This window comes from Herpailurus yagouaroundi, unplaced genomic scaffold, assembly GCF_014898765.1.
Source record: "Herpailurus yagouaroundi ecotype Mexico unplaced genomic scaffold, PumYag 162, whole genome shotgun sequence".
Classification (NCBI taxonomy): domain Eukaryota; kingdom Metazoa; phylum Chordata; class Mammalia; order Carnivora; family Felidae; genus Herpailurus; species Herpailurus yagouaroundi.
Genome location: NW_024412403.1, coordinates 36749411 through 36808310, shown reverse-complemented (window position 1 = coordinate 36808310; position 58900 = coordinate 36749411). Strand labels below are relative to the sequence as shown.

The 58900-nt window shown below is 33.9% G+C and overlaps 1 long non-coding RNA gene across 1 annotated transcript; it reads right to left on the bottom strand.

Moving 5' to 3' along the window:
• Positions 1 to 5109: 5109 nt before the first annotated feature.
• Positions 5110 to 32624, bottom strand: LOC121035764 (uncharacterized). The gene is made up of 3 exons (XR_005793055.1): positions 32557 to 32624; positions 17763 to 17874; positions 5110 to 5145 (listed from the first exon to the last, which is right to left on the bottom strand). It is a non-coding gene; the product is annotated as an uncharacterized LOC121035764 (long non-coding RNA).
• Between the last annotated feature and the right edge of the window lie 26276 nt (positions 32625 to 58900).

Below are 58900 nucleotides of genomic sequence, written 5' to 3'. Positions count from 1 at the left end.
AAATAAATAAATAAATAAATAAATAAATAAATAAATAAATAAATAAAAATATGTAAGTCTCTCCCAACTTTATACCATGGAGGAAGATAAATTTTAAAATTCAGTATAAAAATTTTAAGCTAGAGTGAGTGTTTTTTATAGTTTAAAGTAAATCGGGGCGCCTGGGTGGCTCTGTCAGTTGAGCGACTGACTTCAGCTCAGGTCATGATCTCACGGTTTGTGAGTTCAAGCCCCGAGTCCGGCTCTGTGCTGACAGCTCGGAGCCGGAAGCCTGCTTCCGATTCTGTGTCTCCCTCTCTCTCTTCCCGTCCCCCACTCATGCTCTGTCTCAGAAATAAACATTATAAAAATTTAAAAAGAAAAATAAAGTAAATGTAAATGTGTTGGAATATTCTACAAATACCATTAAGAATGAAAAAGAAAAGTTTATGGAATGCAGTTGAAAATAGCACAGAATAATGATTTTATATTTATGACCCCACTGCTCAGTAGCAGTTATGTTTGCAACTGTATAGGCCTTTGATAATGGACCTTCATAGCAGGGACATTGAGGAGCTATGACCAAGAGAACTCCAAAGTTCCTCCAATTGAGAGACAAAAGTTAAATAGCTTTCCTAGGACATCTGTTTGACGGGTAGGAGACGCAGGGCCCTGCAGATCCATGAAGAAACTTTAACCATTTTAGGTAACACCAAAGCAGGCAAATATTAGTATTTTGTGTTTTTGACAAGAGCACATGATGATCTCAAATGCAAAATAATCAGAGAAGTCTGATCGTGCTAAACCACAACAGGTAAAACCAGGTTCTGATGACCTGTTTTTCATCTTAGTTGTCTTTGGAACAAGTATAAAAGATAATTCAAAATACTAAAGTAATCTTTATTAGCCTTATTAAGGAACATCTGTGGCCAACAAGTTCTCAAAGATGTAGTATTTGACTAAATTGGAAATCTCCAAGACTCTTGAGGGAAAATAGAAACGTACAAGGTGATATTTTGTGCCATGCTCTTAGACCTGAGGTTGGAAATTATTCAAATTTTCATCCCCAAATTAGGGTAAAATCTTTATACTACTTTCAGATTGCTCTTGGTTAGGAAAAAAAAAATACGTCACTTTCAAATAAATTTTCATTGGAATTTACAGAAGAAATAAGATGTGCTGAAGAGACTTACTGTATTAGTGGAAGATAAAAGGATTATAAGTACCACTTGAGCAAAGCTAGGAGAGGAATATGCAACTTTGCACTAGAGGATAAGTGGGATAACATTAGATTATATTTAAAGTAATTAGGTTAATGACCTTATAAGGGATCAGTCATAAATATTAAAGCTCAAAATATTAGATGAATGATTATATATTTTAGATCATGAACTCACATTGAAATATATTTGGAATATATAAATACACAATCAAATTTTATGATATCTATAGTTTTATGCCATTGTTTTGAATTTTCTTAAAAGGCCCATGGATGTTTTTTGTAGCTAGTAAAGTCCTTTGGTGGCAATATTATTTTAAAAAGTATAATAAGTGTTTTAGTCAATTATTAAGAAGTTTTTCTGGGCGTGCCTGAGTGGCTCAGTCGGTTAAGCATCTGACTTCAGCTCAGGTCATGATCTCACAGTTCGTGAGTTCAAGCCCCGAGTGGGGCTCTGTGCTGAGAGTGCAGAGCCTGGAGCCTGCGTCAGATTCTGTGTCTCCCTCTCTCTCTCTTCCCCTCCTCTGCTCACACTCTTTCTCCCTCTGAAAAATAAGCATTTTTTTTTAAAAAGAAACTATTCTGAGTACTGAAATAAAGAGTCTTTAAAGCACAAAGTGAAAAGATAATTGTCAAAATACTGTCTCTTAAAATTTCAGAAATAAAATTTTCTCAGCATACAATAAACATTAAAAATTAGAGCATCCTACAAATATTAAGGGACATTGCAAAGAATCTGTAACCTTCTGACTATTAAATGTACTTTTGGCATTGCCAAATCCTTATTAATTAGTTAATTAATTGCATTTACCTCTATGGTATCAGATGGGGTGGGTCACATTTGAATATCATAGGTAAAAAAGCTCTCTATGTGACTAGCACTTATACAGAAGAAATGATTAAATGAAAAAAAAAAATATAACCTCTGGGCATGAAGCAGTTTCCACAAGAAAATACATGGGATGCAATTATTCTCTGGTACCAGGCCTGAAAAGAACCGACAGCTAGACATTAGTGCTGTAATTGTAGTTCAGAATCTTTCAATGAAGAAGGTTGATTAAGTTGCTTTAAATTAGAGGTGTTCGAATCATGCAATATGCTTTATTCATTTATTGCCATAGGGATCAGCACACTTGGGAGAAGAAATCTAGGTTAGGCATTCAGTAGCCAAATTAAATCTCTACCAAATTTAGTGAACTTGTTGTTTGACTGATAGCATGCAAAGAGCTCAGGAAATAAATCTAAATTTTAGGCTTGTGATGCCATGGTCTGAAATTACTTGATTCGCCATAGAAAGAATATATTCCATATTTGATTTGAGTAAGATTATTTTAATAAGACGTTCTTCCTTGGATATTGAGCTAACTGAAAAATCTTCTGAGATAGACATTCAAACATTGTTTATACCCTAGAATGGGCATTTATTTTATGTTTTTAATATTTCATTGTAAGTATTTCTTCTCTAAATTTGATTTTTATCCCAGGTTTATTGAGATATAATTCAGACAATACAATTCAACCAATTTAAGTATACAGAGTATGGATTTTGATGTTCGGAGATAGATTTGTAACCATCTTTACAGTGAAGATATAAACATTTACATCTTTCCAAAAAAATCTCGTGTATGCTGCTTTGCATTCAGTCCTCTCCCCCAACTCTGAAACCTGGAAAGCACTGATATGTTTTTTGTCTCTATCAATTTGTGTTTTCTTGAATTTAAAACAAATAGAATCATATAAGCCATATGGTTTTGATTTTTATTCCTTTAGCATACCTTAATGTTTGAGATATTTACCTGTATTCTTGCATAAGTTAATAATTTATTAATTGTTGTATTAGTGAGTAGTATTCCAAACTACAGATATGCCACAGTTGGTCACAATCTGTTGACCCAGTGATGGACATTACGTTATTTCCAGTTTTTGTTTATTATGAAGAAAGGTGCTATGAACAACTTTGTATTTTTAGTGTCTGTATATAGTTTATTTCTCTTGGTTTATTACACAGGATTGTGATTACTGAGTTATATTACTGATTTATATGCACATGTTACTTTATTAGACACTGCCAACCTGTTTTCCAAGGTGATTGTATATTTTTCATTCCCATCAGCAATATATAAGAACTCCAGCTGTATCATATAATCACCAATATGTGATATTTCAGGCTTCTTAATTTCAGCCACTCTAGTGCAAAAGTAACAGTATCTCATTGTGATTTAAATGCTCATTTTAACAACTAATGATTTTGACAAATGTTTTTTCATGTGCTTATTGTCCATCCATATATTGAAATGTCAGTTCAATTTTTGTCATTTTTCAAAGATTTTTATTTTTTTACTAATTTTTTAAGGTTCTTTATATATTCTGTGTGCAAACACTTCACCTTATATATAAAAACAATTCCCCCACCCCCAATATGTACTTACATTTTCATTGGCTTCTTTATGTCTTTTGGAGAGTAATAGAGCTGTAAATTTTGATAGTCTGTTACAACAGTTTTGCTTCTTTATAATCCATGCTTTTTGTGCCCTCTTTTATTAATCTTTGCCTCAAAGAAGGTAACAAATATTTTCCTTTGTTCTGTTATGAAAATATTATAATTTCAGTTCTTCTGTTTTGATCTCTATTGTGTGATGTTAGTTTCATTATTTTAAAAATACAACTATCCAATTGTTCTAGCACTTTGTGTTAAAAAGACCATAGTTTAATCCATTCAATTGATGATTTCTAACATTAACTGGCCAATAAATATTGATCTGTATTTGAATTCTTTTAGTTTCATTTTTCTACATGGCTATTCCAATGTCAATGCTACTCTCTTGACTGTCCTAATTTAATAATTAGGCTAAAAATAAGGTCTTCCAAATTATCTAGTCTTGAACTCTATTTTTTGATACTGTAAACACTTTGTTTTCCATATAAATTTTAGAAAATCCCTTGTATATTTCTTCAAAATACCTGGTAGGGTTTTGATCAAAACTGCTTTATCTATATCAAAACTTTGGAAGAGTTACAATCTTAGCAATATTGAATCTTCCAAACCATAAATATAAATATCTTCATTAATTTAGTTCTTTGTTGATATCCACCAGCATTTTTTTTTGTAATTTACAGTGTAGAAGTCTTACATATTTTTCTGTTAAATTTATCCCAAAATATTTAAATTTGAAATTTAAAGTTTTTTTATAACTAATTTCTTTAAAGAACTGAACTCATTAGGTGGGGAATCTGACCTACGTGATATAAGAATATTTAAAAATTTATCCATGTAGTGTGCGTATTTTTATTGCTACATAAATTTTAATTAGTTTTGTTAAAAAGTGTTGCTTTGGGGCACCTGGGTGGCACAGTGGGTTAAGCATCTGACTTTGGATCAGGTCATGATCTTGAAGTTCATGAGCATGAACCCTGCTTCAGGTGAGCACGAGCACTGCTTCTCTCTCTCTCTCTCTCTCTCTCTCTCTCTCTCTCTCTCCCCCTCTCTCTCTTTTTCTCTGCCCTTCATGGGATGCTCTTTCTCTCTGCCCTTGCTCACTTGCACCCTCTCTCTCTCTCTCTCTCTCTCTCTCTTTCTCAAAAAAAAAAAATGTGTTGCACTTGACCACACTGAAGATGCAGTATAGTGTATGGTATATTTGTAGTATTCCTTTCCTAATTCTAAAATTCTACCTAATTTGTGAAAAATTTAGAATTTTGAAATACTTGATATCAAGAGAATTGGATGGATAAAGGACTGTGGGGAAAAACTGGAAATATAAAGTCAAGTTTATTGACACTGATTTTCCCCCCAGATTTCATAGATTAATTGAAGCCAACCCATTGAATAGAAACTTGATACTTGCGAACTACTTACAAATCAATGATTAAAGGACTGTTAAATAGTCCTGGAACATTCAGTTATTGTCACACAACAAAATTAATAGTGGACTTCTACATTGTATCATCTATATAAATAAAAAGTTTTCAAGTATTAAATTTTTATAATGTTTGCCAAAAATATTAGACAATAATATAATCTTGATGTTTTGTATGGATTGCTTAAATAAGACACCAAACTATGCATCTCAAGGTCTTTTCATAAAGCAAGGTTGAAACGTTACTCTTAGATCCTTCCTTGTCAATTCCCACAATGTTCACTTGCTCTTCTTAGAAATATAACCATCCTGGGGTGCCTGGGTGGCTCAGTTGGTTAAGCGTCCGACTTCAGCTCAGGTCATGATCTCATGGTTTGTGGATCCGAGCCCTGCATTAGGCTCTGTTCTGACAGCTCAGAGCCTGGACCCTGCTTTGTATTCTGTGTCTTCCTTTCTCTATGCTCCTCCCCTGCTCATGCTCTGTCTCTCTCTCTCTCCTTCAAAAATAAATAAGCATTAGGGGCGCCTGGGTGGCGCAGTCGGTTAAGCGTCCGACTTCAGCCAGGTCACGATCTCGCGGTCTGTGAGTTCGAGCCCCGCGTCAGGCTCTGGGCTGATGGCTCAGAGCCTGGAGCCTGTTTCCGATTCTGTGTCTCCCTCTCTCTCTGCCCCTCCCCCATTCATGCTCTGTCTCTCTCTGTCCCAAAAATAAATAAATGTTGAAAAAAAATTTTTAAAAACAAAAATAAATAAGCATTCAAAAAATTAAAAAAAAAAAAAAAAGAAATAGAACTATCCTATAAGGGCAAAACAAAACATTTTATTCCCACATCTTTCAACTCCATAGCTCTTTCATATATCTAAAGGGCCTGAAACATTTCCTGAGCTCTGTTGCCTGATCTCCGCAACAGTATATCTACACTGGGGATATTTAGGAGGTCTGAAACCAGTCTCTGATTTTCACAGGCTGCTCTAAAGGAAAGATGAATTCATTTCCTTTATAGAAGCTTCTTCCTTATTACTTTCAGAAAGGACAGCAAAGGTTAAACCGATTAGTCAATAGAGATATGTATAAGTTACACATAAGAGAGAAGGCCTGTATCTCTTCTGGAAGACTCTGGTCAGGGCTATGCACTTTATTGCTTTTATTCTCACATTGTCCCTTTATCTCTGAATCCCACTCCAAAGGCAATTGAAAATATGTGTGTGCATTTTTGATGGTCACGAACATTGAGGGGCATTTTTACTTTTAAAAAACAGTGAAGAGTTGGTTCACTAGAATATCATTAGTTCCCCCAGAAAGACACGCTACTGAGATGGGTTGTTAGGAGTTTACGTTTTTCAAAGGCCACAGAGGTACAATTAATGACCATAGGAGATAAAATTTTAAATCATATATCTTCCATTTTCTTTTCATGCTTCATAAATGTATGTATATGTCTTACTGGCATCCATTAATCTTCATATTATTTACTCTGGCATACTATAAAAGTATTTTTAAAAATGAAATAAAGATTTTTTTTAGTTTTATTGAGATATAATTGATAGATAGCACTTTATATGTTTAAAGTATACAGCATAATTACCAGCAAACATTTATGTGGAATGATTACCACGGTAATTTAGTTAGCACTGATCACTTCATATACTTACTTTCTTTTTCTTGAAATGAGAAATGTTATGGTTTATTTAGTTAGCAGTGTTTATACCATTCAGGAGTGTTAATAAACAACATGTTGTGTGTTACATCGCCAGTACTTATGTTATAACTGGTGGTTTGTACCTTCTAACCAATTTCCTCCAATTTCCCACTCCCTCATCTCTGGTAACCACAAAAATCATCTCTTTTTCTATGAGTTTGGGTATTTTTTGTTTGTTTTTTATTTGTTTTGTTTTGGATTCTGCATATAAGTGGGATGATATAGTATTTGTATTTCTCTGACTTATTTCAAATAATATATTGTACTCATAAATGTCGATGTTTCCTATGTTGTCATAAATGTCAGTGTTTCCTCATTTTTTTATGGCTGAATAAAATGTACACATCCCATGTGTACATATATAGGAACAGTTTGTTTCCTATGTGTCTTTGGCTATTGTAAATAATGCTGCTATAGGTATGGGGGTGCATGTATCTCTCTGACATAGTGTTTTCCTTTCCTTCAAATATATTCCCCAGAAGTGGAATTGCTGGGTAATATGATAGTTTTATTTTTAATATTTTGAGGATTTACCATAATGGATGTACCAGTTAGCAATCCTACCAACAGTGCACAAGGGTTCTCTTTTCTCCATATTCTCACCAGCTTTTTTTATAATCTGGTCTTCTCGATAACTGTCCTCCTAACAGTTGTGAGATAATATCTCATTTTTGTTTTCGATTTGCATTCCCTTTATGATTGGTGATAATGCACATCTTTTCATATACCTGTTGGCTATTCATATATCTCCCTTGGAAAAAATGCCTATTTTCGTCCTTTGTTGATTTTTAATCAGAATATTTTTTCTTATTGACACATATGTGTTTCTTAAATTTTTTAAATGTTTATTTATTTTTGAGAGAGAGAGAGAGAGAGAGAGAGAGAGAGAGAGAGAGAGAGAGAACAAACCCAAGCAGGGGAAGGGCAGAGAGAGAGGGAGACACAGAATCTGAAGCAGGCTCCACGCTGTCAGCACAGAGCCTCACTCAGGACTCAAACTCATGAACGCTGAGAGCATGACCTGAGCCAAACTCAGACGTTTAACCTACTGAACCAACCAGGTGCCCTGAGAGTATGAGTTCTTATATCATTGCCAACATATAGATCCAGGAACTTTTTTCCTAGGTATTCTTCTAGGAGTTTTATTGTTTCAGGTCTTACATTTAAATTTTTAATCCATTTTGAGTTCATTTTTTTTCTTTTTGAGTGGTGAAGGATAGAGATCTGGTTTCATTCTTTTACATATGCATAACCAGTTTTCAAAGCAAAATGTATTGAAGAATCTGTCTTTACTGAGTATTCTTGGCTCCCTTGGCAAATATTAGGTAACTATATAAGCTTGGATTTTTTTTTCTGGGCTCTCAGTTCTGTTCTATTGGTCTATTTGTCTGTTTTTATGCCAATGCCACGTTTTCTTGATTCCTATAGCTTTATAATATAGCTTGAAATAGAAAATATGATGTTTCTAGCTTTGCTCTTAGGATTTCTTTGACTATTCATGGTCTTTTGTGGTTCTGTATAAATTTTAGGGTTGTTTTTGTACTTCTGTAAAAAAAATGTCATTGGAATCTTGTTAGGGATTGCATTGAATCTGTAGATTGCTTTGGTAGTATGGACATTTTAACAATGTTTATTCTCTCATGCCATGGACACAGTGTATCTTGCCATTTATTTATGTCTTAATTTCTCTCACCAATATATTGTAGTTTTCAGAGTGGAGATCTTTCACCTCCGTAGTTAAATTTATAGCTAAATAATTTAGAGTTTTGATGCTATTGTAAATGGGACTTTTTAAAATTTATTTTCCAAATAATTTTTTGTATCATGTAGAAACACTACTGATTTTTGTGTTAATTTTGTATCATGAAACTTTACTGAATATGTTGATTATATCTAACAGTTTTTGGGGGGAGTCTTTAGGATTTTCTATATATAAAATTATATCATTCGAAAATAGAAGCATTTTTACATTTTTTTTTCCAGTTCTGATGCCTTTTATTTTTCTTGCCTGACTACTCTAGGTAGGACTCCAGTACTATGTTGAAGTGGTAAGAATGAGTACCTTTATCTTATTTCTGACATTAGAGGCAAAGTTTCGTAGCTTTTACCACTGAGTATGATGTTAGCTATGTGATTATCATATTTAACCTTTATTATATTGAGGAATGTCCCCTGTATTAAAAATTCATCAATTTTCAAGAGATTTATCATGAACAGATATTGCATTTGGTCAGTTGCTTTTTCTGAATCTATCAAAATGATCATATAATTTTTTTTCTTTCATCCTGTTAATATGATGTTTCAGATTGATTTGTGTTGTTGAAATGTTCTTGAATTCTGGAATAAATACAACTTGATCATGGTGAATAACCTTTGTAATGTTCTGTTGAATTTGGTTTGTTAGTATTTTATTAGGAATTTTTGCATCTGTAGTCATTAGTGATATTATTCTGTAGTTTTCTGGTAATGTCATTTTCTGGCTTAGTATTAGGGTAGCACTGGCCTCATAAAATGATTTTAGTAGTGTTTCTTCCTCTTCGATTTTTTTAGAATAGTTTAAGAAGGATGGGCATTAATTTTCCTTTAAATTTTTGGTAAAATTCACCAGTGAAACCATCTGGTCATGAACTTTTCTTTATAGAGGAGATTTTTGATTACTGATTCAGTCTCCTTATTAGCAATTACTCTGTTCAACTTTTTAATTTCTTCCTAATTAAGTCTTTGTAGATGATATGCGTCTAAGAAAGTTTCTCTTTCTTCTAGGTTATTCAGTCTGTTGGCTTACATTTGTTCATAGTAACCTCTTACAAATTATTGTATTTGTGGTATCAGTTATAATGTCCCCTATTTCATTTATAATTAGTGGAAATTGATCCTCTCCCTTTTTTCTTGGTTAGTCTAGCTAAAGTTTTATCAATTTTGTCTTTTCAAAGAACCAACTCTTAGTTTGGTAGCTCCATTGTTTTCCTGTTCTTTATTTATATCTGCTCTAACCTTTATTAAAATTTTTTAAATGTTTATTTATTTGAGAGAGAGAGAGTGCATGAGCATGAGCAGGTGAGGGGATAGAGAGAGAGATACACATACAGAACCCAAAGCCAGCTCCAGGCTCCAGCTGTCAGCACAGAGCCAGAGGTGCGGCTCGAATTCACTAACCATGAGATCATGATCTGAGCCAAAGTCAGACTTTTAACCGACTGAGCCACCCAGATGCCCCTGCTCTAATCTTTATTATATACTTCCTCCTGCTAACAGCCTAATCTAGATGTTTATTGCTATGATTCTCCTCTTAGAATTGCTTTTGTTGCATCCCGTAAGTTTTGGTATGTTGCCATTTTTGTTTTTCTTAAGATGATTTTTTATTTATCTTTTAATTTCTTCTTTAATCCATTGATGATTCAGGAGATTTCCATATATTCCTAAATTTTCAAGTTTTCTTCCTGTTATTGATTTCTAGCTTCATATAATAGTGATATGATCCTCTTGAATTTGCTAAGACTTGTTTGTGGCCTAACATATGGTCTAGCCTAACTAAAAAAAAAAATGTTTAGTGTGTGCTTGAGAAGAATGTTTATTCTGTGGTTGTTGGATAGAATGTTCTGTATATGTCTGGTAATTCCATTTGGTCTATAGTGTTGTTCAAATCTGTTCTTTCCTTATTTATTCTCTCTCTGGAATGATGAGTCAGTTGTTGAGAGTGAGATTTTCAAGCTCCCAAACTATTATTGTTTTATTATTATTTTCTCCATTTAGCTCTGTTAGGTTTTTGTTTGCTTTTAAATATGAAATTTATTGTCAAGTTGGTTTCCATACAACACCCAGTACTCATCCCAACAGGTGCCCTCCTCAATACCCATCACCCACCCTCCCTGCCCTCCCACCCCCCATCAACCCTCAGTTTGATCTTAGTTTTTAAGAGTCTCTTATGTTTTGGCTCCCTCCCTCTCTAACCTTTTTTTTTCCTTCCCCTCCCCCATGGTCTTCTGTTAAGTTTCTCGGGATCCACATAAAAGTGAAAACATATGGTATCTGTCTTTCTCTGTATGGCTTATTTCACTTAGCATAACACTCTCCAGTTCCATCCACGTTGCTACAAAAGGCCATATTTCATTCTTTCTCATTGCCATGTAGTATTCCATTATGTATATAAACCACAATTTCTGTACCCATTCATCATTTGATGGACATTTAGGCTCTTTCCATAATTTGGCTATTGTTAAAGATGCTGCTATAAACATTAGCTCTGTTAGTTTTTGCTTCATGTATTTAGATGCTATGATGTGGGGCATATAAATATTTACAATATGTATAGCTTTTTATATATTTGTTGTGGGGAGGTGGTCATTGAGATGACATGACTACTGGTTGCCCCATGGGCTAGTCCTGTTAACTGGGGGCTCTCCACCCTCTTTTCTTTTTTTTTCTAAACATTTTTTTTTTCAACGTTTATTTATTTTTGGGACAGAGAGAGACAGAGCATGAACGGGGGAGGGGCAGAGAGAGAGGGAGACACAGAATCAGAAACAGGCTCCAGGCTCTGAGCCATCAGCCCAGAGCCCGACGCGGGGCTCGAACTCACGGACCGCGAGATCGTGACCTGGCTGAAGTCGGACGCTTAACGACTGCGCCACCCAGGCGCCCCTCCACCCTCTTTTCTATGCTTGGAATGTACATTTTTCTTGCCTTCCCCATTCCAAGAAGTTACCCCAAGTATATAGCTTTGACATAGAAAGTGTTGAGTCTATTGGGATGGTTTATATGACTGAACCCATAAAGACCTCTGTATAAACTTTTAAAGTTTGGTAGTCATACACAGAAATCTACTTGTCTTGTGGCTACTGAAGACAAGTCTCATATGTAAGTTTCCTTCCTTAGTAAATCTGCCACCTACGAATCTTTTTTCAGTTTGTCCATGCCTTCCATATATGGGGGCCTTTTTCAGATTATACCTGGGAAGTTTTCAAGGATGTTGAAAACTAACATGATTGACCCCTTTATCATTACATAATGACTTATTTTTTATTTTTTACCATTTTGAGTTTAAGGTCTATTTCACTTTTTTGTTGTTGCTGTTGTCACCATATGCTTGAAAATGTCTTATTTCATCCCTTTACTCTCAGTCTGGGTGTGTCTTTAAGGCTAAAGTAGGTAGCATATTGTTGGATTAAAAAAAGTCTATTCATCCATTCTATGTTTTTGATTGAATAATCTGTTTACATTTAAAGTAATTTTTGATACGTGAGGATTTATTTTTGCCATTTGTTCATAGTTTTCTATTTCTTTTGTAGATTTTTTGTTCCCTGTTTTTCATCCTGCTATCTTTTATGGGATTTTGATATCTTTTGGTACCAGTAAGCTTTTCCTCTTTATCACATTTTTGTGTAACTACTACATGTTTTCCCCTGTGGTTACCATGTGGTTTACCTAAAACATTTTAAGATATTTTAAACTAATAACAGTTTAACTTCAGTGGAATTCCTAAACTTTACACTTTCCAATCTACTTTCCCTCACTTCTTTTTTTTTAAGTAGGCTTCATGCCCAGCACAGAGCCTAACATAGGGCTTGAACTCATGACCCTGAGATCAAGGCCTGAGGTAAGATGGAGAGTCAGGTGCTTAACCTACTGAGCCCCTTCTCTCACATTTTTTGGTTATTGATGCTATAGTTTACATATTTTTTATACTGTGTAACTAGAGATAGAAAGTGGTAGTTATTGTTACTTTTAATGTTTATTTTTTAACTTTTAAACTAGAATTATAAGTGGATTATGCACACCCAATACCATGTTACAGAGTTTAACTATATATTTACCGTTACCAGTGACTTTTATACTACCTTCTTGTGTTTTTATCATGTTAATTTGTGTACTTTTACTTCCACACAAAAACTCCCTTTAGCATTCCATATAAGACAGGTCTAGTAGTGATGAACTCTCTAAGCTTTCATTTGCTTGAAAAATTCTTTATCTCACCTTCATTTCTGAAGGACCACTGATATAGAATTCTTAGTTGATTTTTTTTTCTTTTAATATTTGAATATATCAAACCATTTTTTCCAATTCTGAAAAGTTCATGTTGAGAAATACATAGATAATCTTATGAGGATTCCCCTGTATATAACTTTCCCCTTTTCTCTTGCTTTCAAATTTCAAAATTCTTTGTCTTTGACCTTTGGCAAATTAATTATAATGTCTTTGGTTTAAGCCTATTGGAGCTCAACCTATTTGGAGGTCTTTAGGCCTCATGGATCTCAGAGTTTAACTCTTTCTTCAGATTTGGGAAATTTTCAGCCACTATTCTTTTAATATCATTTATATCCATTTCTTTTTCTAGTGTCAATGTGGAATTCCACAATGCAAATTTTCTTTCTTTTCATTGTGTCCTATAAGCCGCACAGGATTTCCTTATTCTTTTTCAGTTTTTTTTTCCTTTTTGCTCTTTTGGCTGGATATTTCAAATGTTGCCTTTCAGGTCTTTGATTCTTTCTTCTGCATAGTCGAGTTTGCTCTTAAAGCTCTCTAATAATATTTTCAGTTCAGTCACTATATTCTTCAGCTCTAGGATTTCTGTTTCGTTGGTTGGTTTTTCAATGGTTTCTGTTTGTTGAATTTCTCATTTTGTTTATACATTGTTTTCCTAACTTAGTTGAGTATCCATGTGTTCTTGTAGTTTACTAAACTTCTTTCAGAGAATTGTTCAGAATTCTTTGCCTGCCATTTCACAGATCTTTATTTCTTTATGATCAGTTATTGGACCTTTATTAGTTTCCTTTAGTGGTATCATATTTATCTGATTTTTCATAATCCTTGATTCTTTCTTTTGATATCTATGCATTTAAGTAAGTAGTATCCTCTTCAAGATGTTACAGGTTTGCTTAGGCAGAGACAATTCTTCACCAGTTAACTATTTGGTTTTCTGGGTGTGTCCACTGGTAAATTGGGAGAGGTGGGGTCTGTTATCAGGATCTATTTTAGGGCAAGGGAACTGCCCAAGCTCTGAGATTGGAGGTTGGGAGTGTGCTACTGGCTAAAAACAGTTGGATGGGACTGGGCTTCATTTCCTATCCAAGTGAGACCATAGGATGGATGGACTCCACAGTTACCTGAGTTCTCTGGTAGAGACTTTTGAGATAGTTGGGACTGGGTACTATACTTAGCAGTAGGTGGGGCTATAAATTAGCTTTTCTGCCCCAGAGGAGCAGAAGGATAAGACCGAGGGCCTGTACAGCTCAGTTTGGTGATCCAAATCAGGCAAGAAGATGCACATGAGGAAAGCCACTGGATGTGCTCTTTGTTCAAGTGCCACTATAAACAGGTCTATCAGCCTCACATGGTCACAACTTCCTGTGTGCCCTGGTAAAATTCCCTAGTTAAGTGGGTCAAGGCTATATTCAGCAATGCATTGGGCTATGAAATATTCTTTTTCTGCCTCAGCTCAGTGGAAGAACCAGCTGCAAGACTGGTAAGATTCTTTGTGGCCTTGACTCAAGCTGACCCATGCCACAATTCCCCTGGCCAAACAGAGCCACTGGCTTTAATTTGCAATCTATCAACTCTGCTTGCCCACTTCTCTGCTTGAGCTTGCTGGGATACACCACTTCCAGTCATTTCTACCAGCCCCCCTGGCCAAACAAGCCAGGAACCACACAAAGAAATAGAGAGGAATGTGATTCAGCTTCTCTGCATGCATGGTATGGGAAGGCCCACTCCAACTACCTCCTAAAATTTTCCTGAGTAGTCTTTCCAAACAGTAGGGACCAGGAGTTATACTAACAGTATGTGGGGTTATGAATTAAACCCTTTGCCTGGGCATTGCAGGGAACCCATCATGCCTGATACTGACTTTGCTCTGGGAAAGTAGTGCTGCCTGCATGTTTCTCAGCTTGAGTGTTGCTGGGTTATCCAGCTTCCAGATGTTCTCAGCAACCCTTATGGTGAGATGGTCCTATGAACTATACCTAATAACCAGTGAATCTGACTCAGCTTCCCTGTCTGGATGGTGGCAGATAAGACTCCAGAGCTGAGGAATCTTCTGGAGGACCCAAATAAGGCAGACCTGTACCTTGCCAAGTTCCCTAGCCAGACTGCAACACTGACTTGATTCTGCAGAGAATCGAAGCTGCTGGTTTGGGTTACGATTTGTGCTCTACAAGTAGGAACTAGATCTGCCAAACCCGAGTGCTATTTGTTGCAAGTCCCTTCCTTCTTCTCCATCACAATCAGATTCCAAGTGTTTGAGGCCCACAGATTTCCCCAGCTATACCTGTGGGACAAGATGAGAGTAGGAAATGCACAAAATGACCCACAATAACTGTGGTGGGGAAGCTGGATGGCCCCTCTTGGCCTCTTTCCCTACTGGAGAAACAATAGGCTCAGAGGAGATCTCTCCACATGGTGCCATGCTGGTCTGGGAGAGTGGGAATGCAATCTGAATATAGCTGTTCTTACCTTTCCAATGCAATCTGTCTTGTTCTGTATGGTGTAGGTGTATGGTGTAGCAGGAGCATGTTTCAGCTTCACCCCTAGTGTTCTAGGATGTTTCTCAGTGGTGTCTTATCCACAAATAGTCATTGCCTGTCCTTTTGAGGGAGAACAAGGTCAGAAACAACCTATGTTGTCGTGTGTGTGTGTGTGTGTGTGTGTGTGTGTGTGTGTAAACTTTATAGGATGACTTAAGTCTACTAATTGCAATGCTATGAATTATCTTACAGTTATTTTTTTTCAAGGATATTATTACTGTGAAAATATCCACTAAAATTAAATTTCTTTGTTTAAATATTTTAAAATTAAAAAGGACAAATAGGTGTAAAAATGTTTGAAAAATTTAATTAGGAAAATACAAGTAGGAAATATAAAAATATAAGTAGGAAAATGTGGCATGTTTTTACTTATTTCTAATAACTTGGTTATTATTTTTTAATTATTGTTAAAATGGTTTAACCTCTGAAGAATAAATTTGTTTTCTAAGAAAGACACAATGAATCTTAATTGAGAATTTAAATAATTTCTAAAAACAGGTCTTGGTGTAGAAATGTTTAACAGATTTTTAAATTGCATCTCAATATTATGTGTTATCTTGTTTAAAAGTATTTATGCCTCTTTTTGAATCTTGAGTGGTTGTATTGTGGTTCAATTTTGATGCTAATGATATTCATTTTCCAAGGTTGCTATACCAAAATACCACAATATGGGTGGCTTAAAAAACATAAATTTATTTTCTCAAAGTTCTGAAGACTGGAAGCCTGAGATCAAGGTCCTGTCAGAGTTAGCTTTCTCTGTGGCCTCTCCTTGGTTTTCAGTTTGTCATCCTCTTCTCCTTCTTCAAATGGTCATTTCTCTGGTGTTTAGTCCTCTTCTAAGGACATTTGTCATTTTGGGTTAGGGCACCACTCTAATGGCTTCATTTTAACTTAATAACCTCTTTCAAGATCTTCTCTCCCATCATAATTATATTCTGAGGTAATGGTGGTTGGAATTTCAACATGAATTTTGTGAGGACACAATTCAGCTCATGGCATTCCATTCTTTGGATCCCCCAAGTTCACGTGTATTTTATTTGCAAAATATATCCCCCCTACCAATAACCCTAAGGTCTTAACCCCTTTCAGCATCAATTCTAAGTCTAAAATCTCATCTAAATATAATCTAAAGCAAGTGTAGGTGAGACTCAAGGTACAATTCATCCGGAGGTAAAGTTCTTTTCCATGAGTAAACCTGTAAATCCAGACAAGTTATATGCTTCCAAAATAAAACAATGGCACTGGCATAGGATATTTCTGTCAAAAAATGGAGAAATTGGATAGAAGAAAGGAGTTTCCCCAAGCAAGTAAACAACTTAGGGCACATTTCATCCAATTTTAAAACTTGAAAATAATCCTCTTTGGCTTGATGCTCTGTTCCACGGACCCACCTTAGTGGGTAGGCCTTAGTGATGGGCCCACTTTCCTCCCACTGGGGTTACAGTGTTGCCCAAACATCCCTGAATAGGCAATCCTACTCCTCAGGCCCTGGGCAGTGGCAGCCTGTTCTCTTGAAAACAAGGTGTTTTCATTCTCTAAAACTAAGGAAGACACTTCTTGTCCCCCAGTCCTTAGTACTGCTTTTTAGGGTCATTCTTCTCTTTTCTTGAAGGATAACATGTTCATGGCCAGAGATAGCTCTAATGACTCATCTTACAGGCTTCCAGAAATCTGACAACCTTCTTCATTTTGTCTCAGCTTTATTTTCTTTAGTCTAAACAGATAATATTTTTGCTGGTATAACTCCATCTCTATCCCTGGCTTCAGCTGAGATGACCAATTAAACTTATGGGTAATCTCTCTATGGAGTTATTGTATAGCCATACACTCTGTGTCCTTTCCAGAGCATGTTTTCTCTTTTTTTTTTTTTTTTTTTTTTGCAATATGCACAAGTTGAGAGTCCTTTTTGCTTAACAATTTCTTCAAGTTATCTTTCTTATGTTGTATTTTACTTTATGTAGTAAGGAGAAATCAGGTCATATTTTGGACATGTTTAAAATCTCCTGTGCTAAATATCCAAGATAGTAAATCCTTCCACAAAGCACTAGAGTACAATTCAACTAAGTTCCTTGCTACTTTATAGCAAGAATCATCTTTCCTCCAGTTTCCAATATGTTCCTCATTTTTGTCTGAGACCAGAAGCACACTTAATGTTCGTATTTCTATGGCATTCTGTTCATTATGATGTATGTATCCTTTAAGATGATACATTCTCTATACTGTGCTCTTTCTAAACTCTCAGTAGAATAATATTTAATGTCCATATTTCTACCAACATTTCCTTTAAGGCAACTTAGACTTTTATAGCATACACCTCAAAACTCTTCCAGTCTCTACCCATCACACAATTCCAAACTCAGTGCTATATTTTGAGTCTTTATTACAACAGCAACCCATTTATGATACCAAAATCTGTTCTGACAGCCTAAGCTATCATAACCACATATCACAGGGCTAGTTAACTTAAACAACAAGTTTAAATTCTCACAGTTCTGAATTCTGGAGGTGCAAGGTCAAGATGCCAGTGGGGTTGATATCTGGTGGTTCTCTCCTCATCTTGCAGATAGTGCCCTCTCATTGTGTCCTTTACATGTCTTTCTCTGTGTACACACATGGGGGGAGGGCAAGAGAAAGAGAGAAAGAGATGGTGAGTGCATATCCACTCTGGTATCTCTTCATTTCTTATAAGGAAATCAGTCCTATTGAATAGAAACTCACTATTATGGTTATATTTAACCTTAATTACCTCCTTAGTGACCTGTATCTAAATAGAGTCACACAGAGGTTAGCACTTCAATATATGAATTTTTGGAGGCACAATTCATTCCACATCAGCCAGATGAAGTATTTCAAAAACAGCATTTGGCATATAATTATGTCCACAAAAATGGAAGTTGCTATTGCTGATGTTGATGTTGCTATATGAATAAAGGTGGTGGCATTCTATTGTTAAAAGAGAAACATGAGTTAGAAATAATTATTACTAGACATTTCCACTTGCTTTTTCCATAATTTACTTTGACAGTTGACTCTCACTGAGGTGAAAAAATAAAAAAAATATTATTGTATTTGTTAGGTAGGCCTGCCATAACAAAATACTACACACTAGGTGACTTAAATGACAGAACTTTATTTTCTTATTTATGGAATCCAAGAGGTCCAAGTCCAGTGTTGGCAGGTCTGATTTCTCCTGAGACCACTTTCCTTCACTTGCAGATGACTGTCTTCTTGATGTGCCTTCACATGGACTGTAATCTGTGCTTATACACTCTTCATATCTCTCCAAATTTCCCCATCTTACACAGATACTAGTCACATTTTATTAGAACCTACTTATACAGTCTCAACATAAATTATCTCTTTCAATGTCTAATCTGTAAATATGGTCACATTATAAGGTACTAGGGTTTAGGGATTCAGCATGAGAATTTTCAGGAGACAAAACTCAAGCCACTAAAAATTATCATATTTTAATACACTGAGTTGAAAAATAGTTACAAAATAAGACTTAAGGATCTCTTAGCAAGACACAGAACATTTGCAAGTAACTTCTCCAAAATTGGACATAAATGAACCATCAATGAAAATGTTAATCATAGAACAGAAAGGTGTTTGCATAAGCAGGACAAAAACTAGGTAGGAACAGTGGCTTTTCCATTCTGTATGGGGAAGTTGGAAAGATGCCATTATTATTACTACAAATTTCAGAGATGTAAAACATAAGGAATTGCTGAAGAAGATTTAATGATCACATTTATCAAGACACCAATTTAGGTTATATTTATGTATTTAAAAATTAACTCACTGTTATTCTTTAGTTATTGAGAAATTAGCTAAATCTCTTTTACCAAGAAGCAAGTCCTTATGTTTTATATTTTTAATTTTTTTTCAACGTTTATTTATTTTTGGGACAGAGAGAGACAGAGCATGAACAGGGGAGGGGCAGAGAGACAGGGAGACACAGAATCAGAAACAGTCTCCAGGCTCCGAGCCATCAACCCAGAGCCCGACGCGGGGCTCGAACTCCCGGACCGCGAGATCGTGACCTGGCTGAAGTCGGACGCTTAACCGACTGCGCCACCCAGGCGCCCCTGTTTTATATTTTTAAAAAGTGGGTTCTGAAAACTATGATAGTTTATGCTTGGGAAGGCTTTGATCATGATAAAATTTCTCTACATAAATGATATCATTGCTTCATTTATTCACACAGTATTTATCAGGCGCCTTTTGCCAGTCACTGATCTAGGCCCTTGGAACTCATTAATCAGTAAAGGAATAAAAATGTCTTCTATTTTTTTTAATGTTTATTTATATTTGAGACAGAGGGAGACAGAACATGAGTGGAGGAGGGACAAAGAGAGAGGGAGACACAGAATCTGAAACAGGCTCCAGGCTCTGAGCTGTCAGCACAGAGCCCAATGCGGGGCTCCAACCCACAAATCATGAGATCATCACATGAGCCTAAGTCGGACGCTTAACTGACTGACCCACCCAGGCACCCCAAAATGTCTTCTATTTTTGAAGATGTTGCATTGTATCTTGGAAAGAGTACAACACAAATTAACATAAGAAGTAATATAAGAAATATGTTAAAAGAGAAAAGTGCAGGTTAAGAGAGATGGGGAATGATCAATGGAAAAGTGGGTAAGGGATAAATGGCAATATAAAATTTTGTAGTCAGGAGAAGCTACCCTGAAATGTATGAGTGAGAACTTAAATTAGGATAAGTGAACAAAGATATTTAGAGAAAAACAACCCTAAAATGAGAGTATATTCAGCTTCCTGAGAATCCTGAAGTCCATCAACCAGGAATAAGATGTTGTACATACACATGGAATAAGAATTTGACCTCAAAATGTTTCAACATTATACTGGACCAGAGATTAAAAGCATGACTCTCAGTGCATCTACCTTCATTTTTAATTTTGAATAAGCAAAGGCTAGAGCAAGAAAATAAACATCATCACTTGTGTTTTGGCAAAGACTCAAAGGTAGAGTAGAAAGCTTTACAGTAGGAAACAGAAGGAAAGCTTCAGTTATTTTGATTGGAGATTGTTGGCATGGAAAAGTTGTAGAAAGGCAAACTTGATGAAGGGCAGCCCATGTAACTTGGTTTTATGTGCATATTTGATTGCTTTGGTAGAAGTAGGACAGAAATTGGAAAAACTTTGTAATCAATCACATCCTGGCCATTTGAGGCCAATTATTTCAGGGGTTATTGCTTGTCTTCCTGGATTGTTATTTGAGATAGCAGTCTAAACTCCTAGCCTGAATTCCTGGGTGTTCACTGTAGCTAAACAAGGGTGGTATCTGTGGAGTTCACCATAGGTTGTTGGTCAGGGTTCTGTTTTTTATATAAAGTATGGCTATTGTCTGTTTGTAATTTCCCAAGCCTTCAATCATTTCTTAATTGGGCCTTTGCTACACTCCCTGATGGGAATCCACTGGAGTCAGTATCATTATGCCTTTATGTCTGATAATGGCAGCCACACCAAGAATACCAAGGTCCAAGTCAACCATCATCTCATAGACTATGTGTCCCTTATTCTTTTCTCATTATTTCCCCTTTTATAGCTTCTTCCCCACCTAATTTATGATTCATTATCAGCAAAACCCTATATATTTTTAGTTTTTCTCCATATATTTCTTTCATTCTTACTTTCTTGCACTAATAAAAACCTGACTTTCCCCTAAGGACACTAATTCTCCTCAAACCCTCTCAAGTGGCAACTCTAAGTAGCTCCTTTGAAACCAATTTTTCTCCCTCACGGGAAAACACACACACAAGCTTAATTTTGAATCTAATAGAATAAGATCATTGCCTACTAATTCTTGTTGTTGCAGTCATCCATTAACCCTTGCATATTTCCCCCTTTTTCATGATTTTCATTCCTACATCAATCTACTTTCTCCAGCACTACTACTATCTTAATTCTTGGTGTGTTAGGAACATAGTAGACATGTGTATGATGCATCTAAAGTCCAGCCTTTCCATACTTTGGAATTCCTTTCTTCTAAAAGTCTTGTACTTGAATCTTTCTCAGTCCCTTACTTGCAGATACATCATAACCAATAAATGGTCAGTATTAATCACAATAATCCCTCTATAATTGTAACTTTATACATCCAACTCTCTGACCACCTTCTATCATTTCAGCTCATTCCTTATAATAATTAACTCCCTGGAAATCCTTTATAATTCACGGTGAATATCAAGGCACTTACCTTCATACAATTTCAATGTTTCTCACCTCCTGTGTGTCTACAGCCCTCTAGTTTAAATTTCATGGTCCATAATTAAAACACTATGTTCATACACTTAATTCCCTTGAATTTTTTCTCATACCATTATTATGTATTAGCAAAGCAGAATTTTGGCTGAAACTAACTTTGCATCTAATCTGTATCTGCTCCATGGACTATAGACTGAAAAGCTGTCAGATTATTTTAATTTTTAATAAGAATATATATGTTGTGTAGTGGCCCTTAAATGTTCTTTTATTTGATTCACACTTTATCTTCCCCAACATTCCAGTTTTCTGTCAGGTTTTCTTTTTGTCCAAAATATTATATGTTATTAATAATTTTGCTCTATGCTGTTCAAGTCATCTTTCAAAAAATGTGAGATTCTAGGAAATCAAATTATCAATGACAGTTGTTGGTTCTGCCACTACTTTTTGTGACATTGGAGAAGTTATTTAATTTTTGTTCATAAAATGAGTATAACAGTAGTTCATGTGAGGGTTTAGTGTAATATCTTGACAAATGTTAGATTTTACTAATTCTACAACTCTTACTATTCTTGTAACTATTATTGCCTTGTCATTGCAAATATTATCAAATAGAAGGATTTGTAGTATTCATCAAAAACTTAAGGAGATGGTTTGTATTTTAGTTTGCTGGGGCTGACATAGAAAATGCCACAAACTGGGTCCCTTAAAACAGAGACATTCATTTTCTCATAATTTAGAAGGCCTGAAGTCCAAAATGAAGATGTTGGTAGGTGTGATTGCTTCTGAGAGCTCTCAGACTTGCAGAGGATCATCTCACCACATCCTCACATGGTCTTTCCTTTGTGTTTTTAAATCCCTGGAGGTAGTTTTTTGTGTCCAAATTTTCTTTTCTTTTTTTTTTTTTTTTAATAAAGACACCATCATATTGGATTAGGATACACTTTATATTTTTTTAATATTTATTTTTTTTAAGAAAGAGAGAAACAGAATGTGAGCGGGGTAGGGGGCAGAGAAAGAGGGAGATACAGAATCTGAAGCAGGCTCCACTCTGTGAGCTGTCAGCACAGAGCCAGATGTGAGGCTCAAACTTATGGACCACAAGATCATGACCTGAGCCGAAGTCAGACACTTAACTGAATGAGCCATCCAGGTGCTCTGGAATATGATACACTTTAAAATGTTCATTATAAGTTAATTCTTTAATGTCTGTATCTCTGTAATCAGTGATATTCTGAAGTACTGGAGTTTAGGGCTTCAACATATAAATTTGGCTGTGGAGACAAAATTCAGCCATAATGTTTTGAATCATGTTTTTCCTCAGAGCAATATCTTCTTGTAAAATCACAACTAAAGTGCACGTATAATACCTAAGTCTGGTTATTTATAAGTAGCACTGTCCTTTCCAAAAAGTATGCACATCCAAAGATTCTAGAGCTAGATCCCCTGTCTTTAGTGTAACAAAATTAAAAAAAGAAATAGCCTACCCTACCTCTGTCTAACCTGAAAATGTCACCAGTTCCATTCTATTCTTTTAAGTACATGCCCTACTCCTTTGATCAGAGCTTTCCTGGATCAGGGCCAAATTTGCAAGATTTCCATGAGGCCCTTCTCTGATTCTCATCACATCCTGCTTGTGCTAATACATGTATTCTAAATATCCTGTCACTATTGTAATTCTCAATTCCTGCTTGGCAGTAACATCATACAATTTAGCATTAACTTTCTTTTTAGTAACATATTGAAACTGAGAGTGATAACTTTCTACTGAACCTTCTTAGAATAATATATAAAATTAGAAAAGTCTAATCTCTGTTCCCCCCCAAATAGCAATGACTGTTTTCATTAAAATTGTGGCAACTACTTTTAGAGCCCAGAGAGTATTCAAAGGAAATAGGATTCACAAATATAACCCCAAATAAAATGATTAGACATATCACAAATATACCATTTCAGTTCTTTTTCTTTTTGAGACAGAATTATTTTTGAGGTAATTTTTCAGATATACACATATTCCTGATCTATAAATTGCATCTTCGTTAGGATTACTTACCCTGATTCTTCTTACTTCAGAGGAAGATTGACCTTTAAGGCTTTGTCACCTTGTTATTGACCTTTTGAACTCTAGTGCTATTTTTCTTGTCTATTCACTTTCTCCCTTCTCAGTGTTTTTTCCTCAGTCAATCCACATATTAGTCTTTCCCATGTTAAAAAAAAAAATAAAAGGAAAAGAAAAAGAAAAAAATACTTTCTTTGAAACTATCTTAACCACAATGTCATGCCCTATTTCTTCCCTTTCTTGATAAAACTCAGTGACTGAAACAGTTAATGTCAATGTCTCTATTTCCACCTCATTCCCCAATGCATTAAATCTGGTCCATATCTCTATGACTACATAGAAAGAGCTTTTGCTACAATTACTAATGAATTCCTCATCAATAAATCCAATCCCTGGGTTTTGTTCTCATCCTACTTAATCCTGCAGCAGTATTTGGCACTGTTAGATACACTCTTCTTTAAATCTTCTCTTTCACTACAGAGAGTTTAATTTTTACATTTTTTTCTTTGCCTGTACTTTTTCTCACTTTTAATATTATGTTTCTCTATCTCTCCTAAAAACTTATTTCCCATGGATATGTTTTGAAACTTAGCTATTATTATATTGTACAGCCTGCCTATCAGGCAATCTCATTTATTACGGAGACTTTATTATCCATAGAAAGAAATCATTAATATAAGTTTGATAGAGACATGGTCTGTCTATGTTTATTTACTTCTATACTCATAGTAACTATTTGAGCCTCTATAATGGAATATTTTATTTAATAAATGTTATCTTAAATTTAAAACCTCTACATATTTGTAGATATCTACTATGTATCTTTATTTGCAGGTTCCACAAGTTGCTCAAACTTAGTAATAAAATACATTGTACTGCATGCCATGTCACTTTACCCATTCATTTATTTGTATATTAAATAAATATGTAATAAGTTTATACTTTGCACCAGGCACAGGTTACAGTAATAAATAGATAAAAATTCCTACCATAATGGAATTTATATTACAGGGAAGTAAACAAAAGATAAACAAGTAAATATCTAGAGGATTGAGTATTCATAAACATTAAGAAATATATCAAGAAGAGATCAGTCCTATCATGTATGTAAAAGGAATCTAATTTATGCAAAACTATAGGTAAATACTTTAAGGAGTTGGGTGGCTTCTTTTTAACTCTCATATATCGGTGGGATGTACAAGCAAATACAACAGTCTTGATGTAGGTGTTTACCTGCCTATATTTGGTGAAGATCAAAGAGGAGAGTGAGGCAGGGAGAAAAATTAATAAAGAGAAAGTAATAGAAGTTGAGGTCAGAGAGGTAACAAAAGGAACAGTTTATGTAGGGCTTTGAAAAACTGAAAAATAAAAAAAAATGAAATAATCTAATTTTATTATTGTCTACATTTTTAACAAGGTCATGGGTGATATTTGGCAAGATTATGAGGAACATGTACGGTGTTTGTTCATTTATTTGTTTGTTTTGCCAACTGCCATTGATAAATAATGTCTATATACATTCATTAGATATGACGAAACAGTTATACTCTAATCTATGGACTTTTAATGTGTTAGTTGAGAAATATAGTAAGGATACTGCAAAAGACCCTGAATAGCCAAAGCATCTTGAGAAAAAGGAACAAAACTGGAGGTATGACAATCCTAATTTCAAGATATACTACAAAGCTGTAATAGTCAAAACGGTGTGGTAATGGCACAAGAATAGTCACCTAAATCAGTGGAATGGAATAAAATAAGGAGCCCAGAAATAAATCCATGATTATATGGTCAATTAGTTTTCCACAAAGAAATCAAGAATATGCAATGGGAAAAAATATCTTCAACAAATAATGTTGGGAAAACTGGATAGCTACAGGCTTCCCTTTCTTATACCATACAAAAACAAAACAAAACAAAACAAAACAAACAAACAAACAAAAACCTCAAATGGATTAAGGACCTAAATATGAGACTTGAAACCATAAAATTTCCTGAGGAGAGTACAGGCAGTAATTTCTCTGACTTCAGCTGTAGCAACATTTTTCTAGACTTGTCTCCTGAGGGAAAAGAAACAAAAGAAAATATAAAGTATTGGAACTACATCAACATAAAAAGCTTCTGCACAGAGAAAGAAACAACATAACTAAGATGCATCCTACTTAATGGGAGAAGATATTTTCAAATGACATATCAAATAAAGGATTAGTAACTCCACACACACACACACACACACACACACACACACACCATAATAATCTAATTAAAAATAGGCAGAAGACATGAACAGACATCTTTCTGAAGAAGACATACAGGTGGCCAACAGACACATGCAAAAATGTTCATCATCACTCATCATCAGGGAAATGAAAATCAAGATCACAATGAAATATCACCTCACACCTGTCAGAATGGCTAAAATCGAAGGCACAAGAAACAAGTGTTGGCAAGGATGTGAATAAAAGGAACCCTAGTGCACTGCTGGGAATGAAACCTGGTGCAGCCATGTGGAAAATAGTATGGAGGTTCCTCAAAAAATTTAAAATAGAATTACCATATAATCTAGTAAATGCACTGCTGGGTATTTACCCATTTTTGAAAACACTAATTTGAAAAGATATATGCACCACCACATTTATTGCAGCATTATTTACAATACCCAAATTATGGAAGGAGCCCAAGTGTCTATCATTAGATGAATGGATTATGCATATATATATGTATATATATATATATATATATATATATGCATATATATACATACATATGTACATATATACATATAGACACATATATACATATATACATATATATATATAGAATATTACTCAGCCATAAAAAGGAATGAAATCTTGCCATGCACAACAACATGGATGGATCTATAGAGTATATGCTAAGTAAAACAAGTTAGAGAAATACAAATATATCATTTCACTAGTATGTGGAATTTAAGAAACAAATGAATAAATGAAAAAAGAGAGAAACCAAAATCCAGACTGTTAACGATAGAGAAGAAATGGATGTTTACCAAAGAGGACTTGGGTGAGGGATAGGTGAAATAGGTTAATGGGTTAATTATCTTGATGGGCACTGAATAATGTATAGAGTTATTGAATCACTATATTATACAAAGGGTAATATAATTCTGTATCTTAACTATACTGGAATTAAACATAAACTCATTCATTTAAACATTGATAGGTTTCAGTAAAGTGAAATTATTATTCTTGAAACATAATTTTTTCATTCTTTTGTTATGATAGTTCCTTACTTCAATGCCCTTTTGTCATAATAGGATGCATGAGAAAAAGTGTCTTGTCTGGTCTCACCTTTAATATTTCCTGCTGTGATTCTGGAATCAGTCATACCTCCAAAAGCCCTTTGTAATAAATGATGTTATAAGGTCACAATCAGCTACTATGTTCTCATTTTTTGTCATTTTCAGTGGATATTGCTGGGAGTATAAAAGTTTGTGTGTGTGTGCATATGTGTGTATTTGAATTCGAATTATCATATATGTGTATATATCATATTGAATGATATTATATTTACATTCCAATCAAATTCAAGAATAAATGCTTACTTACATTTCTTTTCTATATTTGCATCTCCTTTATCCCACACTGAAATTTATGATGGTCAAGAATGATGGACATGATAGAATTCAAATATCCCAAATTATTCATTTGCCCTGTCCTATTATACCCACATAAAAGTCTCAGAATAACAATAATAACACTATCACCAATATAACTTCTTTAAAATAAAAATTGTGCACACTCATTGACCATTCTTTTATTATTTTCATAATTAAATTCTGTGTATATTGTTACACCATGTAGCTATTACAACACTTACACTCCTTCTGTCCTTCTTATTTCATATTTTCTCTTAATTATATATGTACCAATATATTTAATGCTGCCTATCAATACTTGATGCCTATGTCTTTCCAGCAATTTTGGTTGTCTAAAATTTATTTTAAAAAGAATTATTATAACAATGTACTTCATAAACTTGCATGTTGGTTTGTGTTCTTTTTGCTTATAGTGATTTGCTAGATATAAAATTGTTGCCTCACACTTTCTGTATATTTACAGACCATATGGTCTTCTATCATTTCTTATCTCTTTCCTGATTAATTTGAACCTGCTTAGATAGTTTCTCAATTTAGGGCCCTGCCCAAGAATGGCATATAAGTTTGAAAGTTAATAGGAATAGAATGCTTCAGTCATTGGTCGTTTTTACCACAGGCCTCTTGAAGTCACCTGGTATTATCAGTCCTTTGTCATGTTTAGCTGCTCTTTTCAAATTTTCCTGCTACATTCTTTTCAGTGAATATTTGTTAATGTTGGTGTTCTGGTCACAAATCCATCAGAGACTGTTTCTTTACTTCCTTACTTTGCTTCCTACAAAGATATTGACACAATGAAGATTTTATGGTTGTTGGTGGTTTATTCTCATCTTTTGGAACTTCGGGATAAGTGTGCATGCTTTCTCATCTACTTTTGTTGAAAATATTGCCCATATTTCTGATTTCTAGTTTCTCTGTCTGAAAATTAACTCTCATAACCATCATCTTGCCATAATTTTCTCCAGTGAAATTACATTCGACTCTGAGCCTCCACTTTGTATTATTAATGTCAGCTTTTGACATCTAAGGGTAACTTTGGACACTTAAAAAAGTATTTGAAGTAACTTGAGTATTCAATTCATATTCCTACTTTAAGGTAGCACATTTAAAATCTAATTTCCATATAATTCATTCAAAAATACCCAAAAGATCTTGTCATTTTAATTAGTAACCCAATAATTTTATATAAATTATAAACCATTGTTTTTATAGGGAATTTTATTAATGCTGCTTCCAGGTAATTCACATAGACTAATACTTAAATAGTTCCATTTGTAATCTTTTATTTATTTATTTATTTATTTATTTATTTATTTATTTATTATTTTTTATTTATTTTAGAGAGAATCTGAGCTGGGGAGAGGGGTAGGGGGAGAGAGAGAGACTCTTAAGCAGCTTCCTGCTCAGAACAGAGCCCTATGCTGGGGTTGTTTCCCAGGACCCAGGGATCATGATCTGAGGTGAAATTAAAAGCCAGATGCTCAACTAACTGAAACATCCAGACACCTCCATTTGTAATCTTAACCAATAAAATTTCTGTAAACAGGTTGAGCTATAACAGAAGTTTAATATTCATTCCTTGTTAGTACTATAGATAGCCAACTGAGAAATCTTATATCCAGGAAGACAATCTACATATTCAAATACTTAACTATACTTAACTTTTATAAGTCTCTCAAGGAAACTTACTAAATCTAATGAAGCTAATTTATATACAAAAAGTTTATAAAAACTTTCAGGTGTGCTTCAAATTTAGTTAAATTATCTGATATATTTCTACCTAAAACTCAAGTTTAGAAAAATTATACTTTTCAATTAGAATCAAAATATTTCTCTTTATCTAATGTCCCTTCCCTTCAAAATTATAATCATTTTAATGCTAAACATATCATTTCTAATTTTAAAATAAAATTATCATTAGTTATAATTTAATTTGTTTTATTTCATTTAATTATAAATCATTACAGTGTTGAAAACATAGGTGTTTGTTAAGGGAAGGATCAAAATTTGATATCTTTAAAAAGTTTGATTATTGAATAAGTAATTCATGACCATAAAATCTCAGATGGGCTTAGGACATATGTTGATCACAATTTTAGACTAAATTTCAGAACTTAAGCTAGTATATAATGTGTATGATTTATTCTGATTAAAAATATTGAGTAGTTCTTATAGTCATTATCACAGAATGTCTATATTTTACAGACTGTGAATGGAGTGTCTCAACTTGGGTCTTCTAAGTTCAGATGTTAACTGTTTTAAAATTTATACTTTGATGAGTTTGACAGATGTGTATGTCTGTGGAACAACAGCCATCATATAGATATAGAACATTTCTATCATGTACAAACGTTCCCTCATATCACTTTGTAGTCAGTGTACTTTAAGTCAGGACCAGGTAGCAACTGATCTGCTTTCTGTCATTTATACATGTTTGGATTTTTTATTACTTTATATAAGCCTTATCATATAATATGCGCTTCTTTCTATCTCCTTTTTTTTCATTCAGCATAAGGTTTGAGAACTATTCATCTTGTGACATGTACTATTTGTCCATTCTTCTTGATCACACTATAGTGTCCCATTATATATGTTAAACACAATTTGATTACTTGTTCATGGATAATTCAGTTCTTTACAGGTTGGGGCTAGTATGAGTAAAGTTGCCATGAACATGCATGTACAAGTCCTTATGTGGGTATGTATTTTTATTTCTTTTGGGTAAGTACATTGGAGTGAATTGTTGGGTTGCATAGTAGGTACTATTTTGTTGCATAGTAAATGTATCTTATGCATTATGACTGAGTGGTTACAATTTGTAAGCTGTACTGATATTTTAGGTTCCTAGATGGATGAGTAGCCCAGCATCTGTTATCATATCATAAGTATTACCATTTGAATGTTGCCAAAAAGTGACTTTTTCTGGCCTTGGTATTTTGTTTAACTAGTAAAAAATAAATCCCTTCAAAATGAAATGGTAACAAAACATCATATGTTAACAATTTTCACTTTACACAAGTAAAAGACAACAGCAAACATAGTTTGATAAAATAGTTATCAAATAGTGATACACCTGAATTTAAACCACTATCATGACATAAAATAAAGGAAAGTCTGAATTACAGTGCATCTGAAAATTGAAGCTTGCAGGTATTTCCCTAAAGACAAAAATGACAGAAGAGTCAGTGGCCTGATAATTGCACCCCAGGAAGATCAAAGACCTAAAAGATAAAAAGGGATCCTCTCACAGAGCCTAAACCGGTCCTTCAGGACAGTGATTGACAAAATCATTCTTCACCTCAGACACACTTTGGGAAGATAATGAGGTCACCAGAGAGGACTGGCATGTTTCTTGGATTTTGTATAAAGGGTTCTGAGAAGAGAATTTCCTGGGATCACTTAATCCACACCCTTACCTAAACCATAGTAACACACGATTTCACTTATAAAATTACTCTGCATTGAATACATTTATTTTGAAGTATCTAGGCAGAATATTTATGTACAAATAATATCAAGTATATTAGTAATTGAAATGCCATGCTTTTATGTCTAGACCCTTTATCCTCTGATGAAGAAACTGCCATGTATCACTAAGAAATGGATCCAGAGTACTGAGTTTAATGGGGTGAATGAATAAGAAATTGGGTAATCTTCTGTAGTGAGATGGTGAGTGTGTGTGTGTGTGTGTGTGTGTGTGTGTGTGTGAGAGAGAGAGAGAGAGAGAGAGAGAGAGAGAAAGGCAGAAAGGATAGTGAAGCAAATATTTAGAGATGAGAAGTATGAAACACAGTGATTAGTTTTACCAAATATTTCCAGAAGTTATGTTTGACATGTGATTTTGTTTACACAGTACAACAGGAGCATAAACGATACATGTTATTTCCAGGAAGAAGGTACAATAGGCAGTTCCTGACTTGCCCCATTTAGAATGGAGTTTATGGATAGCTTTTATCTCCCATTGAAATACTGAGAAAAAGAAAATTACAGCAGATCAGATGTTGCTAACCAATTTAATATCAAATTATAGCAGTATGGTATGAAATCTAGAATCCTTCCATGGCAACATTTAAGGATATCTTCATCTCCTGGAGGGCAGAGTGTGTTAAAAAATTAGCACAAGATATTATTATGAGAATAATGAAATTCAAAATCCTGACAAGTCTTTGGGGAAAAAAAATAGTACTGTATTAGAGAAAAAGTGAAAACCTGAAACATAGGATGGAGACATTTAGGTAGATTCTCCTAAGAACCTTGAACATCCAAATATCTCAACCATATGGGCCAACAGGGTTGTCTAGCTTCCCTTACTATAGGTGAGCAGATTCCCTTTTCTTGTCTACTGTGAAAATGAGACACCTGAGTGAGATGCCTTTAAAGGTGTTTTTTCCTTCCTCCGCATTCTCTCATTCCTTTGCCTCAAATAATTTGTAAAGCAGACAAGTAGCATCAGCTTCAACTACATATATACTGGAAATGACAATTCTTGGGGCCCATCCCAATGGAGAAAGGGCCATCAATCTATATTTTAACAAGGCTTCTAGGTATTTCTGATGCATTGCACAGTTTGAGAACTTCTGTTTTAAACTAGTAAACTGAGAATAATTGTCTGTTCTTTGGAGGGGGAGGAATAAAGAAGCTCCTGGCTCAGGTCACTCCATGGCTAAGATATCCTGGCAGAAAATGGGAGAAATGCCTGGGAATGAATTTTTAGGGAGTTGAATTGGAGTTGGGACATAGAATATATAACTGGATAGTGGATACTTTATATGATTTAAAAAGCCTGGAATGATTCCTAAAATTCTTCTGGATTTGTTCCTAGAAACTTGAAAAAAATATGGCATATAGTAAACAAGGTACAAATTTTGGACATGCTTTGAAAAAAGACTGAAGGAGGGTCAAACTATGCATTTAGTGGAGTTATTTTTAAAGGTAATCCAGACAAGCTACCATCTGACCATATTCCCAGGAGAGAACTGTCTAAGGCAGCCAGAGCTGGATATTAGGTTAAAGCATCAAAGACAGATTTTATTCAATAGTGATTGTAATGGGGGACAGAGTATAGAACTGAGGTGAATTCTGAGTATAGCAAAGGAGTGGTGTGAGATGGTCCATGGATGGAAAATTATTTAGAGGAGACATATAGGGTAGGATAATTTTTGATAAACCAACTTAATAGGATTCTTGCTGAAGGCAGACTAGGGTGATGAAATATCAAGTTTGAGGGAATGGCATAACAGGATTCTTTGCTAAGACTGGGCTGAGTGTGTCAAATATAGGACAAGGGCCAAGGTTGAGGTCTGGTAGAGTATAAGGATCAGAGGAACCTGACTAAAGTTTGATCAGGGATAATCTTCTTTACCTAATTGATAATTCAAAGGTAGCTGTCTCCAGTAGATCAAGGTTGATGGACTTGGGAGTGTAATCCTGGAACTGGACTTCCCTGGCAATGAGAATGGCAGAAATCTAGAAGAAAAGAGGTCACATGACAACACTGAACTCTTAGATGTAAGGTAGAAATAATTACAAAAACAGATAGCAAGACTGGGTGAGCAGTCAGGATGGATTTGTAGTGATGCTTAACATATCATGGTGTTCCAAGGGACAAAACAAATATTCAGACAATAAGGACATTTCTTGATTTCTGCAACTTAAAAAGATAAGAATCTAACACTCAAGAATGATAGACATTATTACAAGGAAAAAATGACAATTACTCAGTTTCCAAACATGAGCCAGTTCTCAGCCATTGACTCATACTGTGATGATATTGATCCAGGGAATATGTCTTCTTTAATCTTCATTAGCAATGAGCAACAGAAGCAGTTCTCATGAACTTTGATGGACAGCAGTACACACAGTTTTGCCAAGGCTTTATTATCTTTGTGTCACAATATACTCAGAAGGAATATCTACTGTCTGAATATTCTGAAGAACCTAACACTAGGTCACTATATTGATGACATGATGTTGAGTGTACCTGGCAAACAGGGAGTTGTATGTCCTCTAGCTTGATGCCATGATTAGACATATGGACATCAGAGAGTGAAAGAAACATCTGACAGTAATTCACATGTTTATTACATTGGTGAAATTTATAGAGTCAATTAGAATATGTTATACTGAACTAGCCTCTCTAAGGTAAAGGAAAAGGTATTGCATCTTTTTTTCATATTCAGTGTTTTTTTTTTAACTATAACTGACATACAATATACTATTTTTTTCAGGTGTGCATCATAGTGATTCAATATTTTTATTCTCTTCCGTTACCATACAAAATTATTATGATATTATTGACTATATTCCCATGTTGTTTATTGAATCCTTATGTTTTATTTATTTTACAACTGGGAGTTTATACCTTTTAATCCTGTTAACCTACTCATTCCCTGCAACCTGTCCTCCTTCTGGTAACCAAAGTCTGTTTCTTGTAACTATGAGTTTCTTTCTGTTTTATTTGTTTTTAGATTTCATGTAAAAGTAAAATTATATATTTGTCTTTCTCTTTCTGATTCAGGTCACTTAGCATTATACCCTCTAAATCCTTCCATGCTGTCACAAATGGCAAGATTTTATTCTTTTTATGGCCATATAATATTCCGTGTTTCTGTGTGTGTGTGTGCATGTGTGTGTATCTCACCTTTTTATACACTCATAGATTATCAATGGACACTTGTGTTACTTAACTATTGTAAATATTGCTGTCATGAAGATAGATGTATCTCTTCAGATTGATGTTTTCATTTTCTTAGGAATAGTTGGATCATATGGGATTTCTATGTTTAATTTTTTGAGAAACTTCCATAATGTTTTCTGTTATGGTACACCAATGTACATTCCTGCCAACAGAGTATGGCAGTTCCCTTTTCTTCATATTCTTGCCAACAATTACTTTATGTCCTTTTGATAATAGCCAATCTGACTCATGTAACATGATATTTCATTGTGGTTTTGATTTGTATTTTCCTAATGATTAGTGATGTTGAGTATCTTTTGATGTGACTTTTCACCATCTGTATCTCTTCTTTGGAAAAATGTCTGTTCAATTCCTCTGCCCATTTCTTAACTAGGTTTGTTGTTGTTGACATTAAGTTGTGTAAATTCTTTATATATTTTGGATATTAACTCCTTACCAGATGTATGATTTGCATATATCTCCTCCCATTTAGTAGATTGATTTTCATGTTATTGATGATTTCCTTTGCTGTGCAAAAACTTTTTAGTTTGATGTAATATCACTTATTTATTTTAGCTTTTGTTGCCCTTATCTGAGAAGACTGGTCCAAAAAATATATTGCCAAGAATGATGTAATAGAGATTACTTTCTATATTTTCTTCTAATATGTTTTATGGTTTCAGATCTTCTATTTTAGTTTTAATTCATTTTGAATTAATTTTTGCATGTGGTATAAGATAGTTTTATTCTTTTGCATGTAGCTGCCCAGTTTTCCCATTTATTCACCATTTATTAAAGAGACTGTCTTTTCCCCATTATACATTCTTACCTCCATTGTCATAGATTAAGTGACCATATGCAAATTTTTTTCTGGGCTCTTTATTTAACTCCATGGATCCTTTTCTGTTTTTGTGTCAGTACCCCACTGTTTTGGTTACTATATTTTGTAGTATAGCTTGAAATCTGGGATTGTGATATTGCCACCTTCGCCCTTCTTTCTCAAGATTGCTTTGACTATTCAGTGTGTTTTGTGGATCCATAAAAATTTTAGAATTCTTTTTTGTAGTGCTATGAAAAAATATTGTTGGTATTTTGATAGGTATTAGATTAGATTGTATCTGTAGATTTCTTTGGAGAATATGGGCATTTTAAAAATTTTCATCCTTCCAATCCATAAGCATGGAATATTTTACTATTTATTTGTGTCCTATTCAGTTTCTTTCATCGTTGTTTGATAATTTTCTGAATATAGGTCTTTCACGTTCTTGGTTAAATTTATTTCCTATATATTTTATCATTTTGATGAATTTATAAATAGAATTATCTTATTAATTTCTGATAGTTTTATTGGTGTGTGGAAACATACTGATTAATGTATGTTAATTTGGTATCCTGTGACTTTACTGAATTTATTTATTCTGATAGCTTGGTGCAGTCTTTAGGGTTTTTGCATATAGTATCATGTTGTGTGCAAATAATGACAGTTTTACTTTTTCTTACCAATATAAATACCTTTTATTTATTTTTCTTGCCTAATTTCTCTGGCTATAACTTCTAATACTAGGTTGAATAAAAGTGGTGTAAGTGGACATCCTGGTCTTGTTCTTGATCTTTGAGGGAAGCTTTCAGTTTTATACCATTGAATATGATAATGGCTCTGGGTTTGTCAGATATGGTCTTTATTATTTTGAGGTATGGTTTTTCTACATCCACTTTGTTGAATTCTTGTCATAAATGGATTCAAGATTTTATCGGATTTTTTTTACATCTATTGAGATGATCATATAATTTATATCTTTAATTTTGTTTATGTGGTGCATCATGTTGATTGATTTGTGGACATTGAGTCATTCTTGTATCCCTGGAATGAATCCCACTTGATGTGGTATATGATTTTTTAATATATTTTTAAAAATCTTTATTATTTATTTTGAGAGAGAGAGAGCAGGGAGGAGCAGAGAGAGAGAGCGGGGGAGAGAGAGAATCCCAAGCAGAGGGATTCTGACAGCACAGAGCCCTAATTTCACAAACCATGAGATTGTGATCTAGGCCAAAAGCAAGAGTCAGACATAACTGACTCAACAACCCAGATGCCCTTGATTTTTTAATGTGTTGTTGAATTCAGTTTGGTAATGTTGAGCATTTTTGCATCTATTTCTTTTCTTTTTTTCTTTTCTTTTTTTTTTTCTTTTCTTTTCTTTTCTATGGTGTATTTGTCTGGGTTTTCTATCAGAGTAATTTTGGCCTCTTAAAATCAGTTTAGAAGCATTCATTCCTCTTCAGGATTTTGGAATAATTTGAGAAGGATGGGTACTAAGTCTTCAAATGTTTGGTAGAATTCAATTGTGAAGCCATCTGGTTCCGCATTTTTGTTTATAAAGAGTTTTTAAATTACTGATTCAATTTATTACTTCTAGTTGGTCTATTCAGATTTTCTATTTCTTCCTGATTCAATCTTAGAAGGTTGTGTGTTTCTAAAACTTTATCCGTTTCTGTTGGGGTTTTCGAATTTTATTTTTTTTTTGGCATATAATTATTTGCTATAAACTCTTATGATCCTTTGTATTTCTGTTGTGTCTGTTGTAACTTCTCTTTTATTTCTGATTTTATTTGGGCATTCTCTCTCTCTCTCTTTTTTTTTTTTTGATGAATCTGGCTAAAGGTTTATTAATTTTACTTATCTTTTGAAAATCAGCTTTTATTTTTATTGATCTTTTCTACTGTATTTTTAGTCTTTATATCATTTAATTGCACTTTGACCTTTATTATTTTCTTTCTTCTAATGTTAGACTTTGCTTGTTCTTCTTTTTCTAGTTCTTTTAGGTATAAAGTTAGATTCTTTTTTTGTTTTAATTTTTTTTCAACGTTTATTTATTTTTGGGACAGAGAGAGACAGAGCATGAACGGACGAGGGGCAGAGAGAGAGGGAGACACAGAATCGGAAACAGGCTCCAGGCTCTGAGCCATCAGCCCAGAGCCCAACTCGGGGCTCGAACTCACGGACCATGAGATCGTGACCTGGTTGAAGTCGGACGCTTAACCGACTGCGCCACCCAGGCGCCCCAAAAAGTTAGATTCTTTATATAGGATTTTTCTTATTTCTTGAGGTTGGCCTGTATTGCTATGAACTTCCCTCAGAATTGCTTTTGATGTGTCTCATAGATTCTTTAAAAAAAAATTTTTTTTAATGTTTATTTATTTTTGAGAGAGAGGGAGAGGCAGAGAATGAACAGGGGAGGAGCCCAGAGATAGGGAGACAGAATCAGAAGCATGCTCCAGGCTCCGAGCTGTCAGCACAGAGCCTGATGAGGGGCTTGAATTCACAAGCCACGAGGTCATGTCCTTAGCCAAAACTGGAGGCTTAACTGACTGAGCCACCCAGGCGCCCCCTCTCATAGGTTCTTGAAACATTGCGTTTGCATTTTCCTTTGTCTCATGATATTTTTTATTTACTTTTGATTTTTTGGCCCATTGTTTGTTTAGTAAATTACTGTTTAGTCTGCATGTGTTTGTTTGTTTTCTATTTTTTTTTTTCTCATAATGGATTTCTAGTTTCATTCTGTTGTGGTCAGTAAAGATGCATGATATGATTTAAATGTCCTTGAATTTATGGAGACATGTTTTGTGGCCTAAAATGATTTATCTTAGAGAATGTCTGGTGTGCACTTGAAATGAATATGTATTCTGAAGTTTTTAAATAGCATATTTTGTATATATCTAAATTCTATCTAGTCTTGGGGTGCCTGGGTGGCGCAGTCAGTTAAGCGTCCGACTTCAGCCAGGTCACGATCTCGCGGTCCGTGAGTTCGAGCCCCGCGTCGGGCTCTGGGCTGATGGCTCAGAGCCTGGAGCCTGTTTCCGATTCTGTGTCTCCCTCTCTCTCTGCCCCTCCCCCGTTCATGCTCTGTCTCTCTCTGTCCCCAAAATAAATAAACGTTGAAAAAAAATTTAAAAAAAATAAATAAATTCTATCTAGTCTAATCTGTCATCTAAGACCAATATTTCCTTATTAATCTTCTGCATGGATCTGTCCATTGATGTAAATAGGGGATTAAAGACCCTTAGTATTACTCTTAATTTCTCCCTTTATATCTGTTAATATTTGCTTTATGTATTTAGATGCTCTTATGTTGAGTGCATAAATATTTATAAATGTTATATACTCTCTTCTTTATTTTTAAAATATTTATTTATTTTTGAGACATAGAGAGACAAAGCATGGACAGGGGAGGGGCAAAGAGAGAGGGAATCATGGAATTCAAAGCAGTCTTCAGGATCTGAACCAAAGTCGGACACGTAACTGATTGAGCACCGAGGTGCCCAGTTATATACTCTTCTTGAATTGACCCCTTTATCAATAGGTATACCTCTTTTTCTTTTTTTTTTTCATTTGTTACCATCTTTGTTTTAAAGTCTGTTTTGTCTGAGGTGAGTATTGTTACACCAGGTTTCTTTAGTTTCCATTTCCACTGAATGTCTTTTTCATGTCTTCACTTTAAGTCTGTGTTTGTCTTTGGATCTGAAATGAGTCTCTTGTAGGAAACACGTAAATAGTTCTTGTGGAAGATGCAGGAAGAAAACATCAAAGGAAAAGACTTCAAAAGGGAAGGGCTGGAGAAAGTGCAAGGCCTTAGGACATGTTTACACAGCTGAACAAGGCTGGCAGCTATGGCTAAGGAACTTATAAAACCATTAACATTGTCCAGGGCCAGATCCTCCTTCAACTTGACCCTTCCTACTGTTATAGAAAGCCAGTAATGTGAAATTCAACCTTGAAAAGCAAAACCATTAAATTGATTAGCACTCTTGCTTAATTGACTTTATGCACATAGTCTTTAGCAATTATCCTAATAAAAAGAAGCTTTATTCTGGAGTCGAGGCCTTGAGTATGAGGACCTTCACTTAACTGCACTTTGTTTGCGGACTCATCTTTTGTGACTCTCGCCATACTCCCTGCAACAAGGTCTTGTTTGTTTGTTTTGTTTTCTTTTTGTTTGATTTATTTATTTATTTATTTATTTATTTATTTATTATTTATTTAACTCTATTCAGCCACTTTGTGACTTTTAAATGGAGCATTTCATCCATTTACATTTAAAGTAATTATTGATAGGTATGTACTCATTGTCATTTCATTAACTGTTTTCTGGTTGTTTTGTAGTACTTTTCTGTTCCATCTTGCTTGGTCTCTTGCCTTGTAGTTTGATGATTTTCTTTAGTGTTCTGTTTGGGTTCCCTTCTTTTTTTAAGGTGGGTATGTATCTGTTACAGATTTTTGGTATGTGGTTAATATAAGGTTCATATATATTATTCATGTATAGAATAGCTTATTTTAAGCTTATAGTCACTTAAGTTCAAATATGTTCTAGTGTACTACATTTTTACCCTTCACCCCCAGGTTATGTTTTTGATGTCTTATTTTACATATTCTTATTTTGTGTATCTCTTAATTACTTATAGTGGATTTTACTATTTTTGTCTATTAACCTTCATACTAACTTTTTAAGTGGGTAATTTAGTGTCTTTACTATATATTTACACTTACAATGAGATTTATTTTCTTCATATATTTTCTTCTAGTAATGGCTTTTGCTTTTATGCTGAAAAAAGACCCTTTTAAATTTCTTGGAAGGCTAGGTTGGTGGTGATGAACTCCTTCAGTTTTTTCTTGTCTAGGAACTGCTATATGTCTCCTTCAATTCTGACTGATTCTGAATTCCGGGTAGAGTATTCTTGGTATAAGTTTTTTTTTTTTTCCTTCCTTTCAGCACTTTAAATATATCCTGCCCCTCCGTTCTGACTTTCAAAGTATCTGCTGAAAAATCAGCTCAGTCTCACAGGATTTCCCTTATATATAACTATTTTTTTTCTCTTGCTGCCTTTAAGATTTTCTCTTTAACTTTCGCCATCTTAGTTATAATTTGTCTTTGTATATATCTCTTTGGGTTCATCTTGTTTGGGGCGCTCTGTGATTCCTGGACCTGAATGCTTACTTCCTTCTTCTGGTCAGCAAAATTTTCAGCTGTTATTTCTTCAAATAATACTTCTGTCCCTTTGTCTCTGTTTTCTATTTCTAAGACCCTATAATTTGAAAATTGCCACATTTATGTTGTCCCAGAGGTTTCTGAAACTATCCTCATTAAATATATATATATAATATATATAAATATATAATATATAATATTACATATATGTACTTACATATTTACATAAATGTATTTACATAAATACATATATGTATTTACATTATTATATGTAATATATACATATTTATATATTACATAATATATATGTAATATGTAATATTATATATTTATATATGTATATATTATATATATTTATGTTCTGATTGGGTGGGTAATTTCCACTGTTCTGTCTTCCAGATCACTGATCCATCCTTCTGAATTATCTAAATCTGCTGTTGATTTCTTCTAGAGTATTTTTTATTTGATTGTTGTACTCTTAAGCTCTGATTGGTTCTATGTTATATTTTCTAACTCTTTGTTGAGGTTCTCAGTGTGTTCATCCTTTTCTCTCCCAAGTTCAGTGAGAACATTTATGGACATTATTTTGAACTCATTAGGTAAAATACTTATTAGTTTTTTGTTTTTGTTTTGTTTTGTTTTATACCTGGAGTTTAATCTTGTTCTTTCATTTAGGACCTATCCCTATGTCTCCTAATTTTTTTTTTTCTTCAGTGTTGATTTAGATAAATTAGAATAGCTACCTACCCTAATCTTGAAGAACTGGCCTTGTATAGGAGTGTCCCCTGTGTAGACTGTGTGTGACTGGCAGCTTTGGGTGGCTGACTAGAGCTGAATTGTGTGTGGGATTGGGCACTCCATACCAAGGGCACCTGGAAGAATGGTCAGAGCTCTAGTGGGCAGAAGAAGGCTGCCTCAGAGTCACGCTTGGAGCTGGTGTCAGCTAAGGGCCTAAGACTCACTGAGATGGCCCTAGTGTGCTGAATAGACCTGGACCCTGTTCACACCTGTATTATCAAGGTGGAGAAGAAATATAAACAGTGGCCCGTGCTGGTGCCTCCAACCCAGGAGAGAATTCCAGCAGTTCCCTCACCATTAGGAGATACTGTAGGATGAGTAAGTGGAATTACTTTACTTAGAGTCTAGTTGCCCTTTACTCTGCTGTTTTTCCATTTTGCCCTAGGGAAGACAGGTCTGCCAAATATGAAATTAGCATTCATATTGCTCCCTAATATAGGTTGTCACATCAGGGCAGGATTCCAGTTGTAACTGTGTCTCCATCTCTCCTACTTTTATGTGGTCCCTCTATTGTTTGTCTTGCAGAAGTTGTTCAGTCAGCCTTTAGTTCTTCTTTAGGAGGAATTGCAGTATATGTATAGATTTGGTGTGTCCATAGAAGATGATGATTTCAAGGTCTTTTTATGCAACCATCTTGGACTGCCTTACAACAAAAAACTATTAAATCTTGACCCATCATTACAAAAGAAGCATATCACTTGGTAAGAATTTTCAGCCTGCTAAAGCTTTGCGTAGGCCAAGCAGCAATTATCAGAGAGTTCATGTTTCCAGAAGCAGTTCTCAACAAATGCCAGACATTGATTTGGTTGATGTCCCAGAACCCCTGCCTTGTTGGTGGGATAACAAAGCATGTTCTACTCTATATATACAGTAAGATAAGCTTTGTTTATGTGTACAGTAGGATTAAGCATTTTTTCCCCTCAGTGATAACTTGCTTTATAATGTGTTCTTCTGGGTCTTTCTTCCTCTCCCTAACTTACCTCCCCAACTGCCCATCAGTGTAGCCTGGTGTTATATACAAATTGCTTATATTCTGATCATTGTTCCAATGTCTTCTGTGAAATCCTATATTAGACAATGTTAGTGGAGAATTTTACCTCTGATTATGGGGAATATAGCTCCATAGTGACATTAGGTTTTTAGCATTTGCTTTTAGTAAAATTTATAAGGCAACTTCACAAAAATTTTAATGATCAATTGCTGACATCCCTTCTCCACCCCAAATGCTAGAAATAAATGAGATCTCCTTGCAGCCTTTCTTATAACTTTCCTTTTTACTTATACCCATTCTCTGCTTGATAATAAACTTTTTGAAAATAAGGATGTTTGTATTTTTATTTTTTAAAAATGTTTATTTATTTTTGAGAAAGACAGAGACAAAACACTAGTGGGGAAGGGAAAGAGAGAGAGGGAGACACAGAATTTGAAACAGGCTCCAGACTCTGAGCTGTCAGCAAGACCCAATGGAGGTCTTGAACCGACAAACCACGAGATCATGACCTGAGCCAAAGCTGGATGCTCAATTGACTGAGCAACCCAGGTGCCCCAAAGATGTTTTTAAAATTGTCTTTGTATTTCTGCACTACTTAGTACAGGCCTTATATATTTTGGTGCTATGTAAATTAGTCAGATTGAAATAAATTATCTTTTTTAAAAAAAAATTTTTTTTTTTCAACGTTTATTTATTTTTGGGACAGAGAGAGACAGAGCATGAACGGGGGAGGGGCAGAGAGAGAGGGAGACACAGAATCTGAAACAGGCTCCAGGCTCTGAGCCATCAGCCCAGAGCCCGACGCGGGGCTCGAACTCAGGGAGTGCGAGATCGTGACGTGGCTGAAGTCGGACGCTTAACCGACTGCGCCACCCAGGCGCCCCGAAATAAATTATCTTAATTTTAATAGTAATATGCCAATAATGCTAATGAAAATATATTTAATATATTTTAACATATTATAAAAATTATAATTATCTTAATTTAAAATTCAGTAACCACTTAAAATCTTTTGTTATTCTCAAAATTAATTAGAATCTACTATGATAATTTCTTAATCTATTATTTTTATTATTATGATAATATTCCGTTAACAGAAGTAACCACTACTACAAGATACCTGTCTCCCATGTATTTCTAGTTTACTTATAAGCCTGATGGGTAGACTTTATAATGAATGACCATATGTTCAACCTTAAATCATCATATTATTTACAACTTCTATTACATTGGCTTACACATTTTATTAATTTAATATTAAATTAGTTTTAAAATAATTATTATACTTAAAATAAATGTAATATATCATGCCAATCTCTCTTTCCCCATTGCCTTTATTCCCAATGGCTTATGCACTTATGCATATAGATATATTTACAGAAAGTTATAACTGTCTTCTAAATTAAGCAAAACTATAAGGAAAACTTTTTTTTAAATATTTTATTTATTTTTAAGACAGAGAGAGACAGGGCATGAGTGGGGATGGAGCAGAGAGAGAGGGAGACACAGAATCCGAAGTTGGCTCCAGGCTCTGAGCTCTCAGCACAGAGCCTGACGCAGAGCTTGAACTCATGAACTGTGAGATCGTGACCTGAGCCGAAGTTGGACACTCAACAGAATGAGCCGCCCGGGGCACCCCAATAAGAAACAATGTTTAAACACTATGTGTCTTATGTAAAGAATAAATAATGTCTGATAGTCAAGGGACTAATTGTATTTCTTAGGAGCTAAAAGAGACAAATGTAATGATAAATATAATAGTTTAAAGTTTTAATATTACTCTTTTCTCATTGCATCCAAATGTTATATTTTAACCATCTGTTGTAGTAAAGCATACATTTAGGAAATGAGCAGGCATTAAGATGGGTATTCTATGAGCAACTTAAAAATTTACACACACATTTATATATTATTACTCATAATTACAAAAACAATAAATGTCCATTAACATTAGTATATATAACATGTGTTATATGGATTCTAAATAGCATTAATACTGAATTGCTGTTGTTAAAAAACCCAAAATAAAAGAGATAAAATTAAAATACAAATTAAAAACCTCATCAAATAATATATAATGCATAAATCTATATGTGAAGTTCAAGTTCAGATAAAATTATTCTATTTTTATAAAAAGCACTTTATATTGGCTGAAAAGGGACATGTGGACTTCATATTCTCTATAAGAGATATAGAGAATAGTTTTGTGGCTCATCATCTAATTATATTCTTTTAAATAGATTTGTTCCACTTTTCCTCAGTACACATATTTGCAATGTTGATTTTGATAGAAGTTATTTTTTTCTAAAAATTAAAAACTCAAAATTACATCTTTTAAAACAAGGCAAAATCATAAGTTATTTTAACCTCATATGTAAAACTGAGCATGTTTGGGGTATCTGGGTGGCTCAGTTGGTTAAGCATCTGACTCTTGGTTTTGGCTCAGGTCATGATCTCAGTGTTCATGAGTTTGAGCCCCACACTGGGCTCCACGCTGACAGTACAGAGCCTGCTTGGGATTCTCTCTTTGTCACTTTCTGCCCCTCCCCAACTGATGTTATCTTTCTCTCTTTCTCAGAATAAATTTTTAAAAAGTCTTAAAATAATTGAGCATTTTTATTCCTATGTTTAGCTAATAATGTTACAAAATTACACTGTTGATTCTAGAAATGTATCAAAATGCTTTAGTCAGAGCACATTTTATTGATGAGTCTTTAAATTAGATGTCTTAGATATAGTGGACAAAGAACTCTGCTTGGTGGAGTAAAAAGCTCTTCTATTTTCTCAAATTCTATACATAAGCTCACAGGACTGTGATGATTCAGAAAAGTAGTATATGCTGTCTTAGTTTTGAAACCAACTAGGGAGACAGAAACAGCTGGAAACGAACAACATAATTCACAAGCAAATGCTTGTGAAATTCAGAAAAAAATAGAGATAAGATTTTGTAGGTCATAAATTTGGTTCTGTATGGGAAAATCATAAAAAAATATTTCAGGTAATATAGTCAATACAAATAAAACAGAAAATCAAAAATTATTTTTTTTAAATTTTTTTTAACGTTTATTTTTGAGACAGAGATAGAGCATGAATGGATGAGGGTCAGAGAGAGGGAGACACAGAATCTGAAACAGGCTCCAGGCTCTGAGCTGTCAGCACAGAGCCCGACACGGGGCTCGAACTCACAGACCGTGAGATCATGACAATGAAGTTGGCTTTCAAGCATATTAAAACATTTTATGAAGTTATAGAAATTAAAAGTGTGAGCTTTATAATATAGAGACTAAAGAACAAAAATAAGTGAGCACAACCAGATGCACAGTTTATAAACAGGGATGAGATGATAAAAATAGCATTTCTAATGAATAGCTAATAGATCAGTCAGTACATAATGATAAAATACTTGACAATGTATTTGGATCAAAAATAAAATAATTCCAAAGCTATACACATATATAAATTCCAGGTTGATTAAAATATTAACAAATAATTCAAGAAGTCATAGAAGAAAACAGAAGAATAGGTTTATAATATTTAAATGGAAATGCCTTCCTGTGTGTATAGAAAATCAAGAGGCCATCAATAAAAAATATATACCTGAATGCATAGCTAATAAATTGTGTAAAATGAAACAAACCATATGTAAAAGTATAAAACAATTGAATGATCGACAAATTTGAAACGAAACAACAAGGAATGGATTAGCATCCTACAAGTCATTAAGTAAAATAACCCAGTAGGCAAATGGGAAAAGATATGAACTAAAAAGAAAATTTGGAATTGGCTACTAATCATATAATTACATAGAGAATAGTATACAAAGCAAGAAGAGGAAAATTATAACAAAAATAGATGTTAAATTTGTGCATAAATTTGGATAAGCAAGCATTCTGGTAATATTTGGGGTTACAAGGACAGGTTTATACTCACAGTAATGTTCATTGTAGTATTTTTTGTTGTACAGGAAACTGAAAATAATCTTATCTGTTAATAATTTGGGAATTATTTTTTTTTTTCAACGTTTCTTTATTTTTGGGACAGAGAGAGACAGAGCATGAACGGGGGAGGGGCAGAGAGAGAGGGAGACACAGAATCGGAAACAGGCTCCAGGCTCTGAGCCATCAGCCCAGAGCCCGACGTGGGGCTCGAACTCACGGACCGCGAGATCGTGACCTGGCTGAAGTCGGACGCTTAACCGACTGCGCCACTCAGGCACCCCAAATTTGGGCATTATTAAATAAAAGATGGTTGAACATTATAGTGTCCTATGGAATACTATGCATAATGACAAGGTGTAAGAAGAAAAAAGTGAGTAATAAAGGGAGAGAGAGAGAGATCTCTAATATATGTCATTAAATACATTATAAAAAATAGCAAGTAATAAATGCAAATTGGAGATAATGATCCTATTTACATAAGCAAAGCAACATATTTACTGTGTGTGTGCGCGTAAGTGAGCTGAGTGTGTGTGTGTGTGTGTGTGTGTGTGTGTGTGTGTGTGTGTATAAAATGTGGAGAATGAAGATTACATACAAGTTGTAAGCACTACCTCTGGGGAGGAATTAGACTCTGAGAATGTTTCTCATGTGGGTTTTTGCTTGTTACAAGATAAAATAAAAGTTAGAATTATAAGATTTGTAGTATAGAAGGAATGAAATGGAGGAAATAAGCAAAGGGAGAAAGTGAAAAGCAAGCAAGATAGCCTTATGAGGTGATCTACATTGTAATGTCTCTTGCTTTTCTTTCCTCTTGGAATAGACATGCAGATATGACAGTCTTAAGATTATAACTGCTATTGAACTATAACTTGAGTTTTCTGGATTCATGCCTAGGAGTTGAAACTGAGATCTTACTAAATATCAAGTTTTACTAATACTCTTAAGAAGACAAACAATTACGGGGCAGAGTAAAAGCAGATAAAACATCTGAGATATTGGGAACTGCTTCCAAAGCCACCTGTTCCTGCACCAAACACACATTTCTACACCAGATTATGAGCAGGGAATATTTAGTTTATAAAACATCTCCATTTTGTATGTCAAATAGCAGCAGTTTATGTGACATTGTCCAGGGAGTTCTGTGTCATAAATTAAAATTCTAGGTTTGTTTGCAGCAATCAATGCTAAACCAGGACTAAAAGCATTACACAGAAAAGGATCCTTTCTTGAATATATCATTAGTCTACTTCTCAGATAGCCTCCTTATCATGTTTACAAGAAAATGAGACCAAATATTTCCTCCTCCTCCTTCTGAAACATCAGTGTTGACAGATAAATGGGTCACAGGCCAGTTGTTTTAACTTCTTTCTTCATATTGGGAATAAGGACATGATCAAAACTAGATCTGTGACTTGGGAATAAAGTGATAAAATCATTTCACGTTACGAGATTTTGGCAAAGTTTCATAGAAATGTAGCATTTATGGGCTTCATAATATGCTGTAGTCTGGTGTAGTAATTTAAATACTTTCAAACTTCAGAATTTAATAAATGTTTTCTTATTTTAGAATAATCTAAATGTGTGCATTATTATTTATCCATATCAAACATTATTAGTCTATTAATATATCAAAATTGACAGGAAGAGAAGTCCTATCATTTCCTCCTTTTTTTCTTTGTGTCACCATAAAACTAAGTCAAATAAGAGTGCTTGTGTTCTTTGACGCTAGGAGAGGATTGATATTAATTCAAATACAATTTCAATCTTTCGGTGTTTATAAGAATCACTTTTGAATACATTTCATGATAGGAATTTATATTTACATCTCTAGTGTGACACAGATAAGATTGTTTGATGCATGAAACAGCAATAATTCACAACTCCTGTCCTAAAAATAATTCTAATACAAATATGCAAATAACACAGAGGACATAATTTAAAAGATAACCCTGTGGAAAATTATAATTTACTTGAACAAGATCAAATGAATCTTTTATAATCATATGAAATTCACTGGGATAAATAAAAAGAACAAATAATTAATTCAGGACCAGACTTTACATGATGTTAGAAATGAATGCAATAAATGAAAACACTCGATGAACTACAATCAAATAACAAAAATATTTAAAACTATAGTAGAATCAAATAAACCAGTTTGTGAACTCTCTCAAAATAGGGTCCTGGACTAATAAATTTGAAGCTACCTTCTGAGCAGTATACGTAATATTCATAAGACCATATTATTAAAAAGTTTTTTTAAACAATAGTAATATTTTTGAGTGGTATTTTGAGATTATTCTATAATCTATAATAAAAGCATGAAAATTTGAGGATATAGAACAAAAGGTAGTATAATGAAAAACTGATAAATATGGCTATAGACTTTCTTTTAAACTGGGCTAAGAAGGGCCTAGTTTGAGGGAAGCATAAAAAGCTAGTATGTAAGTGTGTATGTACATATTTACACATATATATATATTTAATTAATTCATCAATTTATACAGAATTTGTTGAGCATTTATTATGGACCAGGCTCTATTTTAGTTATTGGGATGCAGTGGGAAATTAGACGAAAATATCCCTATGTTTTCAATGTAAATTCCATCCAAGAACCATGGAAAACTAAAGAAAAACACTCTCAAAAATATCACTGAAAATGTCTATGCAGAGATATTACATAGAATGATGTAAGCAACAGTGATTATAGGACTGCTTTGACTAAGGAGAGGAGAAAGCCCTTCTGATATGGTGATTTTAGCTGAGATTTGGGTGCCATGAAACTGGCAGCATAAGCCATTCAAACCAGAGGGGACAAACCTATGGGGAGAACATACTGAACATGTTCAGGGTGCTAAAATAAACCAGATTGGCAGGAAAAGGGAAGATACTTTAAAGAGCTAGCATATGAGTCCAAAGAAGTTATCAGGATCTTTATAAACTAGAGAGAGAATACTATTTCACTGTGTTCTTCAAGTGTATGGATTATAAAGATTTTAATGAGGTAGTGACAATGACTAATCTAGCTTCTGTCTCTATGATTTTACCTATTCCAGGCATTTTATATAAACAGAACCATATGTATGTGATCTTCTTTCAATTAACATAATAATTTAAAGGTGCATTCATTTCATCAGATGTATCATTAATTCATTCCTTTTAAAGGCTGAAAGTTCTATTGTATGGGACATGCTGCATTTTGTTCATCCATTCATCAGTTAATAGGCATTTGGTTTTTTTTCCCACTTGTTTCTATTATGAATAATGATTCTATGAACATCTAGATAATTTTTTTTGTGTGAACATGTTTTCATATCTCTTGGATATATATCTCACAGTGAAAATGTTGGGTCATATTGTTACTCTATATTAATCATATGAGAAACAGCCAGACTGTTTTCCAAAATTGCTTCACCATTTTACATTCTAATCAGTAGTCTATGAGTATTCCAGTTTCTCTACATGCTCTTTAATACTATTTTTCTTTGTGTGTGTGTGTGTGTGTGTGTGTGTGTGTGTGTGTGTGTGTTCTGGGTGTGGGAATGGGAAGGTTGTTTGCTTTATTTAAATACCATTAGAGACAAATTAGTGGATATGAAGTAATATGTTACTCTGGTTCTGATTTCATTTCTCCAGTGAATAATGATATTGAACATTTTATTTCATGTGCTACTGGCTATTTGTAGATCTTCTTTGGAAAATGTCTTTTCAAGTCCTATGCCCATCTATTAAATGAATTGTTTATCTTTTCATTATTGAGTTATAAAAATTCTTTATACACTCCAGATACTATAGTCTTAACTGATACGATTTTTCAATACTTTCTCTTATTCTGAGGTCTATTTTATTTTTTTTTTACTTTCTTGATAGTTTACTTTGACACACAAAATTTTAATTTTAATGAAATCTAATTTACCAATTTTTTTATTGCTTGTGATTTGTATTCATATTTAAGAAAAATTGCCTAATCCAAATCGTGAAGGTTTACTTAGGCTCATATCTAATAATTTAACAGTTTTTATCTGTTAAATTTAGGTATTTGATCTATTTTGACTTAAATTTTTCTGTAGTGTAAAGTAAGAGTCCATCTTCATTATTTTGCATATGAATATCCAGTTGTCACAATACATTGTTAAAAAAACTGTTCTTTCCAAATTGAATGGTTTTGACACCCTAAGCAAAAAGCAATTAACCAAAGATCTGAATTTATAACCAAACCCTGAATTATATTCCACTGATCAATATGTCTATCTTTATGCCATCCCTACACAATTTTGATTATTGTAGCTTTGTATCGAGTTTGGAAATTGGGAGATGTGAGTCTTCCAGCTGTGACCTAATTCAAGATGGTTATTGGCTATTTGGGAGCACATTTAATTCCATATGAATTTTAGAATCAACACGTACATTTGCAAAGAAATAGGCAGCTGAAATTCTGACAGGAATTATATATATTAATCAACTTGGGAGTATTGTCATTTTAACAACATTAAGTTTCCCAACCCATGGACACAGGATGTCTTTCTATTTTTAGTTCTTTTTTTTCTTTCCACAATGTAATATAATTGTCACTGTACAAGTCATGTACTTCCTTGGTTTTATTTGTTCCTAAATATTTTATTCTCTTTGATATTATTATAAATGAACTTTAATTTTTAAATTTCATGTTGAATTATATATTGTTACCATATAGAAATACAAATGATTTTCTGTATATTATTCTTACCTACCTCCTGAAGTCATTCACTGAACTCATTCAATGTTTGTAGAACTTATTTATTAACTACAACAATATTTGGAGATTCATTAGTATTTTCTACATATAAGATTTATATTCAACTGTGAATAGAGTTATTTTTCCTTCTTCCTTTCAGGTCTGGGTAATGCCTTTTCTTTCTTTTCTTTGCCTTCTTGCACTTGCTAGAAATTCTGGTATAATAATAAACAGAAGTGTTAAGAATGACTTTCTTTTTCCTGATCTTAGGGAAAAATTTTTCATGCTTGCACTATTCAGTAAAATGTTAACTGTGTTTTAAAACATGTTTTTTATGGGTTAAGCAAAATCTCTTCTACTCCAAGAGTAATTTTATCATAAAAGTGTTTTGGATAGGGTTAAATGCTTTTTCTTTATCTATTGAGATAATCATATGCCCTTTTCTCCTACTTCTATTGGGATGTTATATTACTTTTTTTTTTTTTTTTTTTTTTTTTTTTGTATACTGAACCAACCTTACTGTCCTGGATAAATGACACTGAGTCAAGGCATATAATGATTTAAACACATTGGTAGATTTGTTTTCTAGTATATACCTTGTTTGAGACTTCTGCATCAATATTCATAACTACTATTGGTCTGTAGTCCTATTTTCTTCTCATCTGTAGTTTTATTTTCTTCTGGTGTCTTTATCAGACTTTAGCATCAGGGTAACACTGACCTCATATAGTTGTCAAGATTGTTTTTCCCTCCTCTATTTTTTGAAAACGTTTGAGAAGAATTAGATTGGTATTAATTTTTCTTAAAATGTTTTCTAAAATTTACTAATAAAGACATTTTGTCCTGGGGTTTTCTTTGTTGAAAGTTTTCTGGTTACAAAACCTCCTAACTTATCTCTTCAGATTTTTATTTCTTTTTGAGTCAATTTTGTCAGGTGGTGTGTTTAGGAATTCGTCCTTTTCATCTAGGCTATCCAGTTTGCAGCATACAATTATTGCTCATAATAATGACCTCGTAATCCTTTGTATTTTTGTAAATTGGATATCAGTGTTCCTGTTTTCTCTCTTAATCTTAGTAATTGAGGCTCCTTTCATTTTTCTTTATCAGTCAAGCTAAAGTTTGTCAATTTTATTAAAAAAAATAAAACATCCCACATTTCTTTCATTGAATTGTTTCTGCTGTTTTCTATTACATTTCCACTATATTTTAATTATAATTTTTATTTAATTATTAATTATTTCCACTATAATTTTGGTTGATTACTTTCTTCTTTCTAATTACTTTAGGTTTACTTTGTTCTTATTTTTCTAGTTTCTTAAGATAAAGTTGTAGGTTATTTGAGAGCATTCTTTTTTAAAGATTCAATCTATCTATTCTGTATGCAATATGTGTCCTATATAGACAGCATAGAGTTGGATCAGATTACATTTTAATCCATTCTGCCAATCCCTGAGTTTTAATTGGAGGTTTTAATCTATGCACATTTAATGTAATTACTAATAAGAAAGGGCTTGCATCTACATTTTTGTTTTTTTTCCCAAATATTTTATGTCCTTTTGTTCCTCATTTTCTCTATTATTGCCTTGTTTGGTGTGAGAAATATTATTCTAGCATACCGCTTTAATTCTTCTGTTGTTTCTTTTACTATTTAGATTTTTAGTATATTTTTAGTGATTGCCTTATGAATATAATTAATCTCATAAAATTGTATTAAGAACTTGATTTCAAACTTTCTTCCTATGTAGCTCCTTCCTCCCTTCCCTTTATTATGTTATTATCACAAATCATATCTTTATACATTATGTGTCTAAAATATAGATTAGTAATTATTGTCTTATGTATTTAAAGCATATAGGCAGAGAAAAGAGTTATAAATACATAAATACTGTTTTTATGTTTACTAAGATTGTTACCTTTATCAATGTTTACTTATTTGTGTGGATCTATGTTACTGTCTGTTGTCCTTCATTCAGTTTGAAGAATTCCCTTTACCATTTCTTGTGAGAAGGTCTGCTAGCAGTGAATTTTCTCAGTTTTTGTTTATCAGGGACTGCCTTAATTTCTCCTTTATTTTTAGTAATGTAGCTTTGCTGGATATAGAATTATTATTCGACAGTTTTTCTTCCTCTTTTAACATGTCAGATATATAATTTCACTGCCTTCCGGATTCTTTGGTTTCTGAAGAAAATCAGTTCTTAATCTAATTGAGGAAACAACATATATGATAATTGCATCTTTTTTGCTTCTTTCAAGTCTCTGTCTTTGGGTTTTGACAGTTTGATTATGATCTATCTTAGTGTGGATCTCTGAGTTTAACCTAGTTTGAGTATGTTGAGTTTCATATGTATAGATTAATATTGTTCACCAGTTCTGATTTTATTTAGCCATTATTTCTTCAAACAATCCTGTCACTTTCCTTATTCTTCTTGCACTCCCATTATATATTTGTTTGTGTGCTGGATTGATTTTCCTACATGTTCCTCCACCTGAATAATCTTAATTGACCTATCTTAAAGTTTGATCATTCTTTCTTTTTTTTTTTTTTTAATATTTTTTTTCAACGTTTATTTTTGGGACAGAGAGAGACAGAGCATGAACGGGGGAGGGGCAGAGAGAGAGGGAGACACAGAATCGGAAACAGGCTCCAGGCTCTGAGCCATCAGCCCAGAGCCCAACGCGGGGCTCGAACTCACGGACCGCGAGATCGTGACCTGGCTGAAGTCGGACGCTTAACCGACTGCGCCACCCTGGCGCCCCTGATCATTCTTTCTTATGATGCTCAAATCTGCTCTTGAACTCTTAGTGAAATATTCATTTAATTTTGTATTTTTAAAATCACATTTCTGTTTAGATTCTTTTAATAATTTCTTTGACTATACTGATATTTTTCATTTGGTGAGACACTGTTCTCATGGTTTGCTTCTTTTTTTTTTTAGGTAAGTTTTTCTTTAGCTCTTTGAAAACATTTAAATAGAGAAGTTAGGGTTCTGTTGTTGTTGTTGTTGTTGTTGTTGTTTTTAGTAAGTCCAACTTGTGGACTTCTTCAGGGATAGTTACTGTCAATTGCATTCTTTCTTTGTATGGGGTATACAGTCTTTTTTTGTACACTTCATAACTTTTTGTAAAAATATTGATATTTTGAATAGTATAATGGGAATATAATTATATTCTGGAAAATAAGAGCCTCTCTTCTCTCTAGGTTTCTTATATTTTCTGCCTATTATAACCATTGTTTGCTTAGTGAATTTATAATACTAATTTGTAAAGTCTTTTATGTTTTATGCTACGGCCGCTACAAAGTAGGCTCACTTCCATTAGCTCATTGGTTAGCCAATTATTGACAAATACTTTTAAATCCCTGTAACTATAAAGTTCTCCTGATTTTTGCATAGAGGTTCCATGTGTTACATGCCATCAACATTCATTTAGGCAGTTAAACTATATCATAGCCTTTAGTTCGGATATGCGCCATTCCTGAAGATCAGTCAGAGGTGAGAACTTAGAACCTTCTCATGTCTTTCCTGAGACTGCACATAGCACTGGGAATACTTATGACCTTGTAATTTTCCAGGTATACTGAAACTTTTTCAAAGCTGTTATTCCCCAAAATACTTCATTCTTCAGCCTTTTCTCCTAAGTTTTCTGGTTAATCTATTACTTGAATTCCTTCAGGCAGCAAAAACTAAAACATATGCCTCTAAGCATTTTCCACAAAGCATCCTGTGATAACAGTGTTAGCTGGTTTCCAGATAGGTGAGATCAATATACATATTTTGTCTTTCAGGGATTCACATCATGCATCAAACAATTCATTGCAAATAAGATCCATTCCTGTCCCTTCAATTAATGGTGCCTAGAATGCAGTTTGTTGTTTTGTTTTATTATTTTATTTTATTTTATTTTATTTTATTTTATTTTATTTTAGTATTTATTTATTTTGAGAGAGAACGAGCAGGGGAGGGGCAGAGATAGAGGAAGAGAGAAGATCCCAAACAGGTTCCATGCTGGTAGCATGGAGCCCCAATGCGGGGCTCAAACTCAAGTACCTGAGCTGAAATCAGAATGAATCAATGAAATCAAGAGTCAGACATTTAGCCAACTTAGCCACCCAGGCGCCCCTGCAATCTGTTATTTTTAAGGCTACTACTGAGCCGGAGAGCAAAGAAAGGGATGGGGATTGGTTGAGACACCGCGACATTCACTCTTTTTATCAAGCATCCATTGTTTTGTTGAATAAACATTAACCAGATTGTTGCAAGCTTTTGGTTGGAAGTCAGGCCCAGAGAAAGTTGAGTTTGAGAGTTTTTGTTAGATTTTTCATTACTTTATTCAAGGGTAGACTTATGGCATTCCTTACTCTGCCATTTTTTTCTCCTCTATATAAAATTTTCTCCTATGTATAAAATTCTGGTTTGGTAATTTTTTTTTTTTATCAATTTAAACATCATTCCATTGTCTTCTACATTTTCTGCCTTTGTATTTTTTTCTATTAGATCAATTTATTATCTTTTTCTGCTTTAATATGTTATTTTTTAAGACTTTTAGGATTCATTTGAGCCTTTATTTTTTTTAAGGTTTATTTGACATTTTAGAACTTTTGGAATAATATATGCTGAGTGAGTATATAGAAATTTTAGAATCTATGTTAGAATTTTAATTTTTATAATAATTTTTGAAATATTTTTAGCCATTTTATTTGCACTCATTGCTCCTGACTTCTATGTTCTTCCCCACTTCAGAATCACAAATTATGAATATGTCAAGTCTTTATTCTCTTCTGTATTTTAAATTTCTGCATTTTATTTGATTTTTAAAATTTGTGTTTCTGCCTGGATGTTTTTTTCCTTTGTATCTTTGATATTTTCTAATTTATCTGTGAACTTAGAGGTGTTAATTATCAGGTATTGTGGTTTTTATTTCAGAATTTGCACTTGGTATTAATTTATACATTCTCAAATACTTTGCTGAAATTCTAAATTATGCCTCTTGAATCTTGAAATATTAATTTTTTGGCTGAAGTATATTTGACATACAATGTTATATTTCAGGTGTATAACATGCAACAGTTCTATACATTAAACAACAGTCACTACAATTAGTATAATCATCCTCTGTCTCCAAACAATGTAACTACAATATTATTGTCTGTATTCCCTATGTTGTACTTCCATCCATAAATAATCATCCTAGTGATTTATTTTATACCTGGACGTTTGTCCCTCTAAGTCTCCTCACTTGTTTTGCCCATCCTTAACCCCTATTCTGCTCACCAACCATCAGATCCTTCTCTGTGTTTGTGAGTCTGTTTCTGGTTTTTGCTTGTTTTTTATTCATTTTTTTTATATGCCACCTATAAGTGAAATCATATGGTGTTTGTCTATCTCTGTAACTTATTTCACTTAGCATAATATCCACTAAGTCCACACATGTCAAGTTGGCAAGATTTCTTTTTTCTTTTTTATGTCTGAGTAATATTTGGTTATATGTGTATATATGTATATATGTACATGCATGCATGAACACACACACACACACACACACACACACACACACACACACATACACACACATCCTCCGTCTTCCTTATCCCTTAATCTGGAGGTGAATACTTTGGTTGCTTCCATATCTTGACTATTGTAAATGATGCTGCAGTAAACAGGGGTGGATATACATTTTTGAATTGGTGTTTTTGTTTTCTTTGGGTAAATACCACAGTGGAATTACTGGATCATATGGTATTTCCATTTTTTATTTTTTGAATAACTTCTATAGTGGCTCTGCACTAGTTTACATTTGTCCACGTCCTCACCAACAGTTGCTATTTCTTGTGTTTAAAAAAAATTTTTTTTACATTTATTTATTTTTGAGAGACAGAGAGAGACAGAGTACAGTAGGTGAGAGCCAGACATAGAAGGAGACACAGTATCCAAAGTAGGCTCCAGGCTCCGAGCTGTCAGCACAGAGCCCGATATGGGGATCGAACTCACGAACTGTGAGATCCTGACCTGAGCCGAAGTCGGACACTTAACCCATTGAACCACCCAGGTGGCCCTATTTCTTGTGTTTTTGATATTAGCCATTCTAACTGGTATAAGGTGATACCTTGTTGTGGTTTTGATTTGCATTTCTCTAAGTAGTGGAGTTATGCATCTTTTCATATGTCTATTGGCCATCTGTATATCTTCTTTGAGAAAATGTATGTTCAGGTCCTCTGCCAATTTTATAATTGTATTGCTTTTTTGGTGTTGATTTGTATGAGTTCTGTATACACTTTGAATATTAGCCTCTTGTTGAATGTATCATTTGCAAATATATTCTCCCATTCACTAGGTTGCCTTTCTGTTTTCTTGATGGTTTTCTTCACTGTGCAAGCTTTTTAGTTTGATGTAGTCTGATTAATTTATTTCTGCTTTTGTTTCCCTTGCCTGAGGAAACATATCCATAAATATGTTGCTAAGGCCAATGTCCAAGAGATTACTCTCTATGTTTACTTTTTAGGAATTTTATGGTTTACAGCCTCACCTTTAGATCTTTAGTCTATTTTAAGTTTATCTTTGTGTATTGTAAAAGAAAGTGGTCCAATTTCATCTTTTGCATGTAGCTGTCCAGTTTTTCCAACATCATTTGTTGAAGAGACTCTTTTCCCCATTGTGTAGCCTTGTTTCCTTTGTTATAGATTAATAATCGACCACATAAGCATGGGTTTATTTCTGGGCTTTCTATTCCACTGATGTATGTGTCTATTTTTGTGTAAGTAGCATACTGGTTTGATTAGTATAGCTTTTAGTAAAGCTTAAAATCTGGGATTATGACACCTCCAGCTTTTTCTCAACATTTCCTTGGCTATTCAGAATAATTTGAGGTTCCACACAACTTTAGAATTTTTTTCCTACTTCTGTAAAAAAAATACTTTTGGTATTTTGGTAGGGATTACATGGACTCTTTACATCGCTTTGAGTAGTATGGACATTTTAACATTAATTCTTCTAATGTGTGATATTTCGTGTGTCTTAGCATTTGTTTTTGTTGTCTTCAATTTCTTTCATAAACATCTTATTGTTTTCAAAATATAAGTCTTTCACTTCCTTGGTTAAATTCATTCTTATGTGTTTTATCCTTTTTTGATGCATTGTTAATGGGATTGTTTTCTTAATTTGTCTTTCTGCTACTTCATCATTAGTGTATAGAAATGCAACAAATTCTTGTATATCTTGTATCCTACAACTTTACTGAAATCATTAGTTCTAATATTGTTTTGGTGGAGAATTCAGGGTTTTATATATAAAGTACCATGTCATCTTTAAATGACACTTTTACTCCTTTCTTACTAATTTAGATGCCTTTTAGATGCCTTTTATTTTTATTGGCTGCTTGCTGCTATGAGGACTTCCATAATTATTACTATGTTGAATAAATGTGGTGAGAGTGAGCATTCTTGTCTTGTTCCAGATATTAGAAAAAATCCTTTCAGATTTTCACCATTGAGTTTGATGTTAGGTCTAGGTCTGGCCTTACTATGTTGAGGTATGTTTCCTCTAAACCCACTTTGTTGAGAGTTTTTATCATAAATGGATGTCGAGTATTGTCAAATGTTTTCTTTATGCATCTTTTGAGATGATCATATAATTTTTATCCTTAATTTTGTTAATGTGGTATATTGACTGATTTACATCTATTGAATCATCTTTGCATTTCTGAAATAAATCCTTCTTGGTTGTGGTGAAATGATTCTTGTAATATATTGTTGAGTTGGGCTTGCTAATATTTTGTTGAGGATTTTTGCATCTGTGTTCGTAAAGGATAATGGCTTGTAATTTTATTTTGTGGTGTCTTTGTCTGGTTTTGCTATTAAGGGTAATGCTGGTCTCTTGGAATGAATTAGGAAGTTTTCCTTCCTCTTGTGTGTTTTGGAACTGTTTGAGAAGGATGGATATTTACTTTTCTTTAAACATTTCATAGAATTATCCTTTGAATCTGCTTCTAGACTTTTGCTTCGTGGGCATTTTATTTTTTTTTAAATTTTTTTTTAACATTTATTCATTTTTGAAAGGCAGAGAGAGACAGAGTGTGAATTGGGGAGGGGCAGAGAGAGAGGGAGACACAGAAGCAGAAGCAAGTTCCAGGCTCTGAGCTGTCAGCACAGAGCCCAATGCGGGTCTTGAACTCACGGACCATGAGATCATGACCTGAGCCGAAGTCAGCCGCTTAACCGACTGAGCCACCCAGTCGCCCCTGGTGGGCGTTTTAAATTACCAATTCAATTTTATAACTATTAATTGGCCTGTTAATATTTTCTATTTATTACTCATTTTGAAAGATTCTATATTTCAGTGAATTTATCCAGTTCTTCAAGGTTGTAGAATTTGTTGGCCTATAATTTTTCATAGTTGCCTATTCCTTTTATTTCTGTTGTGTAAGTTGTTACTTCTCTTTCATTTCTTATTTTATTTATTTCTACTTGATGTTTTTGGCTTAAGGTTTATCAATTTTATGGATCTTTTCAAAGAACCAGTACTTGACTTGGATTCTCTCTTGTCTGGTCTTTTTCCTTCCTTCCTTTCCTTCCTTCCTTCCTTCCTTCCTTCCTTCCTTCCTTCCTTCCTTC